Source organism: Theobroma cacao, chromosome 1, assembly GCF_053813885.1.
Source record: "Theobroma cacao isolate CCN51 chromosome 1, ASM5381388v1, whole genome shotgun sequence".
NCBI lineage: Eukaryota > Viridiplantae > Streptophyta > Magnoliopsida > Malvales > Malvaceae > Theobroma > Theobroma cacao.
In genome coordinates this window covers 34,895,962-34,967,169 of record NC_142639.1, presented here as the reverse complement: position 1 = coordinate 34,967,169, position 71,208 = coordinate 34,895,962, and the positions used below count along the sequence as shown (strand labels likewise).

Here is a 71,208-nt window from a genome sequence, read left to right as displayed (position 1 = left end):
GTCAACTAGAATCCTCGACAAAATAGGGTATCTACAAGCTACCACAAACTTGAAATGTTTGGAAAGGAGGTGAGTGAGATTTTGCAATCCCAATGAGTAAACAGACATTATCATAAATATCTAAAGGCGAGTAACAGGGAGGCAAGTTTAAACAACAAATCACAAACCATTTCATAATGTTTTCAATTTATTTCTTAAACCATAAAATATTTGTAATTTACCAAAACAGTTGTTAAAGCTTATGTCTTTTATAAAAAAAAAACAAGGCTCAAGCCAAAACTAATCCTCGGAGATACCTTGGTCGAGGCATCTAACCGAGTCCGCCAAGGTTGTTATAACATTTACATGTGAAATACATTTTTATTTTTAAAATAAGCCGTTCCTTGACGTTGGCCGAGTTACACATTCACGTGGGGGTTCGACGTGAAGTGAGCTCAAATACTACCCCGAGAGTTACCCTCCTCGCCTCTACAATCGGAGTAACTATATAGTCGGGTTTACCGTGCCCCTCTAATAGGTAGTCCACGAAAACCCGTCACTGCAGTGACTAACCCACCAATTTTAATAAAATTTTGACAGTATAACGTGGCTTTTATTTATTTATCCAGCCTGCATAGTAAAAACAGCTTACATAAATTTCTCAATGCACTTACAAAATATAGCCACATATACTTATATCTCATAAGCCATTCATAGGAAAATATATAATTTTCAAGACAGTTGCCTCCAATTACTCAATTTCATAATCAACATAATATATATTTTTTTGTCACATTTATTTCTAAAACATCAAAAATCTCGTTTTCATTTCATAAAATACATAAAGAGCATTTTTAAAATAACTCTAGATAATTCACAATAATAATAGGTTTACTCACCGTTTATACAAACTAAAAGCTTTCTAGGTGCCCCGATAACTACTCATCGGGTACGATTTTCTTGCCTTTATAGGAAAGCTCTTCTCCATGACACATTGCAAAAATTTATTCAATTCATCACATTAATGCTAAATCACTATATATTTGACTTAAATCCTATACTAATGCATGATATGAAATGCAATAGCCAAAAATTGCTTAAACGCGGTATTAACCTATTGTTGACACTTTACCCTATAAATTGCTAACGCGCTCCATTTTAGCTCTAAATCGTTCCATTCTCTCTCCAACATTTCTAAACATTAAATATCAGCCAATAACCTTCTAAAATCACCAAATCAGTTCACTTTCCTCCTTGAAAAATTCAGCCAAAAATGGGACATTAACTCGGTAAATTTTCTACTTTGTTTTTCTATCACATTTAACCATTTTTCATCATTTTCTCTTCATTTCTCTTAGAATAAAAATCAGATCATCATCATTGTACCTCATTGCAGATTCAGCCAAGGGTGGGTATTGTGAAAATTTAATGCTTTCTTGTCCAATTTAATTTCTAAACACATTTAACTAACTAAAACTACCAATTTAACTAAAAATCAAAACCTAAAAATTTCAAAATCTCCCCCCTAGAATTTCATCCAGCCCTTGATGTCACTTTTAGATCTCTCTCCTCAAGCATGCTAAATGGAAACAAAGGCATAAGAAAGGTAGAAATCAAGCTAAAGTCGAAAAATCTTACCGTTAGACGCGTAAACGAGCGAAAAATGCGAATTCCCCTTTGAATTTTCTTGTTTCTCTTTGGTTTTTCTTTTTTTCTTCCTTTCCTCTCTATTTCCTCTCTTGTTCTTCCTTATGGCGGGCCAGCACTTAAAATGGGGTTTAAATGGGCTGACTTTTCATTAAAATAATATTATATCATTTAAAAATGCCACGTGTCACTTTCCCATTGGCCCATTTTTAAAATTTCATCCATTTGTTTTCAAATTTTCACCATACACTTGTCCCACATATCCATAGCTTAGATAAAATTCTCAGACTTATCCAAAGTCTCAGTGGAGTAATTTTTTAAAATTTACACTTTTACCCCCGTAAAAGTCAAAAATTACATTTTTTGCCCCAAAAACTGAAAAATTGCCCATTGACATATTTTCATCCCTTATACTCATACCATTCTCCAATTTTTCAAATTTGATCTAAATTCTCTCAAAATCTCAAATTTTGTCCGCGAGTGGCAAAATTACGATTTTACCCCTACACTCCAGAAATCACCAGAATTAAACTTTTTCACTTCCTATCATTAAATTATACTCCATATAGTTAATCTTGGTAAAAAATTTCACTCCATTATCAAATTATTATCTTAGGTGGTAAAATGACGATTTTGCCCCTAAACATCAAAATTTTTAATTTTACCCTTTATGAACCCTCGAACTCCGAACAATCATTTTTAGTCATTCCTTGACTATAAAATTTTAAATTTCATCCTACGATTCCTATTTGAACTAGTTCAAGGTTAAATCAACTCAAGTGTACCGTTAGATACGATACCGAGTTTCGTCTATTCTTAGGACTTTCCTAGCATAATAACATGTTATTCAGTGCATGTATGTCATGACATGTGTTTATAGGATCGGATTTTACACCTCAGCCCTTGGGTTACCAAGCAGTTGAGTAAACGGTTCAATGATGCACATCACTTTGTGGTTAAATCTATCAATCGAGTGGAGTTTAAAGTTAAAGACAATAAGATGGACAAACTTGTAAACTTGTCCAGGAAGACGTGTTCATGTTGTGAGTTCCAAATAGATTTACTGCAATTCAGCCATGCCATTGTAGCAATAAGGTCAAAATATCTTTATTTCTTATTTGAACCTTAATTGACATAGTGTTTACATTGTGCTTGAACATTGAGTTCATTGTATTTTTCAGTAAATGTAAATGTGAAGCAATTGAATTCTGTGCTGACTACTACAAGACAACCATTTTGGTGGAAGGTTATGCGGGGTTCGTTCACTTGGTAGGGCATCCTAATGAGTGGGACATCCCCCCTTATGTGAAACAAATTGTCGTCTTACCACCACCTTTGCAAGGCCAAGCGGGAAGACGTAGGAGGAGAAGGATTCCATTGACCGGTGAAGGCAGTCGAGCACGGAGATGTTCGCAATACAAGAGGTACAGGCATAAGAAACAGAATTGCCCATACCCATTTACAGTTCCATCCACAAATCCGGCACCATCTCTAAGTCAATTGGTGCCTCCATGAGTGCGTCAATCGAAAACATGTTCAAGTTGTAGACAAACAGGTCACACACGTAACAACTGTCCAATACGAAGGATAATGTCTAAAAACGTTGGTTGTCTTATGGATGAAGACAGTTGGTCGGCCTAACTAACTGTGTAACCCATATGCAATACCTTTGCCACAATTTGCTCTTACAGTATCTTACATTCATTCATATTCGGATTTGGATTTTGTGTTTGTTAGTTTCCTTCTGTAGATGAGTCTTTATTTTTTTATTAATTTTGTAGATATATTATTTGATTATTCATTTTATTTTGTTCGTAGTTTTGAACACTGAATAGACTTGCGAAGTCCTTATACTGTTTGAGTAGATTATTATTTATTATTGATAGCTTATGGGATATGCTTATTAATAAGTCAAATATTTAAGTGTAAAAGGTTTAGGGTGTTGATAATATATATAAATATTTTTTAACTTGATTATTTGAATGTAGAATATGTAAATTAATTAATAAATTAAATTATCATTTTTACAAATTAAATTATCATTTTTACAAAAATAATATAAAATGACTAAATAATTTCTTTCTTCTTGTATTTCTAATAGTAAACAAATTTGAAATTGGTTATTTAACTTAGTTTTTTACTTGAGCTAAAGTCAAATAAGTGAAAGGAATATGTTTATTTAATTTTTTATTTTAGGGTTTTAAATATAGGGACGAAAATGAATGACAACATATATTAATGCTAAGCTAATAAAAGAAACGCCACGTGGCAGTTTCCATCAGAAGGTGTTGGGGTTAAGATTAGGTTGTAATTGGTAGATGTCAATGACATCTTGTGGTGACACACTGAGTGGAAACAGATTTATAGCATGACACGCTGACTGGTTGCAGTATTGTGGGGTGACACGTCATACCCTAATTGTGTTGACACGTTGAGTGGAAGTAGATTTATGGTGTGACACGTTGACTAGTTGCAGTATTGTGGGGTGACACGTCACGCCCCAATTATGTTGACACGCTGAGTGGAAGCAGATTTATGACGTGACACGTTGACTTGTTGCAGTATTGTGGGGTGACACGCTGAGTGGAAGCAGATACGTGGCATGACACGTTGACTTGTTGCAGTATTGTGGGGTGACATGCTGAGTGGAAGCAGATACGTGGCGTGACACGCTAACTTGTTGCAATATTCAGGGGTGACACCCCATGCCCTAATGGGGTGACATGCCACGTGGTTGCAATATTAATTTAAACTAAATTTACATAAGCTTTTGAGATTTATAAGCACTATGTTTGAATTAAGAAATTAATGTATAAAATGTACGAATATTAAAATTAATAAAATTAATTGTATATACAAAAAAAAAGTACAAACAAGGGTCGATATGTAAAGGTTTCGCTCTCACAACTGTTGAAAAAAATTTCTAAAGTGTATTGGGGACGCATATTTGCAATCATATTCTGCTTAAGTCTGATATGTTCCGATTGTAAAATATCGTTAATGTACCCTATCATGAACATACCGCAACTGATACTATCATTTTGTCGATGTACTTTAGCTTTTGGCAAATGAATTTCTAATGGCATCGACGTCAAATCCCATGTCTTTCGATGTGTTCTGTTGAAATAACCGGCTTGATGGCAGATGATTGGCATCATTATCGTAAAAGGTGTCATCTGAGCCATACGCACTCTGTTATCCTTAGCATCCAAAGTTCTTGCGGAGTCCACCACTTTGATCGTCCACCTCACCAAGTCAATCTTTGCAACCACCCAATGCCCACCCATATTGCCAGGCATGAGGATGAAATCGACATCTTCACATTTTTTGTCGTATGTTAGCCTCTCACCCTTCACTATCCCAGCAACTCATCCGAAATTTCCATAGTGCCCCGGGTATCTTCAGTTGAAAATGTCGTGTGTAGCATATGGATAGTGTCTTGTGAAACATGTATATGTTAGCTTACACTTAATGCAATCAAAAACTTAGTATTTATAGAATTGAAAATTTTTCAAATAAACTTACGAAGAATATCGTTGCAACCACACATGCATGGGTATTGTACAGTTTCGACTTTGGCTCTGTCACTCGCTTACAGAGTACGTTGAGGCATGCGTCTATTTGTTCACTTGTCATTTCTTCTTTGGGATCCTCTAATGTTGTGAAAAAATCAATCCCTTGATCCCCTAAGATCCCAACGTTACGCCTGCATATATAATAGAATGAATTTCATAAGTCTTGGTGGATTAATGTTTCATTAAAAAATAATATTTGCAATGTTATTTATGAGCTTACCTCGCACACTAGTCTTTCTTGAAAGCTTCATACGCTTCAACCGTTGTGCTCTTTACATTTCGACAGCTCAATGAAGGGTCAACATACGGGCTTGCCCTGTATTTGCTCGCCATTCTCAACCGTGCCCGCTTAGTTGAGTCTGAAATTTGTGCTGCACGATGATGGACATCAAATGACTCTAGTGACGACAACCGTGACCTACTGGCTTCAAGAGTGCTTTGAGGAAGATGGTCCCCTTTTACTGCTGCCTCGACTAATGCATCGACTTAAGAAAGATACTCTCCTTCAGCCACAACTGAGTGAAGGTCCCCTTCCCCTCTCGCAAATGCATTGATAACCGAATCGACCTCAAGAACAGGGTTTTTTTCAGCATCATCTGATTGAAAGGTCGCATCCCTTACCACTGCATCATCTGGATCGACCTCAAGAATAGGGTCTCCGTCAGTACCAACAACGTCATCGTGAATGTGAACACCAGGTTAATCATACTACCCATTATCAGCATCATCATGGTCCTCACCAGCTTCGTGAGATGAAGGTCCACCCTACAAAACGAGACAAATGGGAAAACCCGTTAGCTCATAAAATACCACAAACCATAAATAGAGAACAAAAAATAGAACTACACCTACTAAACGTAAACAACCAATATATGAGTGAAGATAGAATAACGTACTTGTGATTAGGTCGTCTAGAATCCGAGCAATGATACGGTCCTCAAATGTCTGCATCGCCAAAGTATATGACTGAATTGAAGCCTTCAGCTCCAACATGTCTTTTTTATACCAACGCATGGTCCGTCACAGCTGACGCTTTGCGATTACTCCGTCATTAACTTTTGTCAAATAGGTCAACTGCGATAACATATATTACTGTGTTATTCAATAATCATATACAGAATTGTTGAACATTAACCGTTAGAACTTTAATATCCTTACTAGTGGCTTGTTACCACTATGCGGTTGAGTAGGATCGATCGGTGGTTGAAGAGCTATCGTCCATTTTCTCAACTACAATAACAAAAATTACTATGTTACTCTATAAACATATGTGGAAATGTTGAACAGAAACCGTTAGAATCGATCTTACCAACGAGTCGTTAGCACTATGCGTATGAGGAGGACCTCTCAGTGGTTGAGGAGCTGTTGTCACATGGTCCAACTGTAAATACAGATATGTTATTCGATAATCACATATGGAATTGTTGAACACAAATCGTTATAACCGATCTTATCGACGGGTAGTTAGCACTGTGAGTCTGATAAGGACCTCTCGGTGGTTATGAAGTTGTGTCGCATGGTCCAACTGTAAACATAGATATGTTATTCGATAATCACATATGAAATTGTTGAACACAAACCGTTAGAACCATCATTACTGGCTCTTCACTGCTATTGCCATGGTAGTCACCTTCCTTCCTCAACTCGGGGTTCGACAGCTCATCGACTCCAGAGCAGCGATGCGCCTCTGCTTCATGGCACCAGTGGCTATTTTCTGCTTCAAGTTTCTCCTCTTTTCCCTCTCACTTAAGCCCTAGTCCGCCAAATCCTCCATGTGCCTTATTGGCATATATTGGTGGCCCTCAGATAACGAGACATCGATGTCCACAAAATACTCCCGGCTAGCCTCATTCGAGGTGGGCTCCAAGGTCTCGACTGCCTATAACTGTAAAATAGGGATTGTGATTAAATTTTAGGGAAAATTATTATACAAATTCATAGCAAAAATTAGTAGTTGTTCACTCACCTGCTGAGATGACTCCAACATCTCAACTGCCTTGTAGAAATCTATTGGCTTCTGGTTGCATTGCCATTTGCACATGCGTGGGTAGACATTGTCCTTCGGAGCAAAAGGGGCAACTATCTTTCGCAAGGTCGGAATTACCTTCATTGCCTAGAACTGCAAGTCAAATGTAACCATTATCAGACTGTAAATGATAAATGAGTGCAACTATAAATTATTATGTCAAAAAGAAAATGAAAAATGTTACGTGATAGTACCTATATCACCCACACGAATATGTAAATGTTATACCATAAACGATCCTTCTGAACGTTTGAGGCAGACACTTCGAACCCCTTTAAAAGGTAGTCCAAGGTCAGCCTCCAAACATAATGACCCAATAGGAAGACATTCCAAGCGTCAATATCCTTCACCAATGACAAGAGCCAAGGTGTCACCCGTCTATGGTAGTCTTGACCAAATAAAATGTTATTTGCGATCAAGATGAGTGCCATTTTGGTTGCATCTCCCGATCGCTGAAAGTTACCTCCGCGGAACATATCAAGCAACGCCTGCAGCTTAACGCTCAATTACCAATTCCAATATCGTGCATGAATTTCGTCCGTAATAACCTTGTACGGTCTTGTGAACACATCAGGTATTTGACCAAACTTCAGTCCGGTGATAAGGCAGAACTCCTGCATTGATATGTGCGCCTTGCTTTTGCCAATAGCAAACCATAGCTCATGCTCTATTGAATTTGTCACAGTGATTCAACGAATCATGATGTTATGCAGGAGACTAGCAGAGAAGTAGCCTTGTGGATATACGTCTAGCAGCATTCCGAAGCACGTACGCTTCACTGCATCGTACTCCTCTTTCTCTTAGAGAGTCTTGTTGATGTAATGTAGTTGCGACCACTTACAGTGGGTGTTAATAGCGACATTGAACGCCCACTTCTCCCTCGGCACAATAGGCAAACTGTCAAGATCCTCATACTGTCTGGACTGCATCTGCAAAACATGGCACACATGCATGAGTGAGTTAACTCATAATGTTGTAACACGACATGCATATAACGTAAAATGTTGTAACACACCATGCGTATCAAGTCAAACGTTGTTACACTCTAATCACTATAATTATTGTATCCTTACACGAATTGGCCTAAAATACCCATGGCGTGTGACACGTCAATTAGTGTAATTATTGACTCGTTACATGAACTGCCAAAAAATAACTAATGTTGTGACACACTAAAAACCCCAAAAAGTAGTTAACCCACTACACGCCATATCTGTTGTAGTTCAAAACTTTAGTACGACCATAAAATCGGAAAGAAAATAGTTTAAACATAACAATTGAAAAAGATTGAAAAAACACAAACATATCACATAAACTCAGCAAAAAATTAACGAACAGAAGAAAGTTTTATTTTTAGACTGACTGACCTTTTCACTAATAACCGACATTGTTGCTGTGGTGTCGTCAAGTTTGCAAAGAACAAAGTTGAACACTTTAGTACCTTTGGGAATGAGAAATGAATCAAATCAAACTCTTTGAGTTCCTTCACACTAACATTTGCGATTTCTAAAAAATATCTAATTAAAATGAAATAACCTCACATTTTTCTTATAAATATTCATTTATTCATTGAATTCATTCAGTGGAAGTCCAATATGTTTTCTCGTTATTTGCTCACTTTTTTTTCCTTTTTCAAACCATGTCGTATCACATGTTCAAGCCATGCCATGTCACACACTCTAAACCCTTTCGTGTCACAGATCTCCATGGAGTCTAACAAACTTTGAACTCTGCTGTGTCACAGATTCCCTCATGGCATGTCACAAACTCTGAATGTTGGCGTGTCACAAATTCCCTCCATGGCGTGTCACAAACTCTGATGCTGCCGTGTCACAGATTCCCTCCATTGCGTGTCACAAACTCTGAACGCTACCGTATCACAGATTCCCTCCATGGTGTGACACAAACTCTGAACCTTACCGTGTCACAAATTCTCTCCATGGCGTGTCACAAACTCTAAACCCTGCCATGTCACAACTGTGTCACACATTCCCAACATGCCGTTTCACAAACTCTAAACCTTGCCCTACCACAGTTGTGTCACATATAGCCTGTTGTAACACGACTATTTTGTGTTTTGGATTCACATCTTTCTCCTTTCGATTCGCCACCGTATCAGGGATTTCTGGTTTCACATCATTCTCCAAGCTTTCGATTCATCACGACTGGTTCCTCATTCAGTTTAATATCACTCTTCTCCTATTATATGAATGTCATGTTCAAAATTTCTGAAAAATCATCTCATGCAACATTATTTTGTTTTGCACAAGCTTTGTGAAAAAAAAATGGATGTTTTACACAAAATTAGATGTTTGCAAATTCTTTACATATTTATTTTCTCATTTTTCGCCTGTTTGAGAGTGCGTGTCAATGAAAATAGCTCATTAAGGGCATTTTTATCCCAAAACCTATTCTCGTGGCTAAAAACAATTAATATTATCTGAAAGCTTATTTCAAAAAACACGTTATTTTTAAGGACTAAAAAAAAATTTTCCCTTCCCTAATATTTTTTTATTGGTTTTTTGTTTTTAGAAGAAAAATGAAACACACAAGTTACAGAAAATGTATGATTTTATCTTATACAAAGCAATTATATTTTAGTAGGTGATATAGTTTAATCAAATTATGATTTTACTTTATATAAACTTCTAAAAAAACAAAAAGTAAGTGATAAAAATAATGACCAAACAAAACCTTATTGTTAGTTTATGTTACAATCAACTCATCATATTATTTAATTCTAATACTTTGGGTCACGCACTCAAGATGGCTACTAACAATTTTTTTTTTTTTTTTAGCTCACTAGCAATTATTGCATGTGGAAATAACAATGCTCCCCAGTGTCTTCCTGACTAACGAAGGGCTTTTCTTAGAAAAATCTCTATTAAAAAAATTAAAAATATTCACAATAAAAAATTTGCATATCTACAAAGACGAAGTTGAGCCTTCGAAGTTTCTGTTTAAGCTTTCGAACAAGGCACCAGCACCCTCCCAACAAATAATTTCTCTCTTTCATTAAAATAATTTAAAAAAAAAATGGAGAAGAGCTTCAGAGCCATGGCAAACCCACACACAGCGGTACATCCACCACCCTAAATCTTTTAAACCCAGAAATCCTCCCACGTAAACGACACGTGTCATCCAAGCCTACCTCCGTACAATCTCGCGAACAAAAAAGAGTTTTTTTTTTTTTAAAAAAAGAAGAAATATCGCCAGCTACACTTCTCTCCCCCTTCCCCTTCTCTCTCACAATCACCACCACCCGCTATGGATACCCTCCTCCACCCTCCACCAACAAGTTCCATGGCCAAACGCCCTTGCCCTTCTTCCTCTCAAAACCCTAGGCTTCCTTCTCACTTCTCTCAAATGGACCATCTCCTTCACTTTTTGCTTTCCCTCGCCGATTCCTCTCCTCCAATTTCGCTCGACCTTTCCTTCGACCGCCTCCTCGAGTCTTCCCCTTCCGACGCCGAACAGTCTATTCTCATCGATCGCGCTCACAAGCTCGGTTCCCTCCTCCTTGGTGCCGCCAACCGCTCCGCTCGAAAACGTGCTTCGCTTCATAACTCCATCGCCTGGGTCCTCCCGCCTGATCTCACCATCAAGGTACACTTCAATTCTTCATCATTTTGATCGAAGGCCGTGATTTTCTTCTTTCTTTTTTAGTTTTTGGGTGATGATGTGGTTTTTCAATTGCAGGTGTTTTCGATGCTGGATTCGCAGAGTCTTTGCTACGCCGCGGCAACGTGTTCGATGTTTAACAAGTGTGCTATGGATCCTTTGTGCTATGCCAATATTGACCTCACCACCGTTGTTCCCAAGGTCAATAATGCCGTTGTCTCCACCATGATCCAACGAGCTGGAAAATCACTGCAGTAAGATTTCCTTTCTTTCCTTTTTAGCTATTTTTGCTCAGCAAGATTTTCTTTTTAAGCTATTAGAATTCAGCATTTAATTTTAGTAATAAATGCTTGATCTTAGCTACGGTTCCATGCTTGAATTGCCTTTTGGGTAGTGAAATAATTAATAACAAGCTTTCCTGACACTCAGAAAATATTTAATTACGAAATTCATTAATTAGTAACTCAAAGGTTGTTTCTGCAAGTTCCTTTATAGCTGTTGGAGAAATGATTAGTGTGACTTAGTATCATGGCTGGCTGATTAATGTTTGCATATGTTTGTTTATTTTATTGTAGTTTCTTGTTAATTATTGTTTTTTTGATGGTTACTTAGATCTCTTAAGCTTGGTATAGTACCAGGACCAACCGCGTCTCGTGGATCCTGTCAACCATTGGTTTACACCATCAGGAATTCTGTAGATGTATCTAGCATTTCGTGGAATGATAAAAAGACCAGGCAAGGGAAGGAATCATCTATTCTGACGAGGTCCTGCTTATATCCGTTAACTGGGGATAATGGTGCTGCTGGGTATGGTTGAATGCATTAAGCTGTAATTTAGAATCTGATATGTGAAATTAGTTATTTTTTTCTTATCACTTACTTTTTCATATTGTAAGGACTCTTCTGAGGAGGTTGCATCTTTACAATATTGAAAGAATGGACAATGCATCACTTTGTGTGGCATTAGCAGCTTGCCCTTCTTTACTAGATTTGGAAATTGTTGGCCTGTAAGTTTCTTTCTTTAAGCTGGTTTTCAGTATTCTCTCTCTCTCTCTCCCTCCCTCTCCCCCTCCTTGCATTTTTTTTTGGTCAGATTGGGCATGCATGCAGTAAGTTATGGTTATTGGATGATATAGCAAGCTGACAACCTTAAAACTTAAAAGTTGTTTCTAAATGAACATAAAGTGGTAGACAGATATTCATAAATAGCTGATTGAAGTGAATACTAAATGGACCATTTTTATATTAATTAAAGTAAGCACTTTGTTGGCACCTGAATCATTGAATTTTTGTTGGTTCTTAACCCAGCTTGATTTACATTTTTGATGATGATACTCATTTAGATGGTAATGTTTTAGCAAAGTAGCTGATGCTTTTTCTCTGTTTTCACAATTGTTTGATCACCCTTCTTCTGATGCAGTCATGTTGAGCTGAGGCAAACTTTGATGTCAGTAAGCTCAAATTGTCACTTGATAGAGCGTTTATTCTTTGAATCCTCCAAAACAGGTGCAGAGTCTGTTCATGAGTGTGTCTTTCTTGAATTGGCCTAAAATATCTGCTCAAGGTGTTATGGTTAATGCAGGCAGGGATGACAGCTTGAAATCGCCAACTTGTGTTGATTTAGTGAACAATTGTCCTAATCTTTCTTCTTTATCACTGAGAGGTTTTAAACTGCATGATTATAAAGTTCGCATACTTGTTAAGGTATGCACCAATTTCATGTTGTTTAAAATGATTGCCCTTTTGGTTTGCTCTTCAGGGGCATGCTTAATGGAAATAATCTTGTCAAACATTCAAAATTCTCACTTGATAATCTGTAATTGGCTAACCAGGTTTCATTGCCCTTGCTGTTTGATTTTTTTTCCCCTTTTTTAAATGGCTAATGTCTTGAATTTTTTACCTACAGTCAATTGATATGCCAACTTTATTTTCTACTTTTGATGGACAAATTTAACTTTTCCTTATAAAGGCATTGGCTACTTGTAAGGTTTTTTGGTTTGACATAAAATATCAATAGTTTGAAAGTATTAGGAAGGATGGTTTTGCATAAATATCTCAAGTGCCGGTATTATGTGCCTGGAAGAATGGTGATTCTATTTGATTATGCTGCACAGAGAGTGAGCGTTGGTCTGTAGTGTCATAGATTTGATCTGAATGTGAATTGAAGTTTAGTCCTTCTAATCACTTGCAGGGATTCCGGAAACTTAAATATGCTGATTTTTCAACATCATATTCAATCACTGGAACTTTTTTGAGGTCCGTGCATGACTTGTCAAACCTACCTATGAGAATCCTTTTTTTCCTTGTTTTTCAACATTCCTTTTCGAACAATGCTCATAATTTTTTTTTCCTTTGATTAGGAACTTGGGAAGTGGCAGTGGTGGGAATCTACTAGAGGTTTTAGTTTTAAGGGACTGCATGCATCTCAAAGAGGTGAGATCTTCATCCAACCTCCCACTGCCTCCTCCTAGAGCAGACAACCTCCTTCTGCCTCTCTCTCGCTCTCTCAATTTTGACTTTTCATCTGCAGATGGAAGTTGCTCGGTTCTTGACAGCAGTTCTTGCAGGAGACTTCAAGTTCCTTCGGCATCTTGTGAGTGAAGTTGATATGTGAATACCATTTTCATAATCCTTTTTTATGCTCAATCCTCTTTTCATTCTGATTACGTCCTATCCCATAGGACATATCTAATAGGGAAGGTTTAGCTTCAGAAGGTGACTGGTACCAGAGATCTTACAACTCAAGGTAATAATATCATTCTTGGGATTCTGTTAAACAGTTGATAGTGTTTTATGTTTTAATATCTAACCTTGTTGCATATTTTGCAGCATTATTCCTCTAAAGGAGGTGTTTGAAGTAAGACCCAATATTTGCGTGCTGGCTGAGTTTCCATCAGAAGGAAGGTTGGTCTACCCTTCAAATAATTCAGTGGTCACTTCATTGTTCTGTGTGTGTGGTTTAATTTTTATTTTAAGGATAAGAAATGAGATTTGCCATTTGGACTTGGGTTTCTTGACTTTGCAGCTTCATCGACATAGACCACATGATTGATAGTGATATTAACAGTGATGTCAGCTTGCCATCTCAGTTGAGTATTCATACATCTGATGGTTCATTGCTCATGAGTTCATCAGAGAGCAGCTATAATAGTGATCAGGGTAGCGGTAATGAGGAATATCAAGATTCAGGTTTTGTAATTTTCGAGGAAAGCTCAGATGAGGTGGATTTTCTGGTTGTCTAGAAGAACTGCCAGGCTAAGCGAGTATTGAAACTTGCTGCCACTAAATGAAGTGGTATGGTGATCTCTTTCTGATTTGGAAAATAAAGAACCAGCTAGTTTGTGAGTAGTTTGTTTGGTAGTGCTACTGCTAACTATTTATTCATCTCATAGCATAAAATGAGTACTTTCTTCTTTTTTCTTCTTTCCTGGCATATAGAGGGGTGCTTGGTGCTTTGCATGTTTGTAGACACAAGAATTCATATCTGGGCATGTTTACAGTGAGGAAAAGGTTATAATTCTGTTTTTTTTCAAGCATGGTGCTTGAGTATGTTTATTTAACTGGTGTCTGGAAATGTTGTATCTAGATGATATTATTGCCTTCAAATTTAGTCTGTTGATATAGGGGAGAATTTCTAATGAGCATATTGACACTGATACAGGAAATACTGATGTGCTCTGCAAATAGAATGTTTTGTTATAGGAAGAATGTGTTTTCTAACCGCATAATTTAATTTCTAACAGATTTATGTATTTTTTAACTATGTAATTTTATTCCTAACAGATGTCAGAAAGGAATCTTTTCCAGACTGCAAGCTGAATTGAAGAGAGGCTGATAAATTGAGTTTTGAACAGCAGTAAGTTTTATTATTGTTCTCATTTATGATAATCTGATGCTGCTGCAATATCCCACGTTCAGTTTACTATGACGGGGGCCTTACTTCTGCTTCACTGAGATTGTTATCATAAAAGCCTCTGGGGAAACTTTTTGTCCCCAGGTTTATCCCCGTTTTTAGCAACTATAAGTGTAGATCATGAAAGTGGCAGCTGTTGCTTCAAGCTCTTGCTATTGTAATTTGTATAATGGCGTTTGCTGATATCTTTGTTTTGCAAATCGTCAATAGCAATTGTAGCTTATGCCTTATGTACCAGGCGATAGTGATTGGATAAATTCTCACTGTCGCCAACCGTTTTATATTGTGCTCAGGCTATAATTGTTTCTATTCACTTTTATCTACATATCTCTGGTTTATGAGTTTTCTCGGTGGTGTTATGTTGCAATCGCATCAACTGAGAAAATGCAAATTAAAAGCTTGTGGTACTGATTTACAAGCATTTTATTAGAAATATTAAGTTAAATTTCAGATTTAGTGTTATGTATAATATAATTTTAATACATTTGTATTTTTTTAATGTAAATTTTTAACTTTTTAAATTTTATATCTTAAATTAATAAATAATAATTAAATTATTTTTTCGTCATTATATTACAAAGTTTATATTTTTTTTCATTTTTAGAAAATCTTAAAACATTGAGCTTTTAAATTTTAATTGTTAAAATAATTTTTTACTATTATTTATAACTTTAAAATTTACTTTATTAATATGAAATAAAAATATCTCAAATTTACGAAATAAGAAATAATTAATAATTAATGACTCTGCATTTGATAAATACATAAATTTTTTATATTCATTTACGTTTAATCTTTATAAATAATTTATAAATTTTTTTGAAGAGTATATTTTTTTATTATGATGATCTGGTTTTAAGCTAAGTTCATTAATTGAAATGAAGTTTTTAAACTTTTGACGGTAATTCAGCAATTCACAATTATGTTTATGTGTTACCTGATTTTTATCTATATATAAAAAAAAAAAAAGAAAATTGATGTATATGTATTATAACTAACTGTTGAATTGATATCACGTTATAAGACCAAATGCGAGGAACCTACTCGAAGTCGGCCCCACATCAAACTAACCGGGTTTTAAGGTAAGGGGATGAAATCTTGCTTCTCAAGCTTGTACCTTCACTCAGCCCTTTCTAAGTGATGGCCAGCGGTGGCGCTAACCAGCAACAAACACCCGCCTACAAACCGTACCGTCACATAAAAACTCTAACTGCACACCAACGGGCGGTATCCTGCGTCAAATTTTCAAACGACGGAACCCTCTTAGCCTCAGCTTCCCTTGACAAAACCCTGATTATCTGGTCCGCGTCGTCCCTCTCCCTTATCCACCGCCTCGTTGGCCACTCGGACGGTGTTTCGGACCTGGCCTGGTCATCCGACTCCCATTACATCTGCTCGGCATCCGACGACTGCTCACTCCGCATCTGGGATGCACGCGCCCCCTTCGATTGCCTCAAGATCCTCAAGGGCCATTCCGACTTCGTCTTCTGCGTCAACTTCAATCCACAGTCGAATCTCATCGTTTCAGGTTCCTTCGATGAGACTATTCGCATTTGGGAAGTGAAAACAGGCAAGTGCTTGAGGGTGATAAGGGCCCACTCCATGCCGGTGACATCGGTGCACTTTAACCGTGACGGTTCGCTGATCGTATCGGGTAGCCACGAGGGGTCGTGCAAGATTTGGGATGCCAAAGAAGGGACTTGCTTGAAGACTCTAATCGATGATAAAGATCCCGCGGTCTCGTTTACCAAATTCTCCCCCAATGGGAAATTCATTCTCGTCGCCACTCTCGATAGCACTCTTGTAAGTTCACATCTTTTAAGCTTTGAAATAAAAATTAATGCGTGGGTATTTTATTTTGGTTTTTTTCTTGTTTTGATTCCGATTGCAGAAGCTGTGGAATTACTCAACTGGTAAATTTTTGAAAATATATCAAGGCCATACGAACAGGGTTTACTGTATAACATCGACATTCTCTGTTACAAGTGGGAAATACATTGTTAGTGGATCCGAGGATAAATGTGTTTACTTATGGGATCTCCAATCGAAAGCCATGATACAGAAACTTGAAGGCCATTCTGATACTGTAATTTCTGTCACCTGCCATCCTAGCGAGAACAAGATTGCGTCTGCTGGCCTTGAAGGGGACAGAACAATTAGGATTTGGATGCAAGATGCATGACTTTGTTAAAATGACCTGTTTGTTTCCTCTCTTGAAGTTATTACTTCATAAGATACCGGTTGTAGTGAGACATTCATATCTCACTTGAAGAGCATTAACATTTCATATGGATATACAGATTGGTCTTTGACTGATTTTGAGGTTATATGCGCATAAGCAAAGTATATTGCATGAACTTTGAAAATATCAACTGTTTAATTGCTGTCATTTTTCTCATGATTCTCTTCTCAGTTCTTGATGCACCACTTGTCATCTTAACAACCTGTAGTCAGTTTTCTGGAGCCTGGACTGCTTACAGGACTTGGTAGTTTGTTCTTATGAAAGCCTTAATATCAGTAATCCCATGCTGTAGTCAACCTCCCTGCACATTGAGCTGGCTATCACTCCCAAGGGATGTTAGAAGGTGTGATAGTACTTTCTGTCAAACGTGCTCTAGAATATTTTTTTTTTTGGGTCAATACTGCTCCCAAGATTTTCCTGGTTGTTTTGTTCATAGACTGAAAAAATAAATTTAAATTGGACTCTCTAAATGGAAGGGATGCTACGCATCAAAGATACTCTGAAGAACACAGAGCTGAACTTTGTTTTTGATACCTTTATGCGCCCGGGTGCAACGGCAGGCTTCACTAGTCTCAAAACCATTGCTGGCAATTCACTTTGCTCGTAAATGCTTTATATTTGTTTGTAGGCAAAACAATCTGGTACGAATACCCATAGGGGGAAAAAGAAAGCTTTACCTTAGTTTGCTTACTTGCTTAAGAAAAAGAATAAAGAGTGAAATGTACTCAGTATTTACTGATGTGAAACATCTTCGTTTTGTAAGTCATAACTGCACAAATTATGTACAACCAGAGAATCTGAAAATCATTGATTCTTCCTCATACCAAATGTGTCTTCTGTACCATTCGTCACCCTCTCTCGTCGCTCTGCTATCATGTCCACGTAAGCCTGACACAGAAAATAAAATAAAATTCTTCTCGTTTCTCCATAACAAAACAATAACCATTAACACTACCGGATTGAGTTGCCGAAACAGGGGATATCATTTCAGGAGATTGTTAAAAGGACATAAACCCAAGGAAATCGAGCTGGTGCTCAAGACTCAAGACTGAAGACACACTTTCAGCTGTCAACGCGAGTCTTCTAATGCACAGGGATCCACAATTTGTGACAACGGCAGAGTATAATGACTCATGTCATTAATTACTTAATAAGAGGAAGAACAAACATGATAGTACAATTTAAGACTAAAGGTAAAGAATAGCTAAAGAGAACTTTTAAAAATTCATACTCGATTTGTTTGATAAATAGTTTACAAGGATGAGGTCTGTATCTGACTACTTCATCAAGGAGTCCTTAAATAGAGTTGTAACAGAAGTAAAAGCATAAAATAATTACAGTTAATAGTGCAGTCACATGAGTAACAATGCTGCCGATGCTAAACAACAAACAAGCTAGTTTTTTGAGGAGATTGCTTTCGCAAAGCAAATTCAACTAATCTAAAAAGTAAATAGTGTTTGTTTGGTAGAGATAAATATGCACTTATTTCAATGCACACTAGTAGTAGAGCATGTTGATAAAGCACACATGTTGATACTGCACACTTGATTATACAGTTAGTCCTCACATGTTTGAATTGTTACATGGATTCCAATATATTAGATCATGACTAGGAGAGAGATTAAGATGAGAGTCATCTTCATGTGAATGGAAACCAAAACTATTTATTGCAACAAAAACCTTGATTCATATGTCCAATAGTCTGCCGCTGATCTTAACCTTCCCATTGACATACTTACTCTAGAGATCCAAGAACTTATTACAATAAAAACCTTGATTCATCCGACCAATGGCAATCCACCCATGATACCCTTTCACACACCCATGGCTTATCTTCTAATGTTTCTTTTAATATCTCTACCATCTTTGCTACATTGCTATAGAATTCGCCTTGAATAATTTCAAAGTGATCCTCAAAAGGATGAATAGCACCACCATCCGTCCAACATGCACGCCTAATCAACAGAAACCCTCCATAAGAATTTCAAACATTTTCTCTAGTGGTTTAAACCTATTCCACCATGGATTTATTGGATTGAGACTTATGAAATGTATACTAATTGCAGACCCTTCCCACACATTAATTGTCATTTCTATCAACCTTGCAGCTAGGCCACAAGCAAAGAAGAATATTTTCCCTGCAGAAAAATCTATGGTTCTCAAGGATATTCTCTACATAATTAAATTTTCGTAAGCTGGAGCATGATAAATTTAATCTAAAGGTTAAGATTTGTTGAGATAATCTTAAATTCTGATTGAACTATGATAGTTTAATTATAATTAGATCAAAATCCTTTGTGGAGATAGTTTTGAATTCTAGTTAGATTAGGATAGGCTTATGTACGAATTCCTATAAAAAGGTCATTAAAAATATAATTAAGCCAAGAGAGAGTTTAGTGAGCGTGTAGATCTAAAAGAAGAGATTTGGATGTAAGTGAGACAAAGGTTGTGAGTTTGAGACTAATCTTACAATGTCTTAATTTCTTCTTAGTGAATTTTTTTCTTTTTTTTGTGACTATGTCTGTGGACGTACATGATATAAGATCAAACCACGTAAATTTCTAATATTCTTGTGAGTGTATTTGATTTCTTTCTTCTTTTTCTTATTCTATTAGTTGTGTAAGATCTTGAGTGATTTTTTAAGATTATTTTGCTATTTTCACGATAATAATAATAATAATAATAATAATAATAATAAACTATTCTTCAAAATAAATGTGTACCTTAGGATAAGAATACAGAAAGATGCACCACCATGTGCATATCCCCACAGTTGCAAGAGCTGTGACCAGAACAGAGTGCAAAATTAGCCAGCTAGAGGCAACCACCATCATTCCAGTAAGTGTAATTGTCCATGGTTGACACCTAGGAAACAAATGGAAGGGAAAAATCAAGCCACGAACCAAAACAAGTGCAGATGCATAAGTAACGTTAAGATAAAAACTAACGACAGGAAAATTCCAGCTCAAGTTTTGCAAATTTAGAAACAATTGAGAGCTACAATGACTCGGTAACCCCATGACATTCCAATATAGCCGTTAGAATCAGTAAATTTCACCTAAAGTATTCAACAAAATAGTCAGAATGCAGAAAAAACACCAACCCAAGACAAACAACCTTGAAACGGAAAATATTAACAATGGAAGAAAGTAATATGAAAACTGACCAGGAAGGCTTTGTGTCCCACACGGAATCGTACTCGAGAGATAGGTAGTTGAGATAACCATCCATGTCCTCAACGACACCGTTTTCGTCCAAGAATAGATGCTCGTTCTGTTTGGAGTCGGCTGGATTCCCTCCAAAAGCCACCGTTTTGAATCGAAGCTTTGAAGAGAAAGTAGGAAAGGAAATAGGGTTATGAAAATGGGTTTTGGAAACAAAGTGATGGGGTGGTGGTTTGGGTGCAGCAGAGAGTGAGAGAGGGAATAGATATGATAGAGCTCCCATGTTTGTTCGGAGACAACGGAAATCTTTTGTCTGGGAGAAATTATTGCTCTGAAAAGGAATAAACGGTGTCGTTTTGAGAGGTTTCGATAACTGTTCTCGCGGGCTACGTTGCTCCAACTTTTATTAGATGCGAAATAAATTATCTTATTTTCATTACTATTTTTTATCCTTAACCTAACAAAACAGTTGAAACTTAATTTTGAAATTCTGTTAAAGAAACTAGTTTTAATTAAATGTTCAATTTGATTTGATTTAGTTTTATTTGCAAACAAGACCATATTTAATAAATTTTGGGCATACTTGATTTGACATAAGCTCGTTGACAACTTTTTTCTGGTTGTAATTTGTTGGTATGTAATTTCTTCATATATTTCTATTTATACGATGTATTTTGTGTATTTGATGTTAAAATACAATAATGTTTTGTTGGCGTGAAAATGAAGCATGCAAAAAAGTAGGAGAATGCACGTCGTCATCGAAATCGAGTTCTACCTTAAAAAGAAGCATAAATTTTGGACATGCATGAAACAGTTGAATCATAGATAAGGGAATGGGTTTGAGTTGAAATCTTATTACTACACAATCAAATCTAAATTTAACTTTCCAGCATCCATCTTAGAGGTATGCGATTCAGAGATTTCATCAGGTTGTTGATGCATCGATTCTGATTTCTTTAGTACAAGGAGCAAAATAACGTTCTGTTCTGACGTGTAGGCATCTGCTATGTATTCGGCTTGCTAGATCTTCCAGGGAGGAATGGCTACCGGAAGCACTCACTGGGATATTCCGCATGAGTGGGCTACTAGGAGCCAAGAAAACCCGATGTTTCTATCAATTGCATGCAATCGTAAACTTAGTAAGGTAAAACTTTCCACACTAACTCACTTGTTTCAGCTGAATTGGCCATCTTTAAGCTATTGAAACTAAATTGTTTCAGACTGTTAATATTAAACCTTGAACATTAAACAACACTTCTCTATAGAGATTGTGTCAAAGCATACTGCTTTTGCGTTTAACAGCTTTATTTCTTAATGAAAATTAAACTTCTAATTTGCTTGTTTGTAGCTGTGCAGTTGGGTTTTATGTAAAGTCTATTGAAGATCAAGGATCAGAGATTCTATCCTACAAGATGGAAAGAATGAGACTTGAGCGTTGAAAGAGGTATTTGCCGATAAGACAGCAACTTATCTCGGTAAAGATGCTTCAACTTCAATTTATTGTAAGATTCATCTTATTTTGTAATCTATACAGTAACTAAACTAGATGCGTTGGGACTTTCGCACTTAAAATCATTACTTACTCTTATTCAGAAGCCAAAACTTGCAAAATTGTCAGACATTTCCAGTTGTGAACCAGAAGAAATAGCATTTAAACTACTACAATAAATCTAGTATAAGTCACAAAATACAAATGCTCTTACATCCCTGAAAGAAGTGCTACTTTTATCCGTGTGAGGATTCGATTAGCCTGAGCCATATTTTAACTTCTTGCCCCAAATTAATGTCCTGATAATTAGAAGGAAAATTTTATATACTAAATACTATGTAGTTGCATAACAAAAATTTGCATATTCCTTCCACAGAATTCAAAAATTAAATGCAACACCATTCATATATACTTCAGAATACATCCTTTATGCAGTAAATTGAGGATGTCGGGAGCCCACAAAGTCTATAATCATGTAATTGAGTATGTGTATCATACTATCATGGAAACTAAAGCTTTTGGACAGAAAGTTTCATTTGCTTACGCTATACTAGGGCTCTACATAAGTTTTGGAAGTTCATTTTATAACTTAAAGTAAATAAATGCAAACGAGAAGATACAGCAAACCTGATCCACGTCTCTCATTATTACAGTGCATCATGGCCTTCATTTCGAGGATTTCTAAGCCCGAAAAAACAGAGGTAATGCTCCTCTCTAACGTTCATTGTCACAGAAGAGCAAGTCGGATCTTACCACAACACTTCTGGATCTTACGTTCATAGATTCTGATTGCAACCAGATTCCTGCAATCCATGTCTTCATAACAGTTCTCCATGGAAATTAAAACACAGGTTGATGTGATAAAAGCAACCAGAGCAATTGATTTATGCTGTTAATATAATATATATAAGCTGCTGAAGAAGAGCTGACAAGAAAGAAATGAATCACAACTTCTAGGTTGCATATACTATATTTCAATCACATATCTGTGAAAATCATAGCATAAAGTATTTTCTAAATCTCACAGTGACAAATTACACTTCTATTCATGCTTCCAAGCATACAATATTAATGAAAAACCATGACCCTGTACTTGGTGATCTCTAAACTTTTGAGAGGAAGACCATGTCAATACAGATGGATCAAAAATGGACTGGCTGGCCCACAATTTCTCTGCAGAGAGGCAAGTTTGAAACATGAAAACCGCATTGCCCATGGCATTGCCAAATAACCAGTTGTGAACATCCCAAAACACTTCCACTGGGAGTCCATCCACCAAAATGGTATGGTTGCCACGGAACTTCCACTTGAGCCGCTTAACCTGCATCACTGTCTTACTATCAATGCGGATAACAAGGCATGGATCCTTAAGATCGACGGTGTCACACTCGATTATGACATCATGCATCTGTCCCTTGTCACAAAACTGAGCCTTGGCACCATAAAACTTCTTCCCAAAAATATGCTCTCTCTTCGCAATAAAAATGGCATCGGAATTAACAGGAGCACTAGTGTCAATCTTCTTGTATGCTTCCTTTTTTAAATCCCCAAGAAGCAACATCATTTCTTGGTCAAATGCAACAGCCAGGTAAAATCCTTCAACTGGCTCTGGCCCAGAACCAAATCTAGCATTAGATAAGTCCCAACATATATCAATTTTACCAGAATCTACCTCTAAATTCTTTGATCCTTTTCTCTTAGAGAACAACCAGGGCTTTATATCAACTTTACATAAACATTGATTGGCTGAATCATCGATTGCAACGCTAAGGCCTTGACCCATCAGACTCTTGGTCCATGTGACCGTAATTAAGCATGAACGACCATGTAATTTACACTGATAAACACAAGTAACCAAGTTTTGAGCAGCTTTAGCTGCACTTGACGATGATGATGATGATGATGATGATGAATCAGCTACTTGAACACCGTTTTCACCAAAGCAAGAAGGAAAGTCCTTCATTATGATAACCATAAAAAAGGCAAATTTATTTCTTTCTTTGCTAGTCCTCTCTAGCTGAAGCAAAGCTTATAGTATCCCTTAGCTAGCAAAAACAAAAAAGAAAAAGAAAAGAATGAAGAATAGCACAATAGTCCTACCTCAGTTAATTGATGATGAACTCAAGAACCCACATCCAGAAAAGCTTTAAAACTCAGCTTCTCAAAGCTTCACTTTGATTTGGGTCGCTGGTTTTGGACAGCCTAAAGATTTACAGAAGTGAGGGAAAGAGAGATATAGATAGAGAGGACTTAGATTTGCTTCACTGTCAATGTCTGTTTTAAGTCCATCTCAAGAATGGCCAAAAAAATTGTTTTGATAAAAAAAAAAAAAAAAAGACTGAATATGAGACATAAGAGAAACACATAGGAAAATCACTCATGAAGATAAAAGAGAAATAGAGAGAGAGGAGTCACATGGGAGGGGGAGGGGGGCCAAAAAAATTACGGAACTTGAAAGATTACCGCAACTGGGTATTCGCTGGAAAAGGGCTGGGTTTTTATACAACGTCACACAAAAGAAAAAGCTAAAAAAACGCATCCCTCTCTGTCTCCCTCGTACACTCGTTTTTTTTTTTTTTTCTGCATTCCTATTTTAGTCGTAGCAGAGCAGTAAGTATAATTTTCTCTTCTTCTTGTCCACAATTAAAAGATTCTAATTGACCCTTGCTTTAACTGACATTGCACATGCCATTAGAGAAGGAAAACAATCCAACGCTTAGATCCCTAAACGCCCAACCTTTTTTGAAAAATCTACTCCACCAATGCACTTTATAGGTTTTACTTTTGTGTAGTTGTCCACCAACCTTGGTCAGATATGACGGACAATATCTAGATTAAATACTTTTAAATTCTTAACTATTGTTCCAATTCAATTCAAATTCATTAGAAAATCACTAGCACACCCAAAACATCAAAAACCCTTCTTTGTCAGATTAATAAACTATCCCGCCCAAAATAACTGCACATCACTTGTTTTTAGGGTAAAATACCCACTCTTAATTTTCAGGCATAATTCCACGCAGTTCAACAAAAAAAATATAAAAAAGATTAAAATATTTTTTATTTTTTATTAATTTAAAAAATTATTATTATATAATTTTTAAAAAAATTTCAAGGAGCACTAATCAATACTTTCTTATTTTTTTATAAAAAAATATACATATAATAGTAATTTTTAAAATTTATAAAAAATAAAATTACTTTATCAATATTGTCACGTCATTAAATTAATAAAAATATTAACAATTGACTAATAACTAAAATTATGCATCTAATGCAAGATATTTTTTTACGACAGAATATCCATCTAAAAAATTAATGAACCCGCATAAAATTTTGATTAAAACTTAAAAAGTGAAGGTATTTTACTTTTTGTTTTTATATTTGATGCCAACATGTTGAATCCAAATTCCACATTTTCCCATCAAATGCGATTTTTTTAAAAGACTAATTATATTAGAGTACTTTATGAGCATTTGGGATGAGAGAAGTAGCTCGTGATATGAATGATAAAATTACATTATAATGTTGATAGTAAAAAAAAACCTAATAAAATGTAATATTCCACTAACATGTCGGATGATAAAATTACATTACAATATTTGGTAGTAAAAAAAACTAATATAATGTAATTTTATTTAGCATATCGGAGAGGAATTCACGTTTCTTATAAAAATCAATATGATGTTGCTTTCGCACTACTTTGGACTAAAATGTCCAGCATTTTTTTTTTCTCACCTCCTCATAAAAGAATAAAACAAGAACTAAAATATGGTGAAGTGTATTTTGGTGCCAGAGGAATTTCGTCAAAACAATTAATTGGTAGTATTTATTAGAAACCTCTTTCTCATTAGTATTTATGAGCCTTTTCATCATTTGCTTCCCCTTTGTTTTTTCTCTCTTTTGGCATGTTTAACAGAGATGATGCTTCGCGTGTTGCAAGAAAAATCATGCCACTCTGTAATGGGGGAAATTGGTCAACCGTGACACGGGGCAAAGGGGTAAGACCAAAGAGTGAAGCGCCCATCTTCAACACTTAACCACTAGCATTAAAAATAAAAGACAATGTCAAACAATATTCATAAATAATATATATAAATTTTTTTTGTAATTAATGCATTATTTACTTATAAATTTGAAGAAGACAATATATTAAATAAAAATATTTTTTAAAAAAATAAAATTTTAATTAATTTGAACTTTTCCATTGATATATTGAGCATTTAATTGAGATGACACTTTCTTTGTTTGGCTGACAAAGCGATGGCTTGCGAGGGTGTGAATTACGTTGCAATGAAAACCACTGCTTCCATATGCAAACACCATAACTCGCGGCGGCTTTGAATTTGATAGATCCAATGCATATTTTTTCTTCTTCAAGGATAATGATTAATTTAATGTTGAGAGAATGTTGAATCCCGTGATGAAATTTTAGTACGACTGCCAGTCAAAAGGGCAGAAGACTGAGTCATTCATAGAACGGGCAAGACATAGACTGCATTTGAAATCCCAAATTGCTTAAAATTCTATAAAAGGAAATGGTCATTTTTCTTGATAAACATTACTTGGTTGATTGAAATACAAATTAACATGATCATACATACTAACCACGGCGGACAGAATGGTGGTTAGTAAAGGCTCTTGTCTTTTAAAAATTTTAAAATGTTATAATATATATTTTTAAAATGTTGTTTTTATAACAATTTTTTTTATTTAATGAGATCTTTTACAGTAATTAATTTTAATAAATTTAATAATTAAAATAAAATCTATTATAATAAAATTATTTTTCAAATCCATTTGCTGGAAGACTTTTCTATGAACCCACCTTTTGTTCACCTCCCCAAGTGCGTAATTCGGAGTTCGCCGCTACGTACTAAGGAAGGGGGTGGAGAATCACATGCAACGATTGATGCTTGGTTGGCAATTGCCTTCTAAGTGGACCAATTGTTGGCTGCTCTTAATAGGATCAATGGAAAGTCCCGTTTACCCAAATATGATTTTATATCTTCTTTTACGCCATATACAAGAAAAAAAAAAAGATTATTCTACAATTACCGACACTCTAGAATTACTTTTTCTTTTCAGCAAATGCAAAAAGATTAGCTGCCCCCACCAAACAACAACTAATTTGTTCAACTTACACAAATCATCATGCATGGGCCTACTCCCCCTAGTTTTGTTTCTTTTTTTTTTTCCTTTCTTTCTTATTACTTTTGTGGTCAATTAGCTTCAAGAACAATTAAGCTGTGTTTGGCATTGGATTGGTCCTCACATTTTTAAGCACAAAAAAGCCCAGCGGTGTGTCCATCAACAAACACGGCATTAACAACCCGTAATCTGTTTAACCAAAAAAAAAAGTTAAACATCTCAGGTATACTAGTTTAGGCAACAAACAACAAATAATTCCTAAGACAATCCAGAAAAAATTGTGAGACGTTGTGGTGAGGTGTTGCATCTGTAACTTCATCATTAAGAAACAAGTGAAAGCTGTTGGTGTCTGTCTGTGAGTCTGTACATGTTATTTTCACATTTATCATTTCCTGGTCCCACGACTCTGGTCCCATTTTAGCTGCCGTCCGTCCTGCTCCAAGCTTCCAAGCCTTATCAGATACCATGAAATGCCAAGAGACAAGTGGATTAAATGTGTGAAAGCAACTTATTTGGGACCAAATCTTCGATGCAGAAGTAACTAGCAGTGAGAAGTATAAGAATTGTTCAATTAAAAAGCCAGTGACAGAAAATTATGTCCTGTTACATTTTTCGAATCTTACCTCTTTTGTTGCATTTTAAGTAACCCATGGCAGAGAGAATAATGTATATTGCGCAATAGACTAGTACTCTGTGAGTTTTTTGAAATTTGAACAATCCTTTTCTATCAAAACATTAAAAGTCCTTATGACGTGACAAACATCAATCATCAAGAAGAATAAAGAGTGAGGATTACACAGAATTTTCTAAATAACGAAGTTGGAAGCATGAAATTTGATGGCAGTCTTTTTCTATTTCTACAACTATTTCGTTTCAGTTTTTCATAATGTCAATCTAGCTAGGTAGACTTCTTAGCTTAACGTAGCTTTCACGGAGGAAATGTGGGTCTTCAAATACAATTAAATAACTTACCATATAAAACAACAGCGGACATGTGTACTTATGACACGCAGAACAGCATCAGATGACTGCAATTGAGAAACCTTGTTCACCAAATTTTACTTACTTTAATATATCAGGACAAATTCTGTAAGTTAACTTAATCATTAAAAAATAAAAAAGATGACGATAGGAATCGTCATAATTTGATTATTAAAGATTAGTTAATTTGATTTAATAAGCTGTTTAACCAAAGTCCTCTCTCCCATCACTCCCACTTGAACAGTTCTTATGTCGTGGAAATGGGGGTTCCCGCAATCAAAGACCAGTGTAACTTTAACCTTTATGCCTTTTTCTCTTGTTTATTTGCCCCCCATCCCCCTCTCTTAAATGGGTAACTATTAGAACTGCTCATTTCTCTTAACTACTGCAATTATGGCATTCTTGTTGGCTAACTAAACTGGTTGGAAGAAAGGAAATTAAAATAATAGCAATAATAATAAAAAACAAGGGCTCAACTTCAACACCCTTTTTTTCTTTTGACAAGTTTCCGCAATCAACCGGATTCCCATGTGCTGAAAGCTCCAGATCATCTAAGATGCATGACCCATAGTCCCATGCCCTATGCTCATGTGAACATCAACATGCATGCATCACACATGTGGGTTTTTTTTCATTGTTATTATTATTTATAATTTTCTTGTCTTAACCAGCTTGCATTGAAAATACCAATGGTCAAAACACCTATCCAGTCCTTGAACTTATGCATTTTGTTCAATTTAGTCTCTCTCCCTAACGACATCTAATTTTATCGTTAAAGAGATGACATCATCATTGACGTGACATATTTTGGTGACATGGTAATACCACGTGGCACAGACATGATGACTTGGTAGTGTCACGTGACACTAATATGATGATGTAGCAACGCTGGCGTGACACTGACATGCTGACGTGTCGGTGTCATATGGTAATGCTTGTAGACACCTATTATAAAAATAATAAAAATAATAAAAAATAAATAAAAAATAAAAAAATAAATAAAAAAATAATGATAATGAATGAACAGGAAGGGACTGAGCGTGTGCTTAGCCTCCTTCTCCAATCCATCATTACAAGGCATTAATGCCCTTGAAGGGTAGCCGAATTTGGGGAAGATTGGTCACCTCCGGCTACCAACCCTTCCTGTTTGCCAGAGACATGTGAAATCATGCTCAGGATTGTCCAAATTTTTGGACAATCCAATTCTTAAAAAAAAGGGGCTTCAAACCGATGAGGGGGGGAGAACAAAAAAAAAACCAGAGAAAAAAGCGATTCAAAAAAAGAGAGCCAATTTGCAAAAAAAAAAAAAAAAGATTCAAATCAAAAAAATCAAACCCAAAAGCAATCAAAAGATCCTAAAATAGAAGCAGCCAGCACAACCACAACAATACCTAAAAACAAAAAATATATCTAAACAAAAAAAAAACAAAAATGAGAGGGGCAGAGAGGTGTGGAGGCTGAAGTTTTTTTTTTTGAGAGGGGGGGTTTGAGCCACTGGTTAGTGAGGAGAGAAAAGGGGTAGTTTTCAACAGGTAAAGTGGGTAAGGTGCGGTGCCGAAATCAGAGAAAAAGTTTCGATTTAGGTAACGAGAGAGGGAGAGACAAGCCGAGCGGCGGTAGATAGGGGGTGAGGAAGATGCCGACGCAGAGGAAAGGAGATCTGGGTCTGCATCATCGATCTTAGAGAGAGAAAATCTGGATCGGTGCCGCCAGCAACGGCAAAAAGCCCCACTAGCCGTCGAAGGGTAATAAAGGGAGAGAAAGGTGAAATATTTTTATAAAGAAGTTAGAGAGTTTGGTGGGTAGAGAGAGAAATTGAATAGGGAAAATGGGAAGAAAGGAAGAAAATGAAGCTTAAATAGCTAAGAACTGAAGCTTTGAAACGGCGTCGTTTTGGCACTTGAAGGCTACTGGGCAGGAGACTGGAGGATGGGCTTTAGAGCGGACCACGGGTCAGGCCAGCATTTTGGGCTAGTTTAGCCCAATCAGGTAAAAACTTTGATAAGTCTTGCTGTAATCTGAGCTATGTGGGTTGTTATAACTTTGTATTTGGGTCTAGCCCACTTTAGTTAGTTCAAATTTATTTGTAAAATGATATAGGGTGAATTTTATTAATTTTATTCTGTTGTCTAAGATTTTAGATAATATTTTAGGATTAGAAATATAAAATGAACAAAAGAATATAAATCATTATGCTAATAGTATAAGCATGAAAAATGTTTTAAATATTTTTAGTCATAAAAATTTGTGACTTAAAAGAATATATATATTTATAAAAATATAAGAAGTTAGGTAAGTTGAAATATACACGTAAATAGGGAATATATGCTTAGATAAAACATAATTATAATAATTGATTTAGTTGAGTTTTTTTTAAAATAATAATAATAATTAAAAAATAATAAAATAATAATAATAATATAGCTTTATATAAAATAGAGAGAGGAATACAAATGAGGAGAAAGCGAAAATAGGATAAGGTAAAAAAGAATATTATTATTAATAAAATAATTGATTAATTTAATACCGATGATGAGATGTCCATTCGGAGTGCGAGAAGTCGCAATTTCGAGTAAACTTCCCTAGGTTAGGGGTTTCGATTAAGACTCCACCAGTATGATGGAAGGGTCCTAATTTGGAATTTCAATGTTCCTAATTTTAAATAAAATAAAAAAACTATATATTCAATCACCAATTAATCAAAATATACAAAGCAGAATAAATAGGAAATTAGCGATAATAATAAATTCGTTAATCATAATACAAAAGTGGAAAACACATATTCAAAAAATAACAAATTACGGATAATAAAAAAAATACTTGGTCTAAAAACTTGATTTTGGAGTTTCGTATAATAAATAAGTACCTATACAGTAAAATATATATCGACATAGAAATGGTTATACAAAAACAATCAATAAACGTAAATTAGTTGTTTGTAATAAACACACACAAAGAATAAGTAGTAAATTTCGTGAAAAATAAGAAACGAACATAGAACCTACGAGTGCATCACATATCATGGTCGCATTGTTAAATGTCATGGCATATAGATATCTTTTGTATACGGGTCTAAACCCCGATGATGGGACTTTTCGAGAAAGGTTGCGAAGGCGAGATTTATCGGTAAACTCCCTAGATGAAAAGATACCTCCGAACTCCACCAGTACAATGGGAGGGTCCGGAGAAATATCTTTAATAAAAGGCTTTTACCCGTATTAGGATTTACATTCATGAAAATACTGTTTTTTTACTCACAAACGACTATCCCGATGATGGGATCTACTAAGTAAACTTGCGAAGGCGAGTTGCTAAAGTATTTCCTTAGGTGAGAGAATACTTCCAGATCCCACCAGTACGATGGGCGGATTCGAAAAGTACACTCAATAAAGGATTTTCGTTTGGCATTATCCTGAATTTATGCCACGCATTTCACAATTGCATCATGTGCATGATAAACTCGTAAAAAATAAAATAAAATATTCTAATAAAAGATGAAATAAATAAATAACAATTAAAGAAACATAAGAATAAAATTAATGGGTTAGGATAATATATGATTAAATGGTACCGTTTGTGGAACGGGCGTCACGAGGGTGCTAATCCTTCCCCGTGAGTAACCGTACTCCCGAACCCAAATCTAAAGGATATGTAGACCAGTTTATCGTTCTTTCGATGAACCTAAAATTAATTTAGGATTTCATTGAGTATGACAAAATAGGGTGGCCAATTACACCTAGGAAAAAAGATTGGTGGCGACTCCCAAATCATCACCACATCTAGCAGTCGGGTTCTCGGACCCGCATATTATGACAATGCTGACGTGGCATATTGAGAAAAACAATTTTAAAAAAAATTTATACCACGTTATAAAGACAAAATTGAACAAAAATCTATAATACATGGACTAAATTGAAAAAAATATTTGAAAAATACAAATATTTAAGAAGATACATAGACTTATTAATAAGTCAAATGTTAAGCATAAAAGATTTATGATGTTAAGAAATATTATATAAAAAATTTTTTACTTGGTCATTTGATTCCATGATAGGTATTTTGGAACTTTGACGAGATTGAAATTGAAGTTTTAGCTTATTCTTCCCAGATAATTCACCTGCTTGTCAACCTTTCAAAAAAACAATGGCTACTCCAGCAATTTATGGTAACCCAAGGACACTTGAGTGAAAACGGTTGTGGGACTCCCTAAAACTGGCAAGCAATGGTCATAACCTGCCTTGGATGGATATAGGAGACTTCAATCAAGTTATCTCTCCAGATGAAAAACAAGGAAGGAAGAATGTTAATTTGATTCAATGCAACCTTCTGTTAAATTGTATGAGTTATTGTAACTTATTTGATCTAAAGACATCTGGATGTGAGTATACATGGTGGAATAAAAGAGATGGTCTCGATTATACCAAAGTCTGTTTAGATAGAGTTCTCATTAATGATAAATGGCATTCTATGTTTTCTTGTGCAGATGCCATTAACTTGCCTAGAACACGCTCTAATCATCATCCTGTACTTGTACGTTGTCTTTCCTCCTCGTCAGTTTTGCAAGATTTTAAAAATTTCAGATTTGAGGAAGGTCGAATGCTACATCTGGGTTTTAAAGAATTTCTGAGATTGAGTTAGACATTTGAAAATAAGGATATGAGCATCTCATTGGAACGTTTGGCATATAAACTAAAAGTCTGGAACAAAACCCATTTTGGAAATATTTTTAGAAAATAAAGAAGGCTTGTTGCAAGGCTCACTAGCATACCAAGGCAATTAGATAAAAAGCCCAATTATTATTTCCAGAATCTTGAATTCTCTCTCATTGAAGAATATAATTTAGTTATACACCAGGAAGAAGTAATATGGCAACAACAAGTAAAGATAGATTGGCTCAAATACGAAGATGGTAATACAAAGTTTTATCACGCCATGGGGAAGAGTAAACAGCAGAGGAAACAGATAAATGCTCTTAAAAGAGAAGATAACTCTTGGCGCTCAGATCCTTTAGAACTTGAAAGGCTAGTGGTTCATTTCTTTATGAATTTATACACAAATAATGGGGTTAGCAAATCATTACTGTCATACACATATTGGAGATTGGACCTTGAAAAATCATCAACATTGGCCATGCTGATTACCAGTGAAGAAATTAAACATGCTTTCTTTAATGTGCATCCCAACAAAACCTCAGGATATAATGGATTTCCTGCAAGCTTCTTCTAGAAAATTTAAAGGCATATTGCTAATGATCTCGTTAAATTTGCAGAAGATGCCTATCTCAAAGTCTCCTTTGCACTATCCTTAAACCATACACTTATTACTCTTATTCCTAAAGTGGAAGGATGTGAGACCTCAACCTCTATAGGCTTGTAACTAAGTATAAATGTAATAATACAAGCCAGGGGTAGTTTTGTCATTTTCTCTAATAAGCTTCCAGAAGAAAGTTTTATGATATTTTAAGGCTTAAATGGGTATAAGACTGCATAAATGATGTGTACTGATGAAAACACGAAGAAAACTAGAAGTTTCAACAATTTTCATAACAGGGGCAAAATGGTCATTTTCACCTCGAGTTAAAATTTTAAGTTTTTATGAACCCGAACATGTCTAGACCATTATGGATCTTGTCCCAGTGTTAAAAGAGCAAAAAGATTGCATAAAAGATTGGAGGAGAATAAATTAATTGGTGGAGGGGCATTTTGGTAATTTTATGGGAATGGATAAGTTGGCCTATAAATATCTTGAAATTTCCAGCACCTTCTTGAATTTCCTGCAGCTGGTCTTCTTCTTCCCTTTTCCTCTCTCAGGTTTCTTCAATTCCTCCATGGGAGTTTTCTGCAAGCTTCCATAACTTTCTCTCTCTAGCTCTAATTATCATGCTTTTGGTGTACTCTTCCATGAACCCTTGTGCTATTTCATCCTCTCACTTTAAAACCCTTGATAAATCTCAATTTTGTACTTTCTCTCACTAGTTAGACGTTTTAGAGAGAGAAAGAGGAAATTACACCATTGATTTAAAAGCAATTGGAAGAGAATTTGACTATAAAGGAGCCCTAGGGTAAGTGATGAATTAAGCTTGGTTTTTAGCTGCAGAAAATGGCTAGTAATTTGGAGTTATGAGCTGTTTTATTGTTGACTATGTTCATTACTTTTTAGTGATTAACATAGTGAACATAGATAGCCATTTAATGTGGCAATTGAAAGCTAGCTAAGAGATAGCTTTTAAGGTTTATAATGTGTAAATTAACCTATTACTTATGCTAATATGATCCTAGGTTCTAAGGAAGCCCCATCATCTCATTTGGATAATTAGGGGAATTTGAGTCATCTAAAGGCTCTACAATCATTTGGTGAGTGGACTGCCTTCAAAACTTTTTTTGGGAATATAATGTATTTGACAAATGTTTGAATGATTTTATACGATTTTTCATGAAAATGAATGCCTTGGGAACAAGCTCTTGAGAAATGATTTATGTTATGATATGTGGTTATTATGGATTTCTATGTGGCTGCATTATGTTGATATACATATATACTTGAATATAATGTTGTGTAATTATATTGACTCGGCTATGTGAGAGTAGGGAGTGCGCATAAGTCGAGGATGACCCGGTTATGTGCGAGTAGGGAGTGCGCATAACCCGGTGATGACCCAGCCATGTGCGAGTAGGGAGTGCGCATGATCTGGTGATGATGATGATGGGATGGTGTGATGATGATGATGGGTATATGCGTATGTATATATATATATATATATGTAAATATGTGTGTTATAGGAAATTGATGGATAATGGTTTATGGTTGTAATGCATGTGAAACTTGACATGTTAAACCTTGAGAAATTGTTATGTGTTTCATATTGGTTTTGAACATTTCAAGCATGGTGGTTGTCTTTGGGAGAAAGGGAAATTTTCATTTGATGCCATGTATTTCGCTGTAGCGAGAATCATTCATTCTCGCTGTAGCCAGAAACTCTCAGGTTTTGAAAGGGTAGGTTGGCTGAAAACTCGCTGCAGCAAGGATGCATTTTCGCTGCAGCGAGAATGACACTGTAGCTTCTCGCTACAGCGAAATACATTCTCGCTGCAGCGATAAACTTTCTGTTTCTGGGTTGTAATTTCGCTGCAGCGAGAAACATTCTGTTTCTGGGTTACAATTTCGCTGCAGTGAGATTCAATCTCGCTGCAGTGAGATTCAATCTCGCTGCAGCGAAAAACTTTCTGTTTTGGTCTCCTATCTTGTTCAATTGCTGATCTATCTTTCACTACTTTGCTACCATATCGGAGCATGGACTTTCAACATTAAGGATTAAATGAGTTAAGTTTAAAATGAGGAGGTTTAGTGAGAAATCCTCGGCCAGTTGAGAAACCCTCGTTCGATTAATAACTAAATCCCAACGTCGTTGCAACGAAAATTCATTCTCGCTGCAGCTAATGCTTTTCTGCTGCAGTGAAGATTCGTTGTCGTGTTTGACTTACTTGTATAATATTGAAGTTTTCATTCTTCCAATGGTTTGTTATGTATGGGTTAATGATTTTCAAATGATTAATCATTTAAGGACTTGATTAGGGGTTTTTAATAAGAATAGAAACAAATTACATTGTTTTGAAAAAGAATGCATCATGATTTCATTAAAGATTCCTTATGGTATGCTTGTTCCCTTCCTTGTTCACTCACTGGGTTTATACTCACCATTTTCAAATTCATGTTTTCAGATCATGAGGCAGCCGGTAACTAAGACGAGGTGTCCTTGTAGACTTGTGTCCATCTTTTGGTAGGTGTCTCGGCATTCAATAGCTGTACATTTATCTGAGTCCCTCTGCTGGAAGTCGAGTGTTATTTTTGTTTTGTATAGACAAATTTAATATAAATTTTTAGAATACATGTTGTAGACACTGTATGTAAATTTTTAAGGAGTAATGCCAGTACGAGTTGACAATGTATATCACTATTTTGATTCAAAAGTATGAAATATGACTTAGCAATATTTGATGGAATGATGAGTAGGATAAATCGATAGGCTTGCTTGGGCTTAATAGACTACGTTTATTGGGCCTTTGAGCCGATCATCGCCCGAAAATTTGGGTCTTGACAAAGGACCTGAGAAGATTAACAAATTTCGCCCTATAAGTTTGTGTTCAGTACCTCTAAAACTGCTTAGCAAAACTCTTGTCGATCGACTACGTCCATTACTGAATGAGCTTATTAGTAACACACAGAGTAGTTTTATACCAAGGCGTCAAGCAATTGATAATGTTATTGTAGTGCAAGAAGCCATTCACACAATGCGAGGTATGAAGCGAAGAGAAAGAGCTATGGCTATCAAAATTGACCTTGAGAAGGACTATGACAGACTTAAATGGTATTTTCTTCAAGATGTCCTAGTGGAGATAGGCTTTCCTCCGCAATGGATCTCTTTAATTGTGTATATTGTCCGAACTCCTTTTTTTTCTGTTATATGGAATGGCAAACAATCTCAAAAATTCAATCCATTTAGAGGCATTAGGCAAGGAGACCCATTATCTTCTTCTTTATTTGTGCTATGCTTGGAGAAACTATTCCAGCTTAAAAATGAAAAGTTAAACTAGGTAACTGGAAACCTTTATCCATGACAAAGAATGGTCCAACTCTTTCCCATGTGTGCTTTACAAATGACATCATGTTATTTGGAACTGGTACCAAGACCCAATTGCAAGTTATGATACGGATCATTCATAAGTTTTGCTCAGCTTCAAGCCAGAAAATGAGTCTTGAGAAATCTAGAATGCTTGTTTCTTCAAACATCAGCCCCATTACAACTAAGGAGTTAAGTCGTACTACCTACATCAACATCTTAAAAGATTTTGGCAAATACGTGGGAACCCCGATGCTTCATGGTAGGATTAAAAGAAGTACTTATTCTTATTTATGTAGTAAAATGAAGCGAAAGCTTGAATAGTGGAGTAATAAGTTTCTTTCTATGGCGAGTAGAGTTTCATTAGTACAAGCAACCACCAGCGTAATGGCATCATATGTTGTGCAAACCACCTTAATCTCTGCTCATGTGTCTAGGGAAATTGACATGTTAAATAGGAATTTTATTTAGGGACACTTAGGTGGTGAGAAGAAAGTTCCATGCTCTGAACTGGAGCACTCTTTGTCTTCCTAAAGAACTGGGTGGCTTACAAATCAGAGAGACCAGAAAATTTAATTTGGCTTTGCTTGCTAAGCTTGGTTAGCAATTGTGAAAAAGAAAGGATTCCTTATGGGTCAAAATTTTGTAAAAGAAATATTTACAAAATAGAGATTTATTTTCAGTCAAAGCAAAGTCATCTGACTCTCACATTTGGCATAGTATATTAAAAAGTAGAGAGGTATTTACTAAGGGTTTGGGAATGATTGTGAACAACGAGCTTAACACTAAGTTCTGGCTGGATTCTTGGTTACCTTGTGGCCCATTAATTGGCTTTGCTACACGAGATTTTTCCCTAGCTGAAATTGATTTACCAGTAGCATGCTTCTGTGATGCTTATGGAAACTGGGATTTAGATTTTCTCTCTGACTCCCTACCAGCATTTGAAACCCAAATGATTGCAGCATCTTTCATCTACCCTAGCAACACTAAGAGTAACATTAGTTTTTGGACTTTGACGAGCAATGGCAATTTCTCTGTCAAAATTGCTTGTGAAAGCCAAGTTAAAACAAATCTCCCTAAGATGGAACAATGGTGTCAGGTATGGAACCTTAGGAGCTGTAGGAAAGTTAAGATATTCATATGGCATGTGTTACATGAATCTCTCCCTCCAACAGAATGGTTGATGACGAGAAGTCTGGGCTCATCAGGCCGTTGTAGTAGATGCAGTAATACTACAAAAAATATCATACACGCCTTGAGAGATTGCTTCTTATCTAGAGATACATGGCTGAAAATTAAACCAGAGTTGCTCTCAAGCACTTTCTTTGCAATAGACTGGCAACATTGGGTCCAAGTAAAAATGACCAGTAATGTGCTTTATGATTCATTGCCATGGGGTGTTATCTTCACTCACACACTTTGGATGCTCTGGTATTAGAGGAATTTAAGTCTATTCGAGGAATCTTTTCAGTGCCCAAAAAATGCATCTCAGTAGATATGGGCTAAAGCCAAGGAGGCTTTGGACATTTTGCATTGTCAACAACTGAGAATGAGGTCTAAAATTCTTGTTTCCTGGGTTAAGCCAGATCACCCTTATGTGAAACTGAACATTGATGGCAGTGTTAAAGGCCAACCAGGGGATGCTACAGCGGGAGGATTAGTCAAGGATGGGAATGGCAATTGGCTGTTTAGGTTTGTTTATAAAATTGGCATCTCTTTTTCACTTGGAGTAGAACTTTGGGCACTTTTAAAGGGGCTAGAATTATGCTGGGAAAGAGGTTTCAGAAAGGTTTTGATAGAAATTGAATCTAAACTTGCCTTTTAGAGGCTATCTCAGTAGAAGTTTCATTTGGATCCATGTGCAAGTATTGTGCAGAATATAAAGATGATTCTTCAGAGAGATTGGTCCTGCTTCATATCTCATGTGTTGCACGAAGCCAATAGTTGCGCTGACTAGATGGCAACTAAACACCATGATCTTCCCCTAGGCTTCCATATGTTTGAGGCTCCTCCACCAAATATCTTCTCTTTACTGTTAGTTGATATATTGGGCATATCTTTGCCTAGACTTATGTAATTTGAGCTTTACTAAATGAATGCCTCCCCTATTTCAAAAAAAAAATTAATATTTTATCTTGGATATATATTTATAAAAAGACAGCATCATCATTTACACAAATCCTAAAAATGTTTAGAATTAGGGTTTCATTTTCGAAATTATAACAGACAATAAGAACTCTTCTCTTTAGCCATTCCTCGGTCTTTTTCCCCGTTCTTTGTTTTTCTCATTAAAAGTTTAATTAATTAATTAATTGTTGTGAAATTAGGACAATGATGACAGATTTACGTTTCTAGATTCTGATTTTGATTTTTTTTAAATTCTTTTAATTTAAGGATCAAACAACTTTCCAATAACAGCATTTGTGCGTGTTTGGGCCACATTTTTCTTGATTTTGTTTAATTTTTTCTTTTAAAAAAACAAAAAAGGGAGATATGGAGTTAACGATGATTATAAAAATAATTTCTTATTTTGACTTGCTTAATTTGGGCATGACAAACTCATAAAATCTAAGCTACTCCACCTCTTCAATTTTTTGTTTATTTTTTATGTTTTTATTTTGTTTAATATTTCAAGTTATGTGTTTTAGACAGAAATTTCTTAGATTAAAGACTACATTTATGGTTAATAGAGTTAATTATAACTGTAAATATTTTGTGCCATTTTATTTTGTATTTACAAATTTTTTATAGATCTAAATTAATAATTTAAATTTAAATTTAGCAGAATTTGATTGTGATTTTTGAACTTAAATAAAATCATTTTATAAGAAACTTTAAGTAAATTTAACTAAAATGTAAATTGGATAAGGGTTGAATAATTCCAAAAAAATGAATATTTGTAAATTGTAAAAGTTGTAACTAAATAAACTTATTTTGTCAATTTGAGTTCAGCTCAGATTAAAAACTAAATCAAACTTAGAATATAAATTTTCAATTTTTATACTATTATAAATAGAAGAAAAAAAGAATTTATTTAGTCTTTTCATATTATTTTTATATTATCTTGTTGCAACATAATGCAAGTTATTCATTCAAATTTGATTTTAGGTATGAAATTTTTTTTGAAATATTTTTTATAGAGGGGAATTCAAACTTAATTTTTACGAAGAAGAGAAATTAATATATATATGTATATATTAGAATTAAATAATCAAGTAAGAAAATATTTATATATATTTTTTAACACAATAAATCTTTTATACTTAAACATTTGGCTTATTAATAAGAATATGTATCATTTACTTAAAAATTTATATTTTTCAAATATTTTTTCAATTTAGTCCCTCAACAACTCAATTTTGTTCAATTTAATCCTTGTAGTATACATTTTGTTCAATTTAATCCCTATGACGTGACACAAATTTTTTAAAAAAAAATTCTTAATCTATCATGTCAACATTGTCATGTCATCATATTAATGTCATGTGGCACTGCTATATCATCATGTCGATATCACGTTATCAAAATGTGTCACATTAACACCACGTTAGCGTTGACGATATCTCTTTTGACAGTAAAATTGGATGCCGTTAATAAGAAAAACAAATTGAAGTAATTTTCAAAATCAATTGACTAAATTACTTCGATTTTGAGTATAAAGATTAAATTGAACAGAATGTATAAGTACAGGAACTTGATAGATATTTTGACCAAATATCAATCATTCAATTGCACTTGTAAAACCATGTTGTAGGAGAGAAGGTGGTGTTTATAGTTAACGAAGGGTAATTATGAAAGCTAAAGATGTTGTTCAGCCTTCCTTTTTCTTTTTATCAAGTAACATGGAGTATTTAATTGAAACTAGCTCCTACCATTTTCCATGTATTCATCTAGTTGAGCAAGTGTTGGACTATTGTTCGCATTTATCCTGCTAGGTCCAAGGGCGGAGCTAGCCAATTTTTATTGGGGGGCTAAAAATGAAAAAAATATAAGGATTAAAAATTTTTAAAACTAATACTTTAAACTTAAAAAATAATCAAAAGATTCATAATATACAATAATTTTATATAACATGTAAATCAAAAGAAATAAAAAAAAAGACTTACAATAGTTTTATAAGTATCGAATTTTACTTGAAAAGCATATATTTCTTCAAGATTGAGCCTAGGACATTTTGATTCATATTACTCTTTTTCATGATTTAAACTATTGAGGCTTAATGATTCAAGTGTATAAGAATTATTTAAAACTTACTCATATTTTAATCAAACCCGAAATTTTTTTTTGAAAAGTGTTTTTATTGAATCTCTAATTGACCAAAGATTCCTAAACCACTCGAAAACTTACAATGGTTACTCAAAGAGAACAAAAAAGTTCAACAACAAAAAGAAAGGCAAGCACGTCAAACTACTAATATAAAAAACCTAAGACCAGATCCTAGTCAATGTGTAGTCAACATATAATATTTTTATTTTATTTTTATTTAAATTTAAAATATTAAATATAAAACTATAATGTCTAAAATATAAATAGTTAAATACGATATATAAGATTTTACACAATGGTTAAATAATATAAATAGAAAGAATAAGATAAAAGGAAACTTTACCTCTTTTTAATTTCACACAATGATGGTGAATGGCCTTCGCCATTTCTTATCCAAGCTCAGAAGCTTCTAAATTTCTTTTGAAAAATAAAATATATTTTAATGGTAAGTTATAGAGAAAATACTAAAATAAAAATAAAAGGATAAAAGAGAAAAAGAAATAGAGAGAAAGAGGTGTGAAACAACTTAAATTAGAGTAAAGTTGAGTATAATTTGTGAGGTTATTTTATTATTTTTTATTTATATTAATATTAAAATAAAAAAATATTTTGAAAGAACTATTAAAAATATATAGTAAATAAATAATTTCATAAATTTTGAAAGGGACTATAAAAAATTCTTAAAATTTTAGAGGGACCATTAATATACATATATATAATAAATTTTTTTAAAAATTACGCCTCTTAAATGCAAGGGAGATGATTTCACCTTAATTTAACTCAAATTTTGGGAGAGAAAAAAACTCACGAAATTGAAGAAGACTGCCGAGAATAGACAAATAAAATTTTTACCGTAATGATAACAAAACGAAAAAAAAAGTTACCACGCGTGCTTCTTATTTGCTAGTATAACTTTCAAATTATGTCAATGTCCTACATAAACATCATCATATGTATACTCAATCATCTAAGAAAAGAGATCAAAGAGCTTTGTCTCAACTCTCAATTCTCCTGTGAAAATTATCAAGCAGAGGTAAATAGCGAATGGAAATGTATGTTTCGATTTTGTTATCCCCAGATCTATGTGATAGCCCAAATTTTAGTTTGATTGTTACTATAACTTTATGGTCTACCCGTTTCATTTTATTTATTTTTATAGAGTTTAATTTTAATGTATTTTATATTTAAATTTTAATTTTTTTTATAAAAATGATATACCCTTATTTTTAATGTTAAAGAAATGAAAAAAAAAAACATAAAAAGTTCATTTTGAGCCATACAATCTACGTTAATAGACGTGTAGGAAGCTATAAAATGAAATTCCAATAAAGAGAGCAGCCCGACCTGCAACCTGTAAGCCATATCAGCTTCCAAGGACAAGATATACAGCTTGCCTATTTTGTTACCAAAATCGGGGTGAGGTAACTTTATTTTTGTTCAATTTTTTTCCCCTAGGTCCCTCTCCCGTGTCTCATTGTCTTGCCAATTCATAATGAATCCCTAGACAGTAGGCCTATGCACCTCCTGAAGAGGTAGTTTACCCGATTGCCGAAATGGGCTGTCCATCTAAACCACTGATGTAGACAAAGTTTGATCTGTAAACGTACCTTGTTTTCACAGTATTTAATGCATTTCTGTAAAATGTCCTATCAACTTTATTAGAATATTAACACCCATTTACACTTCTCTTTTCCTGATATGCAACTATTTCATGATGCGCAAATAGATGCAGATCGAAGAGGCCCAGCAAAACAATGCAGACCACACCAAAGCAAAAAATTGGCTTATTCTCCACTCGATAGATTCTGCTTTATAAATGCAATAGCACCTTTATCCTTTTACAGCATGTAATTTAATACATAATATTTTTTAAATTTTTTTTTAAAAAATTTTTAAATTATTTTTTAAAATTTTTATTATGTTCAATCAAAATTTTTATATTTTTATTTTAAGATAAATAAATTTTTATATTTTTATTTTTAATAAATAATTTTTTATAATTAATTATTAATTTAATTAAAATATTATTTATTATTATTATTATATAATACTAACGTGATATATTAATATATCATAATTAATAATGATGTAACATATTAATATATTTTTTTTTTTTTTTTATGTTTATAAAACAACTCACCATATATTAATATATTATAATTGATAATAACTTAACATGTTAATTTGATATGATCGTATGATTATATGATATTTTTCACTATCCATATTAACACTATGATAGTATCATGCAAATATAAAATAACAAGTAATATTTTGACTAATGATAATTAATTAATTATTAATTATAAAAATTTATTTAATTTAAAATAAAAATATAAATATTTAATTAAACATAATAAAAAATAAATATTTATTTAAATTTTTTTAAATAATTTAAAATTTTATTTGAGCATTATGTCTTAATTTAACCAATTTGCAACAGAAATTAGGTACACACACAAAAAAAAAAAAAAAAAAAAAGAACAGTCAAGTTTTCATTGTTGGAGTTGCTACTCATCAGCCATGCATACACTACATAGATTCAGGCATCCAGGGTTGCTGAGATGAACTCGTTCGTTGGTCTGTGTATTGTCACAATCTCAGTTGATGACTCTGTTCTGTTCTGGTGACAGGCGCAAGAATCTGAACGAAACAGCAATATGTTTAATGTCAGCTCTCCTTGGAATAACTGTGATAAACTGATGATCAATTCTCTGACTTTGCATCTCTTTTTAAATGAAATCGGAACCATTTTCTTTTCTCCAGCAAATTGTACTCCAAGTTAAAATCCCTTCATTTAAATACCTCCTAGTCGACAAGGCTGCAAATCATGCTACGAGCTCTCTTTTCTTCTTTGTCATTCTCTACAAAATTCCTAACTAATCTTAAGGATATTGCACCTCTTTCTACAACTTTCAGTAAGTTCAGCAGGAAGCACAAACTAAATATCCAACAACCTGAGATATGAATTCCATAACCACTATACAAATGTATTAAAGGGTTTAAAAAGAACACATACATTGGCCTTGACAAGAGCAATTAGATCAAAAACCCAAAAAAGCCTCTCTGTTTTCAAAATTACCAGAATGCACATCATCAATCATGACTTAATCAACAAGTCAGATCCAGAGTAAGAAACCTTTATACAAGGGAAAAAAAAAAAAAAAACAGTCTACTCACATAGAATGCGACCAAGCTGCAGAGTTAAGAAGGGTAGTAAACCTTTTTAAAACTTTTAAAAATCTCAAAAGGCAAGTCATCCAAAAGCCCATCCTTCTCTTAACATCTGAAAAACTTAATATGCTTCAATGATGTCTGAGATATGGTAGACAATTTAAGTTTCCATATTATCAGAAAAACAAAAGAAGATTTCATAAGAAAATTTCAAGCTTTTAACCCCTAAGGCTTAGATATTTGAAAGATATGCAGCATTAAGACCTGAAGTAAGAACTATGACAAACTTTTTTTAGAACTTCAACTACACAACCAACGAGTTTTTCCAGCTTTTGGTCAATGTCAGGATAAGACATTCCAAGGCTGATAAATTAGGATATTCTTGTCCAAATATATTTTTATTACCATTGCAATCTTCATCATTTGAGCGATATGATCCATATAAAAGGTTCAAAAGTGAAAACTAAAAACAAATTATTTTGCCGACCTATTTGGGAAACATAAAGAACAAGGGTCAAGAATAATTGGTTTCTTGAATTTCATGATGACCACAGGTTCATCCAGTTTCAAAGTTAAACACAAGCAATAGCCAATGCACTCCAAATAAGGGTATGAGAAATCAGAATAAAAACCTTTTAACCCCCTGAGTACCAACTGAATGTTCAGTCACCAAAATAGTCCTCTATACCTATCTATCCACAAATCCATGGCAAACATGAGAGGAATATTGCTCATAACGGTTAGGTTTTATCCTTTCTCACCCTAAGACTCTACAAGACCTACTGATTACTACTTTTTCTCACTTTCTATCGCTGTAATTAACACCAAACAAAGCAAAGAACATTGATAACATCCTTAACCAAATTATAAATGTGCACAAAATGCAAACAGAGCACAATTTTCTTATTTCTCAAATCCATATACTATAGCAAAAATGCTGCTGTTTACACACAAAAAAAAAAAACACTTCGATCGGCAACTCTCAGCAGTTAGCATTAGCAATCATGCTGCTGTTGCAACACAAACGCGCTAACAAATTAGCAATAAACTAATAATGCCAACAGAATACACATCATTGAACATACATGAGATTCAAGCATCAGCCCCATCTTTTCCAGCAAAAGGATTGTGAGTAGGACCAACGTCCTGCCCAATATGGCGCTGCACCAGCCGTTGTAAATCAGCCATAACCTTGTGCTCACGTTTTGCTTTCTCTTCATAGTTAAACATTGCCAATGCCCTCTTGTCCTCTGCACTGTAAACCTGATTTTCTTTCCTAATACGAATGGCATTCATTCTCTGATGTCTACTACCACTCATCACAAACCCAAGGCTCTCAAACTTTTGAATCTCCTCAGCAGAAAGACCCACTTCACCTCTTCGTGGGATTCGCTTCCCTTGCTGCACATACTGCGCAATAGCATCACCTTCACCAGGTCTCAAAGCACCACCGTAACTAATATGTCCCTCGGCTCTTGGCAATGGCGCTGGGCCAACCATTGGTTCATTATCCAATTCAGGTTTCTTCTGAGCCTCTATCATTTCTTTAAACATAAGAGCCTCAGCACTAATTTCAGCCACCTTAGCCTCATCTGCCTTTACTTTACTCTTGGCATCAACTCCAGAATCTGAGCTCTTATCCGAATATGAACCTTGACTATCACTTTCTGATTGTATCCTCTTCTTACTCCTCCTAGTCCTTGAATTTGAAGAGCTTTTCCGCTTCTTTGACTTGACACGATCATCAGAAGACCGACTCATCTCAGACACATCAGTTTCACTTTCACCACTCCCACTCTCATCGGAATAACTATACCTACTGTTCTTCCTGCTTCTTTTTCCTCTACTGCTTTTCTTGCTACTCTTATTTTGCCTACTCTGCTTTCTCCTGGACTTCCTTCTCCGCCTCCTATCTTCCTCATCATCAGATTCGCTCCCGCTCTCATCAGATTCGCTATCACTATAAGACGATGATTTCCTACTTCCACGTTTGCTATTCCTACTTCTACGCTTAGAACTCGACCCCTTCTTCCTCTTCCTAGACCTCGATCCATCGGATTCAGATTCTGAATCACTTTCCAACTGGCTCTCTGACTCACTACTTGCAGATTTTTCAGACTCAGTCTTGACTTTCACTCTCTTAGTGCTCTTCTTCTCTTTTTCTTTATCCGAATTGCTCTTCTCATTGTCATTCTCCTCAGCATGATTCTCCGAAATTTCATCAGCTTTATCCTCCAAATCATCGTCTTCATTCCTTGGCGGACTCGGCGTATTCTCCCAAACACAGAATTTCATTGTCTTCCTCATCTTCTGCCTCTTCAGCCTCCTATACTCTTCAACGTTCAATCCCTTCAACTCCTCATCAGATTCGGACTCCGAATGCTTTCCATTCCTATAATCTCTGTCCAGGTAGTTACGATTCTTGCCGAATTCTTTTGGCAGAGAGTTTAGGGGTCGGTCATGTACAGGGCTTCGTCTTCTAGGGTTTCGGCTGTCAGGTGACTCGGAAGGATGGCGTTTTCGAGGTTGGCCGCGGTTATAGATGTCGTAACTGGGACTGTGACGGCGGCGGCGATAATCGGTAGAATCATCTGATTCGGATGCGTAGCGACCGTTTTCGCGGTCAAAACGGTGTCTTCTTTCAGGTATTTCGACAGGGCTTCGTCTTCTAGGGTTCCGGAATTCAGGTGAACCAAAACGGTTGCGCTGCTGGTTAACGTTGCGGCTCTGATGGTCACGTTCATAGGCTTCGTAGCTAGGGCTACGGCGGCGGCGACAATAGTTGGGGGAATCATCGGATTCTGATGTGTGTCGGCCGTTTTCGCGGCCGGATTGGTGTCTTCGATCCGGAATTTCGACGGTGGATGTCAGGCGGCCCATCAGAATCTAATCAAAGGGCGTAAGCTATTCGAAGCGGTCGTTTTGTGTCTTGCTCAAAAGATCGCGAAAAAGATTATCCTCTTCGGAAAATGTTTAACGTCAAAAGCGAAAAGAAAGAACGATGAAACACTACAAACCCTTATGTACGGCTACAGGCTGCGCCTAAACCGACAAAGTCCAATGAGCATTCCACCCAAAAAAGAATAATGAGCCTAGAGGCCTATTGGGTGTGGCAGGATGCAGCCCAAGTAAACTAAAATCTGTCCAGCCCAATCCTTAGGCAGCCTCAAACTCAACCCCCTGGTTTCGTTCATGGAGCGACGATTGTCTCTATTTTTTTCGGAACCATTAATGGAGAGCAATTGTGTATCATGGTTTTTTTTAGCATGTGATCAAATGGCTAGCAAGATTAATAGAACGTGTGCACGGAAAGAAAAAGAAAAACAAAATGTTTAAAAAAATCTCTAAATTATTAAAAAAATTTAGATAAATTTTTATTTTTTATTACATTCAATCATATTTTTATATTTTTTTGTCAAATAAGTCCATATCATTAATGATTGACTAATTATCATTAATTAAAATATTACTTATCATTTTCTATCCACATGACATTGACATGATATTAATGTAAAAAAAAATATATCATTTGATATTTTAATATGCTAAATCAACATGTCATTTCATGATCAATTATGATATACCGTATCTTCGTTAATTATGATATGTTAACATGTCACGTCAACATCGTGTACTATAAAATGACAAACAATATTTTAATTAAGGTAACCATTAATAATAAAAGTTTATTTGACTCAAAATAAAAATATAAAGATTAACTAAGACGTGGTAACAAGAACTTGTGATCACTGGAGAAGAGTTATAGGAAATAAATTAAACATTGATGTTGCGATCATTGTCAATAATGGAATTAAAATGATGGAAGCTAGATTTTTCTTGTGTGATGCTTATGGTGAAATGATTTTGGCAAGTACAGCAAAGTTTAAGTTTGGTGGTAAAGTTGAGGATGCAGATTTACCGTCCCTGGTTTGATCATTAATGATATGTTGTAGAGAAAATATGGGAATAACATGTTAGTGTAAGCACTGCAACACTATATTAATTAGTTATATTTTATGTTAAATATATTATTGATATTTTATATAATGTATGAGGTATTTCTTTATCTATGAACTTATTTATAAAGAGTTATGAGAGATTTATATAGATAAAGTTTTTAAAACATAATGGTTTTGTAAATAAATTATAAAGGTTATAATTATGAGATTCTTATACATCAAAACCTTGTTCCTCAATATGTTTTTAGTCATTGTATTGTCAAGAATAAAGACATTGACAATACTCAAAAGCTGATACATGTCAAACCTCCTTATTTTGGAAATAAGCAATTGATCTCCTAAGTTAAAGTATATGAGATACTTGAAGATAATATGTAGATGCTTATTGAGAAACAAGTTTACTGAATATGACCCCACTATGAGAGTTCCATTTGGTATTTTACTCAAGTGTCTATGAAAATATTCTCATGTGTTAGTAGTATAAGTAATCTTTAGACTTATGAGACCATGTCATCTTATATGTGAATTGTCATACTTTAATTTCACATTTACGAGTCTGGAGTTGATTAGATGCTTAAACAGGGTGCTTTTGGGTATCACATGATGCATGGGAAGATTAATGAGTAGTCTAGAGAAGATTTATTACCCCAAATGATTTGAAAAGAACATATCTCATTTGCTCCTACCTTATATTGATTAAAAGTCCTTGGGCAAGACAATCTTGATATGTCAATATAGAAGCTGCAGGACTAATATGGATAAGTTAAAAAGTAGACACTGAGTCAGGCTTTCTATCTATCTGAGATATATGATGAAAGGATTGAATTACACTGAGATACTATACATTGAAAGGTTAGTCAAATCATATTGACTCTCCTGACATTTAGATGGTCATGATGTATTGCTAGATGTCGCTCATGATCTATAAATATAAATATAAATTCTTAATTGAATTAATTTATATTTCTTGTCAACATGTTGAAAACCTAATGAATCACACACATAAGATGAATTGTTGAAATTAATTTGAGTTCAATTGGATGTGATATAATTAATTTTATAGAGGTTTAATCTAATTAAGTATTGTGCTAAATCAAATATGATTTGATGGAGTCTTAAATAAATAACCAATTAGCCCAAGATATTTTATAATCCTTGTTAGATATAAAGTAGGTCAATTCACTCTATAAAAAAATCATTTAATCGTTTCTTGAATATACAGAAGAGTTCTGTTTTATTTTCTCATGTGTTGAGATAAAATCATAACCAAAAATAGAGAAACACAAGGGACTTTAAAGTTGAGAGTTTGCTAGCACAAACTTCGGTTTGGGGATTCACACACTCTGAGTGAAGAGAGTTCGGCAAATCACTGTGTAGATTACCATTAGAGGCAGGACAACTGTACTATTATGGTTTGATAAGTCTTGGTTGGTGTACAAAAGTTAAAAACGAAAAAATAAAAAAAAAACAAGGAAGACTCCGCCAAAAAAAAAAGATTTTTAGGTATGTCAAAATCTCTATTATGATTTTTCTAGATTAGTTTCAATTAAAGTGATCTACGATTCAAGAGATTAAAATTTTAATAATATTTTACTGTATATAAGTTGTCTTAACATGATTTAAATCCCCAACATAATAGAGGTGGAGTTAAGACAACGTGATGGTGGTGAAACAGTTAAATGAGAAGAAATTTTCAGTGCCTTAGGAAATATCTATTAAGACTGTGTTGATTATGTGGAAAAGGTGAATTGCAAAAAAGTTTCTCAACGCCCAAGGAAATTGAACTGGATTGCCCACTTATTGGCCCAGCATGTAGAAGGAATTGGTGAGGTTCATGTATTGTGGAGAAGATATGTAGAGGTGCCGAGCAAAATCAAAGAGTGCTTCCCAAAAGACGAGGAAGCTTCATAGATTACAAACGGGTGAAGGGTGTTGGGAATGTTCCTAGTGATTTGCATGGTTAAACAAGTACTTTTTTTTTTCCTTACCCTTGGTTTTTATCTCAATGAGTTCTTTCTAAGGGAAGGTTTTTAATGCAGTGTACTTGTTCTGGAAAGGGAACGAATGTGGGATATAGAGGTTTAATGTTTATGAAATGTAATTTTGTTAATATCTCGCATTTTAATATGTGATTGGTGATTAATAAAACACATCATATTTATAAAAAAATAAAAATTTATTTAATTTAAAATATAAATATAAAGATAAAATTGAATATAATTAAAGTATAATGATCTATTTTAATTTTTGTTAAAGAGTTTGAGAATTTTTTTAAGTATTTTATCAAAAAAAAAAATAAAACTTGAGAAGCGGAGTTGTTGTTGTCGTGCTTTCATAAATAGGAATGGCCCATCTTTGAGGCTGCAAGTCCGAAATTATTTTTCCGACTTGCCAGTACTTTATGATTAACGTGGATCTAACAATATTATGGAGGTACGGTGGACTTGGCCTATCCTAATTGGTAGAACATTAAACGCTTTGCAAGCTAAATGGGCCTGCCTAGTTTAGCTGGCTGCCTAGGTCGCCTCCTCCAAATTATGTAGGAAAGAAGACTTGGCACTAGTCTATGACTTGTGATCTTCAACGAGAGAGGATTGTTTAGGCATTTAATCACAATTCTCGAATATTTCCAGTCTTTATAAATGCTTGGCTTGGCCTCGACCATCTACAATACTGCAACCCTTTGCGTGCACTTCAAAATCAAGTTTCTTCGATGCTTGTCGCTTACATTTGTTTCTTGTACGTTCGCACCAAAAGAAGAGAATCATAAACCATAGCTTAGCTAAAGCCTAAACCAGAACAATCTTTGATTCTTGATGGTGTTCATGCTGCCATGTCTACACCTCAACAACTATAGTAGATATGGGCATACTTGTCACACCTCCTGAATTTTTGAGGGTTTTTTTTTTTTAATATTGAGATTGTTTCGTTCGTTATTATTTTAAATAAAAATTTAAATTAAGTAATTTAAACAATTATGATTTTATAAGAAATTTAATAGATATGTCGAGACATATATATGAATTACTTAATAACATAACTTGTTAATATCATTTGCGTTTTTTTAAAAAGATTTTATACACTCAATTTAAATTTTATGTTGTTATCGAAGGTGTGAAAAATGTGGCAAATATTGTACTAGCATATGTTAGTAATTATTATTGCTTTGCACAAATATACTTATTTCCATAATTGAATTGTGTTAAATGCAATTTCCTTGGAAAGAAGTTGTGATCATGATGAATTGTAATTTTTTTTAGAAAAATTCAATTTAAAATAAAATTTAATTCTCATATAAATATGAAATAAATAAAGGAGAGAAAACAATCTTTATAAAAGTATAGCTTAAGAATTTAATCAAGGAATTAAAAAAAAATTTTTGAATTTAATACTACATATTGGTAGTTGATGTCATGTATAAAAGTGGTTAGAATTTCCACGTATGTTATTCGTTTTTGAAATTGAACTCTAACACAATCCGAGTGAAGCTTGATATTCAATTTAGGCAGACAAGAAAGAAATTGTGCGGAAATATGGAGGGAAAATGAAAAGGAGGGTTCAACTTGAAAAGACAATCTTACCCATCCTACTACCTTCGATTGGAGCCTGGTACCTTAGTACATACAACCACCGATGAGCCGTAATAACGAAAAGCCCGAGACCTTAAAGAAATCCCCATCCTCTCTCTCTCTCTCTCTCTCTCTCTCTCTAAAACCCCAATCTCTGAAGCACCATGGCAATGACTTTCCGGCATTCTTTTTCGATATTGCAGTACGACGCCGTTGGGGTTTAGGATTCCGTTCACTGTGCTGCATTGGTAAGGTTTGTGATCACTTTCCGGTTTTGATACAACTCTTTGGTACAATTTTTTTTTTTTTATAGATTTCTTTTGGTTTTTAAATCCCAGGCTCTTGATTTTAAAGTATTCTGAGATCCTGCTGAGTAATTTGGGCAGTGAAGTTTTTCTGTGGCCCAAGTGAAACCAATGGGGGCTTCTTTACTTGTTTTGTTTTGGTATGTTTCCAGTTAAATGGTTCTGTGAGCAAAAAAAATAAAAAAAGACGAACCCTTTCGACGCTAGGGTTTTGCAAGAGATGGAAGGGGGCTTAGGATCTGGCCATGGGAAACCTGAGGAAGATAAGGTTTTGCCAAGCCAAGACACTGAGGAAAATACAGGGGATGATTTGAAGCAAAAGGGTTTTGATTTGAATGATGAGCCGTTAGTTTCTTCTCTGAAAGAGGTTGACATTGAGAAAAAGGAGGAGATTGAAGAATGTAGGGGAGATGGCGAGGTGGGTAATCAAAAAGTTGGTGAACTGAATGAGAATGAGAGGAAAAAGAGTAGGGTGGAGGATGGTGAAGATAATAAAGAGGATGATAGCGTGAAGAAAAAGTTTAAGGGGGAAGGTTTAGAAGGCAAAGTGCAGTTTTCTCGGAGGGTTTTGCGGTCAAGGTTTGCAGTGAAAAATGGGAGTGAGAAGGACAGTAATAAGGGCGAGAGTGGAGGCAACAAAACTGGAGATAGCAATGGTTGTGAGAAGAAAACAGTTGAGGTGGTTAAGGAAGAGAATGATCACTCTCACGGTGAGGCAAAGGAAGCAAAGAGAAATCCTGGGAGGAGACCCGGGATGAAGTGCAGTGATGGGGATGAAAGGAAAGCTGTTAGTGTAGATAGGGGACTGAGCAATCACTCTGATGGCGGTAAAGTGGGGAAGAAGGCAAAGCGCAAGCGTGGGAGACCTCCCAAGTTTCACGGAAATAATGGGTTTGAGAATAAGGCAGTTGAGCTGCAAGTGGGAGAGAGTGATCACTTAGATGGTGAAATGAGGAAGGAGTTTAAGCATAAGCGTGGGAGACCACCCAAGGTGCCTGGGAAAGGTGGGTTTGAGAAGAAAACTGTTGAGATGGAAGCACGAGAGAATGATCACTTAGATGGTGAAGTGAGGAAGGAGCTTAAGCATAAGCGTGGGAGACCACCCAAGGTGCTGGGGAATGGTGGGTTTGACAAGAAAGCAGTTAAGATGGAAGCAGGAGAGAATGATCACTTTGGTGGTGATGTGAGTAAGCAGTCAAAGCGTAAGCGTGGGAGACCGCCAAAGGTGCAGGTGAATGGTGGGTTTGAGAAGACGGTGGTTAAGGTGGGAGCAGTAGAGAGTGATCAGTCTGATGGTGAGGGGAGTAAGGAGTCAAAGCATAAACGTGGCAGACCAACCAAGGTGCAGAGGGATCAGGGGATTGAGAAGAAGGCAGTCGAGGTCAAAGCAAGAGAGAGTTATCATTCTGATGTTGAGACAAGGAAGGAGGCAAAGTATAAGCATGGAGGACCACCCATGATGCACAGCAACAATGGGTTTGAGATGAAAGTTGTTGAGGTGAAAATGGGAGAGGGTGATCATTTTGATTGTGAGTTAAGGAAGGAGGTGAAGAATAAGCGTGGGAGACCACCCAAAGTACGGAGTGGTGATGGGTTAGAGAAGAAATGGGTTGAGTTGGACAGGGAAGGGAGTGATCACAATAATGCCAAGTTAAGGAAAGGCGTCATCCGTAAGCGTGGAAGACCACCCAAGCTGCAGGTTGGTGACGAGGCTTTGGAGGGGAAGCTTATTGATGGGAGAAAAAAGTTGGGTGGGTTAAGAAGGGGCAGAAAGAAGTCGAGTGGGAGTTTGAAGTTTAATGTGCCAGCTAATACTTCATATTCAGAGAAGAGATTAATTGGGAAAGAATCAAATATGAAGAGGTATGTATCTGCTAATAAGGTAAGGTTTGAGTATGTGGAAAAGAATGAAAGCAAGGCTTCGCTGATGTTGAGACCTAAGGTTGTGATGAAAAGTAAGGAAATGAGGGTGAAGAAAGCAGGGGATTCTAAACAGAGGGATGAAGTGGAACAGAGAAGGTCAGATGCAAAACGGGCTGTGAGAGATCGAATAGTCAAGCTGCTGAAAGCGGCAGGTTGGACAATTGATTACAGGCCTAGGAGTAATAGACAGTACAATGATGCAGTGTATGTTAATCCTGAAGGAAAGACTCACTGGTCAGTTACCTTGGCTTACAGGATGCTCAAAAAGTATTATGAGAGTGATGATAGTGTCTCTGAGGTTAGTCCCAATGGTTTCATATTTACTCCAATTCCAGAAGAGGATCTTAGCATCCTAACGAGAGTAGTGCGGAAGAAAAGGCTAGGCAAAAAGAAGCCAAAATCAGAAGATGATGATATGTTGGATGATGGAAAAGGTGAAAGGAAAATGTATAAACGAAAAAATAAATGGAAGGGCAATGGGGACAAGGAGCATTTAAAGAGAAAGAAAAGGCAGAAGCTGCTGAAAGAGAAATTTTTGCTTCATGAAGAGGATAATTCAGATGGTACATTACAAAAGGCAACACAAGCATCAGGCAAGAAGAGTAAGTTTCAGCAGACACAAAAAAAAGGTCAGTATGCTTTGTTGGTCCGCAACTCAATGGGTGGAGCTGAATCTGACAATGATGGCTATGTACTATATGATGGAAAGCGAACTGTGCTTGCTTGGATGATTGATTTGGGTACTGTGCCACAGGATGGGAAGGTGGAATATTTGATCCAAAGAAGAACACGTACAACTCGTGAGGGTAAGTCTGGTAGGATAACAAGGGATGGCATCCAATGCAACTGTTGTAGTGTTGTCTTCACTGTTGCAGAATTTGAGACTCATGCAGGGAGCAAACTCCATCAGCCTTTTCTGAATATATGTTTAGAAACCGGAACTCCCCTCCTGCAATGCTTGTTAGATGCATGGAACAAACTGCAGCAGTCTAATTGTAAGGGCTTCCATTATGTAGATTTTGGTGGTGAAGACCCAAATGATGATACCTGTGGTATCTGTGGGGATGGTGGTGACTTGATCTGTTGTGATAGTTGCCCGTCAACATTCCATCAAAGCTGCTTAGATATTAAAGTAAATATTTGTTGCTATATGGCTTTATTATTACATGCATGATGCATATGGAATCTAGACCTTATTCCCTTTCCCACCTTTAATTTCTCTGTGGAGTTATTTTGGTTCTGGAGCACATGGAAGAAAAGTAAAAGGCTTAACAATTTTGTTTTACATTGTCATTCCTATTTAGTAGACACCGTAAGATCTCTAATTGATGATGGGAGATTGAGTGCATAAAGATGTGAATAAATTTGTGTATGTTCATTTTAACACTTTATTCTTTAAGGCCAAACACAAAATCCTGCTACAATACTGGTTATTCTTTTGGTTTACTAAAGTCTGACTGAGCTTTACCTTTGGGTTCATGCTTTGTTTTCCTCTGCTTTGCTCTGGGCCTTGATAATGTAGGGCAAAGATTTACTAAACTTGGGAGCAAGAAACATTGACTAAAACTTCTGGTCAGAATTCTTTGATGAATGCTTTTAGATAGGCAATTCTTTGTTGAATTTTCTTCACAGTTACAAATTATTTGTCAAAAGTAGCCAGAAAGGAAAACCGTGTCTGAAATTCTGCTTACATCTATCTTTTTGCAGTTACATGTAGAAGTAGATTTTAAGTTTCCTTTAAATCTTGATAGTGAGTAATCTATTCTTTTTTCTCATTTCTTTTCTTTGCCTCAGGCATTCCCGTCAGGTAACTGGCACTGTGTCTACTGTGCATGCAAATATTGTGGGATGGTTGGAAATGCGTTACAAAGGGACAAAGATGAGGAGATAGATCCTGCAGTACTTACATGCCATTTATGTGAAGAAAAATGTATTTGTCTTGTCTTTGTTAAATTCCAAGTTGTGTTTTTTATATGTCGATGCCCTTGGCAATATTTTAACTTTTTTTGTTGTCACTCTTGTTGTTATTGCTATTATATGCTATTCATTTGACAAGGATCTTTTCTTTTTGTAGATCATCAACCATGTATTCAGACAATGGATGCTTTAGATGATGAGTCTAGTGGTGCATCCTTTTGTGGGAAGAAATGCAAAGAGGTATATTTTTAGTTGGCCATTGATGTAATTCTACAGTGGGGAATTTATAGTTGTTTGCTAGATTTGCAAATGAAGTTGTAATTGCCATTTATTGCATCAATTAAGTTATTTTTGCTGGTATGAAATGATTGTGGTTTTCACCTTGTCAAATGTAAGCGTTTTTGTGTCTCTGTCATAACTAGAAGTGTAATTTTGTATCTAGCACAAAATTTTCAGTCAATCCTCTATATTGATACCAAGTTGTGCGCCACATTTAGCAAGAGTGGGAAGGGAGGCCTATACTCCTATTGTGTGCATTCAACCAGTCTCTGGCTCTCTTTGGGAGCTACACACATGCATACAAGTTTTTCTTCAACTTGAATAAGGAAATTTTCACAACAACACCTCTCTTTTGAAATGAAGGGGGAAAATGTTTGCTGTTTTTTGTGTTTTGAAGTTGATCTTGAAGTTTCTGTTTTTGCAGTTGTTTGAGAGACTTCAGACGCTAATTGGGGTTAAACATCAAATGCCAGAAGGCTTCTCATGGACTCTTCTTCACCGTTTTGATATCAGTGCAGATGTTTGTCTGAATGAAGCATATCGGGAGGTTGAATCAAATTCTAAGCTAGCTGTCGCATTATCTGTGATGGATGAGTGCTTTTTGCCTCTTGTTGACCACAGAAGTGGGATCAATCTGATTCATAATATTGTCTATAATTTTGGGTAAGTGCGCCTAGACTGTTCAGTGTGTACTTTAGAAGACATTAAACTCAATACTAAATTGTTTACATTCTTCAAGAAGAGTTGGCTTATGGAATTTCTTCTATGGCAAGAAAATGATTTGGAAAGTATCGGCTGATTATTGTGCCTGCTGCTGTATGCACTCCTTAATTTTTACTCAAATTTTCGTAATTCCTTCTGAGTTTGGCAACAAAGATGTAAGCAAAGCTGTCATGCTTCAATCAGTCCTTAATTTAAAGTTTGATATATGTCTTAGGAAGCATATGCAGCTGAATAGCAGTTATACTACTGCTTTGGAGTCATATTTTAGAAAAGTTAGAGCAGAACTTTGTGCAACTTTAGTAGGCCTTGCCCTGGATCTGCAGATTAAGAAGATGTAAAGCTGAACAAGAACCGCAGATCTTAATCTGTAGATAGAAACAAGCAGAAGAGTCAACATGTGTAGTGATGGCTTAATGTGACATTTAGACATTAAGAGTTACTATAACTATATGAAATTGTTGAAAGACATCAAACAGATTGGCATAGAACAGATAGTTTTTTGTAGTTGATTGGTACTATTCTTTTCTATGGTAATATCTGAAAGACAAGCTAACACCTATTTTTATTGTTAGTGATATTGGATTTTTCTGCATAAATTGTTGTTGCTGTGGTTTTTGAGATTGAATAAAATCAAATCATTCCTGTTTTAAGTGAATTATTAATCTCTTTTTTTTCTCTCTTTCAGGTCAAACTTCACTAGGCTAAACTATAGAGGTTTTTTCACTGCAATTCTTGAAAGAGGTGATGAGATTATCTCTGCAGCATCCATCAGGTAAATTTACTTTCTGTTCTTCTTCTCATCTCACTTTTGATCAATGCTTTATTCTTGTCCTAGTTTATTGCTGAATTATAAGATAGAATATGTTGAAATACTTAATATGAACATGGAAATTTCCTGTATGTCTTTACATTTGAAGAATGATTATGGGATAGCATCCATCAGGTAATGAACCAACTTACGTTTTTAAAATACTCTTGGTCACCATACTTTTGTTTCTCTGCTGTTAATTTCTAGCTTGTCTTTACATTTGAAGCTTGTGTGTTGATCCATTCCCCAATCCAAAATGCCACTAGCCCACCCATATGTGAATATACTCAGATTGAAGATTTAATGCATTAATTTTTTTTTATATTTGTAAATACAATTAATGGTACATGGCTGACCGTTACCCATGTAGTACCTAGTTGATTATTTGTAGTTTTGCTGATCTTAATCTGAAAATCCTGCCCATTAATCAAACTGTGTATGTGTTTGCCTAAATGCTAACAATTACAGTTATTTACTTGGGCTAATAGGGTACATGGAAACCAGTTAGCTGAGATGCCTTTCATTGGGACCCGTTATGCTTATAGGCGTCAAGGGATGTGTCGCCGGCTTCTTTGCGCTGTTGAATCTGTATGTCTGAATCAATTTCCTCCTTGTTTTCTTTCTATATGTTTATGCCTTTTATTATACTACTAGAAAATTAATTACATTTTGAACTGTTTTGGCTTAATTGGGCATGGCTTAAGAGAAGCCATGTAGATGTTCTTACAAAATTCACTGAAGTTCACTTATTGTAGTATTTAAGAATGTTGAAAGGAGTAACAGAATCATACTGGAAATAATTCATTGGCAACAGGTGTTTATTCAAAGATTTTTAAGTGTGTATGAAGAGTAATAGAGTGGTAGCTCTATGGCTATTTTTTTTAATGTATTTCATCAAGATTCTTGACCTTATTAATCTGTTTTTTTTTCCTTATTTTCCGGATTTCAGGCTCTCAGATCTCTGAATGTTGAGAAATTGGTCATACCAGCAATCTCAGAACTCAGGGAAACATGGACTTCTGTCTTTGGTTTCCAGCCACTAGAAACTGCAAGCAAGCAAAAGATGAGGAACATGAATATGCTGGCATTCCCTGGTGTAGATATGTTACAGAAACTATTGGTTATGCATGTTACGGATGGCCAGATGATGGATAATGGGTCCAATAAATCTGGAGAGAAGTGTTCAGTTGTGTTTGATTTGAATGTTTCTGCTGAGAGTCCTGCACCCCAAACAGACGAGAGATATGGCGAAGCTGCTGCTGTTGAATCAACGTTGCTGTATTCTGATGGCACCTTTAAAGATACATCTGATTTAATGGGTGAGAACATCAATCTTCCAGAATCTGCTATTGGTTGTTCATGCATTCCAGCATATGGAGAACAGAAAGTGGATTTTGACTCTCAATTGACCATACCATCTGAGGTGAAAATTTATGAAAGCATTATCAAACAGAACCTTGATTCTAAGCATGAGGGTTCTGTCAAACAGTCTGATGATATTGTCCCTGCTGAAAATGAAGTGTTAGGTATTGTTTACATGTCAAAGGTTCCAGGTCAGAGCGTTGTTACTAATGGTTTTAATGGTACAGGTCAGATGTCTGACGATGCAAAGTACACCAAGCATCATGAAAATTCAAAATTGCAGGTTGTAGGATGTGTTTCTGATTTTGATAAGATGTCCCTTCGGGCTGAAGTGAAAAATTACCATGCTATTGCCAAAGATGTGGCTAACCAAATTTCTCCATCGGCTCTCCCAAGTGCTCAAGATGTTGCAAATGGCCATTATGATGCCTCATCTAGTGACGGTAAAAGTAGTTCTACCTGTCACAGGATTGGTGCTGGTGCATCTGGGGAAGTATCGGTTCCACATGATGTAAATTCTCATCCTTCTTGTGAGGTTTGTGATGATACCTCCAAAAAAGAAAACTTGCAGCTTTGCGTGCACATGTCCCCAGAGGTTGTCTTAGGTGGTTCTGAGGTTGCCTTGACCATCATCTGTGATCCGAAAGAAACATCAACTGCAATACGGTCTGATTTCTCTGAAGGTAATTTAACTAGTATGGTTCAGAAGAATATGAAGTCTCCTACCCAATCTCATCAGCACCCTGTATCCAGTTCTCAGGTTGATCCCCCTCATGCTGCATCCTGTGATTCTGAATCTTTTTGCATCTCTAATTCTAGTACTGGAGTGGCCCTTTACTGTGCATCTGGTGGGGGTGAATCACATGGACCTGAGGTTATAGTTTTGTCTAACCAAGCTAGCTAAAGTCCTGTCTATTTCCGGCGGGTTAAATCAGGTGTCTTTCTGATGGCAGCCACGACGTAAGTTGCTAGCCTTCTGTAAGCGCTTGGTATTGTCATCCATTAAGATATCAGCTCAGAATTTTTTATGACGTGGGTTATGGAAGAATTAGTATCATTTTGATCTGGGATGACGATGGCTAAATTTAGGTTCATACTGTTTTTTTCTTCTCTTTTGCTGTGTACATTATAGGCCAATAGTATTCTCTAGGATAGCTTAACGCCATTGAGGTTTTGTATATTTTGACCTTCCCATGCGCTTTGTAAATGGAAAATTTAACAACTGAGCTATACTAATAGTCTTCTCTTTTGGCCTTTTGTCCTTGACAACATTAAATGCATCATATTAACAACCTTTAACCTAAATCTAGTTAGTAACTAGAACCTTGCAAGATTATTCATCAAATTTATGGAAGCAAATAAGAAATGAATTTCATGCAACTTGAATTAATATCCCATTGAGAAAAACTGAGGAACATGGTCTTATTATTGTTTTCAATTGAGATTCATTAATATGTGAAGCCTGGTAGCACTGACAAACTAGCTTGGAAGGATAAATATATTGCGTCATAGCAAACTTTTACAAATGTAAATATGTAAGCCTCATCTCCATATGTTGATCCTTGTTTTTGGGGTGTTGCGCTGCACTGCTTTGATCGGGAGTATTTAAAAATGAGCAACTTTAGCATGTCAATGTTTGATATCGGCTGCTAACATACTTTCTCTTTGATATTATTGTAGTTGTTTTACAAGCCTATGGCTAAATGGGAGAGACAAAATGAGTAGAGTAGCTGTGTCGCCTTCCATAATAATAAAATAACTCGAGATGAGTGATAAGGTTTATGAATTAATTTCACTTTTGGGGTATTTTGTAAAATTTGACTTGATTGTTTAGATATGAAAGTAATTAGAAAGTCTATCTTAAAGCAAGCGACACTTCGAAACGTCATTAAGTACCTAAACATCTACCCACTACCCCACTAGACATAATGAGAGAATGTGTTTCTCCTCATAATGTCTACTTAACGCTCTTTTGGCAACTGCTCTTGACTAATCACTCCTTCATGATCTATATATAGAGACTTGACAATTTATCAAGGATGCACTTGAAACTCAAGAGACTCTTTGAAGTTCTTTCCAAATACTCTTTCTTATTGAGTTCTTTCCTGTTGATTCTCCATCTTGCTATGTCGCTATAATTTCTTTACACATTTCCTAAATTTCATACATTATTACCTACCACAACACATAACGCTTCAGGAACTGTTCCGATATTCTTTTTTACTACTTTTAGCACAATTCTACTTTTTCTTTACCACAAAAGAAGAGTGCTTGCATTAAATAAAAAAATTTACCAAAAATTTTATAATATTGGAAAAGATGTACAATTCCACTAGTAACCAAGATGTACTCATTCCCACCTACAGCCAAGATCTATCAAAAATGATCTAAGCTTCTTAAGAGAGGATATGCAAGTCTTGGAAATAAGTGGATGATGAGACAATGTCCTAGTTTGTATCCTTTACTAACACAACTTCTCAAGCTCAACCTATACAGGTAGCAAAAGCATGACTAATGAAACCACTCTTTCCTTTGGCAACACAAATGAGAAAAGTGGCAATGGAAAGGGCACGACAACCGCTAGGAATCCTAACATGACCAACTTGTTTTGGTAACTCTACTACACTAACTTGACCAACTACTACTCTAAGCTTTGTGACAAAGGAAGAGTTCTAAAGGCTATTTGATAAGCAAAATAAGAGTTTAAACTTTTCAAAGTTTTGACCTTAAATTGTCCTATCCAACCAGTGTTGTTGCCAAACCACACCCTAATTAAGGATTAGGGCAATCCCAAGTAAAGCAATTCAACGATAAGATTGAGAATGCATGAGAGACATTATGAAGTTTGTATAAACTTTCGTAGTAGCAAAATTGGATGATGACCTAAAGTTGAAAGAGTTCTCCAAGTCTTTTATAGAAAAGCATAAACATGGTATGTAAATCTTGTCAGAAAAAATTATGGGAAACAAAAGAATATAAAATAAAACAAGTAACAATAGTAAGAAGTCTGAGGCATGGTATCGTTGTCCTTAAGGATAATTTTCGCCCATTTGGAGTATAAAACTCGGTGCAAAAGGATTGTAGAGGTTATCTTCCAAGATTCAATAGATCTTTTTTTATGGTTTGTACAAACTATTAAAGGATGACAGGAACAACAGAAAGAAAGAACCCAACTAGGAAGGTGTGATACCTCACATCCCACATATGATATGAATATGATTGTTAAGATTTATATAACAATCCAAGTCCATCACTATTATTAACTTGAGTTTAAATTTTTCAGGGTCACGTGGTTTAGGCTCAAAAAGTTACTGGGTTAGTGGTTGGACTTGGTTCGTTACAAATGGTAACAAAGCCTACACCAGTCCGATGTGGGCTTCACATTGTTTTGGTGAGATTTTATGCCCGTGGATGTGATGTGTGGCCTTAATGAGGAAATCAAAGATTTGAATGGGTGAGATTGTGATACCTCATATCCAACATCTGATATGAATATGATTGTTAAGACTTATATAACAATCTAAGTTCATCACTACTAATAACTTGAGCTTAAGTTTTTGAGGGTCACGTGGTTTAGGCCCAAAAAGTTGCTGAGCCAGTTGTTAAACTTAGGTCGTTACAGAAGGAAAGGAAGCATAGAAAATATATTGAAAACAGAGAAGAGGAGATGAGGGCCTTTGGTGTGTTGTGAGTGAGGTAGATAGATTGTATTTATAGGTAGGGTATGATGTGAAAGTTGCACCAAATAAGGTGAACGTTGTACAAAATTAAGGAGTTGAGAAAAAGCTTCTTAACCTGGTCAGCATGTATACTTAGTCAAGTATACGTTATAGCAAAATTAGGAGAGTCATTAACATGGTAGTGGTATGGTAGAGTACTTAGTCAGGTAGACGTTGGAGCAAAACCAGTTGAAAAAACTTAAAAAATTAAAGCCAAGGTACAAAAATTCACTTAGATGTAGCCCATGTGTATATTCGTCCGCAAGGGGGGAATTTGAGATTTCTTAAGGTATGACCCAATCTTGTGCGCGCGCAAGCCCACTCCTTTTTTCTTACTTGCAGCAAGTCCATAATAGGTTTTCATATATAAGGCATTCACTTCTCTTATATTTTGGCAATGTGAGATGTTTGAACTTTATGAAATACATTATTTTCCAACAAATCTCACCCTTAGTTTTATAGAATATTGGAGTCAAATATGTAGAATGTTTAGAAAAAAAGTTTACCTTAATTGACTTGGGAAGAGAGTATCATAAGTTGAGGAGGATCTCATGGAGTACTTATAATGCTTCAGATAGAAGAAGAATTGAAGGAATTTTGAAAAATATTGACATTAGGCTTCAAGATTTTTTAAGAAATTACTCTTCAATCTTGTTCCAACCAAAGAAAAAAGATCAATTCCATTTGTTCAAGATCAAGTCATCAAGACTGTTGAAGTGGATTCCTTGAAGAAAAAAAATCAAAAGATTATTCTTTCATTTTTAAGCATTTTAAGAGGTTATACTTCTACATCTATTTATTAAAACATTATTTATCTAAAAAAAATTATTCTTATTTTCAACAAAAAATTCGCGTGGACAGAGATCTTGATTAATGTACCATTTAGAGCATTGTTCGCTATATGTATGTGTTAGATAACTAAAAAAAATTACTATGTAGCTAAACTCTCAAGACTTCCCAATCCCTCGGATGACAAGACATAAACATGTGCTCATTAGTTCAAACTCTATTCTTAGCGGCAAGATGGACCAATGCTCGGTAATACAGCAGCGTTCCATATTCATCAATCATGTAGACAATTGTTCAGCACTTGCTTGAAATATAAATAAATCACAGTTGCAGTAGGACAAGTCATCATCTACACATTTCGCTGAATCTTGCACGTAGCTTATTCTCATGTGCTTTACAAGAGGGGAAAAAAAAACAAAGGACAAATTCAAGATTCCCTGGTCCTGTCTGTTTGATGATAATTTTTTACTTATTCCAATTGTCTGCATGTAAGGATTCTTCCCCATCATATGCAGATTAAAAGGGGAGGGTCTCCCGGAACTTGTTAAATGATGCAATTTTTGGCTTCATCTCAATCACACTTGGTAAAAGACAAGGACTCTGCCCCTAAATTTAGCTCTTCTTTAATCGCTCCAATTGAAGTAATTCTACAACCATCGCTATCCATTTATGACTTTGCATTAGACCGACGTTGCTGATACCAAGCTCACATGGAATTTCAGCTTTTTTTAATCTTTACTGTTCTCACTTAACTCGAAAGAAACGACGGGGCGTGCATGTAAAAGACAAAAAAGGCGTTTCTAAATTATAGAGAACTATAATGTTATAAAATAATAATAAAGGACGCTAACAGAAAGTGAGCAAGAAAATTATAGGGCAGTGGCAATGGAAATGAAATTGGGATAATTAAATAAATAATATTGCAAGATTGATAACCTCATCTTTTTTTCTTTCCTTTTAACTCTCATTCTTCAATTATTATAGTCATTTATTTGTTTTGACAATTTTACGAACATTCTCATCCGTTATTTTCTTTATTATTTTTCAACTAATTAATCCGTTCCTAAATTCTAAATAAAGAAGAAAAAAATGAGAAAGAAAGAAGATCAAATTGAAAGTTGGAAAAGAAGTCTATTGATGAGGGAGAGACAGCCATTTCTCAAATTTGTTTTAATGCAAGCAAAGACAAGCGTCTTACATGCCCAAACATGCTTTACATATTCTACCATAATGCGAAAAAGTCACTAATTTCCTGACATTATATGTCTGACTAGGATTTGATTCCAATTTTAATTTTTCCCAAACCATCACCAAAATTCTTTGTTCCTGAGCAAAAAACCCCCAAAAAATAAATTCAATTATTTATGCCATAGGAACATTTAATCTAACTTAATCGATCAGCAGATAAATTGCAATGCTTTGAACAAGGACCAAAGGAGGCAGCGTAGAAGATAAGGTGATAATAATTGTAGAAGTATAGAAGACAAAAAAGGGGACCATTTGTTGTTCCCCACATGTGTATATTACTAGATTAAATGTAAGAAGATTAGATAATCATCATCTGATCGGCGGCCAAATATATATTGGTAAACATTACACATTTTACATGCACTGCCCTGGAATCATACCGCCGGTAATCTCAGTAACGTCTCCGTCGTTGCTGCCACCCCCCGCTGCCATTAGACTAACAAGAAGATCAGCAAATGCTCCTATAATAAACTTATGCGTGCTTTTGGGATTCAATGCAAGGTAACACAAGAGAAGCTCGTGCAAGTAGTCCCAGTTAGCCTTGACGTCAATTAAGTCACGTGCCTCCACCATCTCCTGCATGGATCTCCTAAAATCCATGTATGGGTTTGGAGAGAAGGTTGGGACAGCTACACTATCTTTAACCATGGGAGGAGAGGTATGTTCGTTACTCGGTTGATCACAGCGGCCGTCGTTTGAAGATTGATTTGCGTTGTTGATGGGACTGGAACTACTGCCTAATAGGGTATCTGATGACTCCGGAGTAGTGGCGATTGATGATGGTGTTGATTCAATGATGGAGTTGGAGCTGCCTGGAGAAGTGAAAAAGAATCGCTGTGAAGCAAAAACCATGGCAAAGTCGGGTTCGGAGTCGGAGTCAGATTCGGGCTCGGAGGAGAGGGAGGGCGAGTGGGTTAAAGATTTGGAGGTTGAGTAGTGAAAGGTGCTGTCATAGAGGGAGTTGTAGCTTTTGAAGAGGAGTGATGATGTGGTGGCGGAGGAGGGAAATGGACCACCGTTATCATCTGGGGTTAGCGGGGAAGAGGACGAATGGGAAATACTTAATGGGAATTTGATCTTGGTGAAGCAGAGATTGAGGTTTTTTCCCTGGGTGCTTGGCATAATTTCCGACAAGTTGTGATGAGAGAGAGATGGAAACTGAAGTTCACACGGCTCCAACTTATTTTTATAAACCGTGTTCAAGAGAGAGAGAAGTCCACTAACGCTTAAAAGTTCTGGATAACGAAATCGGTCAATTACAAACGGCTGAGGAGGCTTTTGGCATTACAAATGTGGATTATATTTTCAGAATTTTAATTGAGTGGCTTTGATGTTTAGTATAAAATAGAATGTGATTTTTATTGAAAATAGAAGGAATGTGACTTTTCCATTGCTTTGAGAAAGGTTTTTTTTTTTTTTTTTAATTTAGAAATTTTCGCATGATTCCTTATTCTATTTAAATTTTATTAATTAATAAAATAAAATTAAATAAAATACATAACTGTATTTTCAGAATTATATAAGACATCGAAAACAGTAAACTTATCTAAGGTAATACTTACCTTGCATTTTTCGTGCGTGCAAATGACGAGTAATAACATTGGTTTACATGAATCTAAAAAAATAAAAAATTAAAAATACTATTCTTTTACATTTATTTAACTCTAACATACGGTAAATAAAATTTATCTGATTTGATCATATCTCATAATTCACCCTGTGCTTGAGAGAACACATTTAAATTTGAATGCGAGTAATCACGGTTAGATAAATAATTTGTAGCTTGATTACCCTCATGATAAATATGCTAAATTTTGTAAGAAAATTGATTCAAACACCTCCTAATAAAAGCTAGTAAGTATCGTATATCATGAGACCCCCTACTCCCTTTTTGAATCATTTGAATCACTACCAATGCATCCATCTCAGTCCATACTTTAGAGATATTAAATTGCTAACATAAAATTAAGCCCTTGTGTAAGGCTAATAATTCTACCTTTAATGAATTATTGGATCCAAAATTTTCAGAAAAACAAAAAATAAGTGTACCTAAATGATCTCTTAATACACCTCCTCCGGTTGCATTTTGAGAATTATTTTTCGAACTACCATCCACATTTAATTTAAACTCGCTTATTAATGGTTTATGCGAACAAACTTTGAGAAAGTTATTAATTTTGTCTTTCTAATTTTGTCCTAGCCCTTGGATACATAATTATTACCACTACCAGTTAAGAGGAAATTGATTATAAAAATAAAATATTACTACCACTAATATTACTAAAAGCATTTGTTATATATATTTTTTAAAAAATAAAAACAAAAAATCATTAGCCAAAGAAGTCCAGAAACAAAAAAATAACACTCTTTGGAAACTTAAAAATTTACATTAAAAAATATAAATTTACTAAAGTTTATATATTCATCACAAAGATAATTAGGTAAATTAACACTACATTTTCGTTGCTTCCAAACTAAATATTATAATGTAATTTTTTAAAAATTTTAATTAGTACTTTCTCATGTATAACACACGTTACAATATTATTTTCTTAGCGATTACTTTTCAATAATCACATTTTCCATAATTATATTTTCAGTAAAACACCAAACGTGTATCATCTTAATTTTGGTCATTTGCTATGTCTAACAAAAACTTTCGTTACTAATATGCTTTTAGGTAGAAACAAAATTTCAAAGAACAGGAAAACAAAGTGCAGTTAATGAAACCCTAACACTCATAAAAAAAATTAGTTTAATCATCTTTCTTTTTTCTTTCTTCAAAAGAGAGAAGAGTTTAACCAACTGATTTTGTTGTATCTGAAAATATTTAAAGTAGAAAATTAGATTCAACGGCAACTAGGCAGCCATAAAAAGACCGTAATGTCGTTTCAACCCAAATCGAAGTCCGTAAACTCAGTATTAAAGAAAGGAAAACAAATCAAACTGCTTTTTCACTCTCAAATACAGCACGTCAACACACGTTGGATTACTTTTTATCCTACAGTACTACGTAGTACTAACTCGTGCTTTCTTCAGCCATTGTTGGCTGTTGATATGCACTCCGTTGAGGGCGCGTAAAGCTGAGTTTATTTTCTTTTTCCTTTATATAAATACTAAAATAAATAAATAAATAAATTAAAAGCTAAATTTGTGTTTTACGTAACGTGCACATGCAAACGATGGTGGGAGCATCGACAGAGGCATTTTTGTGATTCTGTGCATCACTTTAAAGAAAGAAAATTAAAGTATTTAGTAATTATTTAATTTCACGAAACATTAATACGTTCCTGTATGGGAGTGGTCATCATCGGAGCACTGTCCTCTGATTAGCACATAAGAAAGTGATGGATCAAATGGCTATGATTATCTTATCACTTTGTACAAGATTTCTCGCACAAGACCTGTCATGTTTTGGGTCCCACGACTTGCATTGTTGAGTGTTGCGGTAGGTCGCAGTCTAGGATGATTTTGGTAATTTTCCCAAGAGACGCATTTATTTTTGGGATAATTATTACCATATAGTACCTGTAGATTTATGCATCTCTCTCTCTGTCCCCACCAATCCTGCTAATTATAGATGCCAATTTCACTGTCACGTTTGATGAGTGAAACTTATAGCATATATCATTTGAGAAAATTGGGGACAAATTAAAGAGGTTCATGTCATGTTGAAGTCCCACTTATTAAAACTATTTCTCGAGGGGCTTTCGGGGGCTAATTCATTGCAGATCTCTGGAAGAATGCTTGCTACGTACCTCATTATTTTGTCCCATTAGATATTCGGTAATCTGGCCTCTCTAAGAGGAAGGAAGAGGTCAGGTAGGCAACAAGGATGGTCCAACCAAAGTTAAAACGACCTCAGCTAGCACATGGTGGGGAGCACCAAGGTCGACCTATCCAACTAACCTTTTGCTTCTTTTTGTGTCCAAGGACCCCAACCACCGTTCAGGTAACGGTAAGCATCATCCATTGTGATGCCAATATATATATATATATATATATATATAATCTCCGCTTCTAATTCAGGTTGCCTACCCCTAGCCCCTAGGTCGCGATCAAGAATACATCTACATAATTAGTAGTTAATAAGCATAAAAGCTTATAAATGGTAGTACCCGAGGATTGATTTATGTGTATTGTTTCAATTGTGAGGCAAAGGTTTTGAACTTTAATTTATTTCAACTAGTATCCCACTTTATATGAGTTTTTAATATCTATGTAAGTTTGTTTCATTTGAATATACTTGTGATTTTACTTGTTAGAAGAAACGTCTGACTTTTGTGATACCTGAGCTTTTATCTACTTATTTTAACCACAATCACTTGCACCATATCTCTGGGAAAGCTGAAGCAGTGTGTTGCCTTGCTGTAGCATTCAGAGAAGGACATTGCAACAGTGTGGCCACTGTCCACTGCGAGATAAGAAAAGTTAGCACGAGAAATCAACGTCAGTTTGAGCAGATGACCACTATTTCTTTTTTGTAGTTGCCCGACATTTCAATGAAACTCAATAGTGCCTGCTCCATAGATTATACTAGCCAGTTATAGCCTCCTATTCCTTCTAAGTTTACTCGCAGGGCTTCTTAATTATTTCATTTTAGGTGTTTGTTCGTTAGAGAAATCAAGGCATGAAAATAGACAGAAGGAATAACATTAATAATATATAAGAGAAGGAAAACTTAATTTGAATCAGTCAATCAAACTAGATCAACAATTTCAAGTAAATCATTTTCACAAATCAAAATTGATCAGTATATTGGCAACTGATTAGAACACAACAATGTTGTTCATTTATTCAGTTAGAATTTGTCTCCCTCAAATATCTCACTCGCATATAGCTTGACACAGTCCACTTGAGAAATGATATAACCTTTTCCACTATCAGTAGTTTCAAAGCCACACCCACGCCTGATCACAATAACACGGGGACGGAGGGGCCTTGTTCTCTTTGCTCCCTTAACTCAGCCAAACGTCAAGTGGTCAGTTCGAAATCATTTTTTCATGTACCATGCAAGAAACACAACATGACTAATCATTGACCTATAAAGAAATGCAGGGAAAACCTTCTTTCTCATGTGTGTGATACAGGTATTAGGTAACAACTATAAGGAAGCCCGAGAAGATTATCTGTGGCAGTGCCAATTCAGAAAGCATCCTCATCAGGTTCAGATCTTAGAGATGAGCTGTAGGAATTGTCCTGGTTGGGGATCTCTGCCCATAAGCCAGCCAAACGTGTTTAGTCAGTGAAACTTCCCCGCCTGTTCTGTGCTGCAACCAGTCAGGTTCTGCAAAATTATTGGATATACTAGTATATTTTATCAAATCAAGTTTATGACACATTAATTATTTGCGCCTTGTCCATGCCTGGTTCGTTAATGGGATGGGCGCTGTTTTGATTCCCAATGGGAGATTGCACGCACTTACAAAAATGGGGAGAAGCAAAAAAAAAGAAGAAAGAAAGAAAGTTGAAATTTGGCAAATCTTGATGGTTCTGGAAAGATGAGTGCTAGTTGAAAAATCTTAAAAATTGAACCGAATCCTCATCAAACAACGTGATTTGTCGCTTTGCCTACAAGAACGAGGCTGATCTATGTGTCTTTTTACTGATGTAACGGGGACCGTAACAACGTACCGTTTTGGCCTGTGATATATAATATCAACCCTAAATCACTTTCCCACCTTTTTCATGTTCCACGTACACATCATGCCAGAGACTTATCACCTCACCAAACAATTTCATGGACTTTTTTTTTTTTTTTTTTTTTTTTATATTTTCGGAATTTTCCATAAATATTCGAGTGCAGCACTGCGAAATGGGAATGAGGAGTTACATAATACTCCTGAATTTGACCGCCCATGATAGGAGCTAAAGGTGAATCTTATGATCTGCTTCAAGAATGAATAGTTAAATTTACCTTCTCAGTACTCATTACCATCTGTTTCTAACAAATATTTTGCATTTTCATGAAGACCTTACTCAATGTATAAATAATAGGCACTGGGCAATGATTACAAATTATTTACACTTCACAATGTGCTAAATGCAAAATCAGATTAGGGGTTTAAGACAAGATTCGATGGAAACCAACCAAAATTTGACCTTTTTTATTTGAATAGAGGTGTACTACTATTCGGGAAGATCGTCTTCCTTATAGAGGAAGCACAAGCAAATTGAAGTCATTGGGCAAGTTAACAAAATTATTTCTGATTAAATGATCAACCAAGCATTTACAAGGAAAAACAAAAAATTAATGTCACTCTTTAATCTCTTATTATTGACGTCACGTCAGTACGCATACGATACAGAGAAGTACTTGAACAGGCCCCATAATGAAGACTTATCGGGCCTTAAGTCCAGAATTGCTAAATGACCTCTATTTGGGACCAACCTTTTTTTGGCCTTTACATTTTCCATGTAAAGTCTTTTTCTTGGGCCAACCCAATTCAGTTCTCGACCTGGCAAGACATCAACGTCAAACCACTGGAACGTTCTTTATTGTTTTTGATAGGACCACTTCATTTCCGGTGACCAATTACCCCCTTAACATTTTTACATCAGGGCAACAAATTTCTTTTCGAAAATAAAATTGAAAATTCAAAGATAAATAACAATTTTATTTATCAAATGCAGAATTAAAAATTCTGAAAATTCTTTTAAATAAAAAAATACTGGAATAAAATTAATCTCAAACTTTCATTCGTTCATAAAAATTTCTTACTCCTTCAAAACTTGAGGTTTAAACTTTTTGAGGAGTTTTGA

The 71,208-nt window shown here is 35.3% G+C and overlaps 7 protein-coding genes and 3 long non-coding RNA genes across 12 annotated transcripts; 5 read left to right on the top strand and 5 right to left on the bottom strand.

Moving 5' to 3' along the window:
• The first annotated feature begins 10,222 nt into the window (after positions 1-10,222).
• On the top strand, positions 10,223-15,106 carry LOC18613336 (RNI-like superfamily protein). The gene is made up of 13 exons (XM_007050522.3): positions 10,223-10,833; positions 10,927-11,102; positions 11,461-11,655; positions 11,745-11,855; positions 12,269-12,354; positions 12,431-12,552; positions 13,040-13,104; positions 13,209-13,281; positions 13,379-13,441; positions 13,530-13,594; positions 13,678-13,752; positions 13,874-14,142; positions 14,632-15,106. Exons 1-12 carry the CDS (start codon positions 10,495-10,497, stop codon positions 14,088-14,090), a joined length of 1,587 nt encoding a protein of 528 aa, XP_007050584.3. The 5' UTR covers positions 10,223-10,494; the 3' UTR covers positions 14,091-14,142; positions 14,632-15,106.
• Positions 15,107-15,790: 684 nt separating this feature from the next.
• On the top strand, positions 15,791-17,150 carry WDR5B (Transducin/WD40 repeat-like superfamily protein). Its single transcript, XM_007050521.3, has 2 exons — positions 15,791-16,564; positions 16,653-17,150. Exons 1-2 carry the CDS (start codon positions 15,902-15,904, stop codon positions 16,941-16,943), a joined length of 954 nt encoding a protein of 317 aa, XP_007050583.3. The 5' UTR covers positions 15,791-15,901; the 3' UTR covers positions 16,944-17,150.
• Positions 17,151-17,711: 561 nt separating this feature from the next.
• Positions 17,712-20,513, bottom strand: LOC18613334 (spindle pole body-associated protein). Its single transcript, XM_007050520.3, has 3 exons — positions 20,170-20,513; positions 19,727-19,868; positions 17,712-17,891 (listed from the first exon to the last, which is right to left on the bottom strand). The coding sequence occupies exons 1-3, from the start codon at positions 20,448-20,450 to the stop codon at positions 17,808-17,810; spliced, it is 507 nt and encodes a 168-aa protein (XP_007050582.3). The 5' UTR covers positions 20,451-20,513; the 3' UTR covers positions 17,712-17,807.
• A 389-nt stretch (positions 20,514-20,902) lies between these two features.
• Positions 20,903-21,727, top strand: LOC18613333 (uncharacterized). 2 transcript variants are annotated; one of them, XR_016024192.1, is made up of 3 exons: positions 20,903-21,071; positions 21,165-21,311; positions 21,516-21,727. It is a non-coding gene; the product is annotated as an uncharacterized LOC18613333 (long non-coding RNA). The 2 variants fall into 2 exon arrangements; XR_001926278.2 differs by having other exon boundaries at positions 20,905-21,071; positions 21,524-21,727.
• A 307-nt stretch (positions 21,728-22,034) lies between these two features.
• On the bottom strand, positions 22,035-24,389 carry LOC108660494 (uncharacterized). 2 transcript variants are annotated; one of them, XR_016024241.1, is made up of 2 exons: positions 23,757-24,389; positions 22,035-22,545 (listed from the first exon to the last, which is right to left on the bottom strand). It is a non-coding gene; the product is annotated as an uncharacterized LOC108660494 (long non-coding RNA). The 2 variants fall into 2 exon arrangements; XR_001926279.2 differs by having other exon boundaries at positions 22,035-22,459.
• On the bottom strand, positions 22,597-23,758 carry LOC18613332 (uncharacterized). The gene has a single exon (XM_007050515.3). It carries the CDS (start codon positions 23,629-23,631, stop codon positions 22,699-22,701), a length of 933 nt encoding a protein of 310 aa, XP_007050577.3. The 5' UTR covers positions 23,632-23,758; the 3' UTR covers positions 22,597-22,698.
• A 9,187-nt stretch (positions 24,390-33,576) lies between the features above and the next one.
• Positions 33,577-35,709, top strand: LOC148764766 (uncharacterized). The gene is made up of 3 exons (XR_016024283.1): positions 33,577-33,849; positions 34,067-34,141; positions 35,507-35,709. It is a non-coding gene; the product is annotated as an uncharacterized LOC148764766 (long non-coding RNA).
• Positions 35,710-44,930: 9,221 nt separating this feature from the next.
• LOC18613329 (Ras-induced vulval development antagonist protein) lies at positions 44,931-46,852 on the bottom strand. Its single transcript, XM_018114144.2, has one exon. It carries the CDS (start codon positions 46,723-46,725, stop codon positions 44,938-44,940), a length of 1,788 nt encoding a protein of 595 aa, XP_017969633.2. The 5' UTR covers positions 46,726-46,852; the 3' UTR covers positions 44,931-44,937.
• A 4,500-nt stretch (positions 46,853-51,352) lies between these two features.
• Positions 51,353-59,504, top strand: LOC18613328 (uncharacterized). Its single transcript, XM_018129953.2, is given in 9 exon segments — positions 51,353-51,621; positions 51,712-54,733; positions 55,396-55,531; positions 55,676-55,758; positions 56,222-56,460; positions 57,206-57,292; positions 57,817-57,916; positions 58,278-59,330; positions 59,333-59,504. Coding segments are annotated over 8 exon segments (4,563 nt in total). The 5' UTR covers positions 51,353-51,621; positions 51,712-51,898; the 3' UTR covers positions 59,363-59,504.
• A 5,245-nt stretch (positions 59,505-64,749) lies between these two features.
• LOC18613327 (transcription repressor OFP12-like) lies at positions 64,750-65,628 on the bottom strand. Its single transcript, XM_018115149.2, has one exon. It carries the CDS (start codon positions 65,566-65,568, stop codon positions 64,801-64,803), a length of 768 nt encoding a protein of 255 aa, XP_017970638.2. The 5' UTR covers positions 65,569-65,628; the 3' UTR covers positions 64,750-64,800.
• Positions 65,629-71,208: the final 5,580 nt, after the last annotated feature.

What these genes read in the sequence shown, in the direction of transcription:
- LOC18613332 (XM_007050515.3), bottom strand. Translation starts at nt 23,631, where the DNA reads ATGGTTATCATAATGAAGGACTTTCCTTCTTGCTTTGGTGAAAACGGT.
- LOC18613334 (XM_007050520.3), bottom strand. Translation starts at nt 20,450, where the DNA reads ATGGGAGCTCTATCATATCTATTCCCTCTCTCACTCTCTGCTGCACCC. An exon ending in TGGGACACAAAGCCTTCCTG is followed by an intron (nt 19,869 to 20,169) that starts GTCAGTTTTCAT and finishes TTTGTTTCCTAG; the next exon opens with GTGTCAACCATGGACAATTA. An exon ending in TTCTGTATTCTTATCCTAAG is followed by an intron (nt 17,892 to 19,726) that starts GTACACATTTAT and finishes TTTCTGTGTCAG; the next exon opens with GCTTACGTGGACATGATAGC.
- LOC18613336 (XM_007050522.3), top strand. Translation starts at nt 10,495, where the DNA reads ATGGATACCCTCCTCCACCCTCCACCAACAAGTTCCATGGCCAAACGC. An exon ending in CGAGCTGGAAAATCACTGCA is followed by an intron (nt 11,103 to 11,460) that starts GTAAGATTTCCT and finishes ATGGTTACTTAG; the next exon opens with ATCTCTTAAGCTTGGTATAG. An exon ending in ATCACTGGAACTTTTTTGAG is followed by an intron (nt 13,105 to 13,208) that starts GTCCGTGCATGA and finishes TCCTTTGATTAG; the next exon opens with GAACTTGGGAAGTGGCAGTG.
- WDR5B (XM_007050521.3), top strand. Translation starts at nt 15,902, where the DNA reads ATGGCCAGCGGTGGCGCTAACCAGCAACAAACACCCGCCTACAAACCG. An exon ending in CCACTCTCGATAGCACTCTT is followed by an intron (nt 16,565 to 16,652) that starts GTAAGTTCACAT and finishes TTCCGATTGCAG; the next exon opens with AAGCTGTGGAATTACTCAAC.
- LOC18613327 (XM_018115149.2), bottom strand. Translation starts at nt 65,568, where the DNA reads ATGCCAAGCACCCAGGGAAAAAACCTCAATCTCTGCTTCACCAAGATC.
- LOC18613329 (XM_018114144.2), bottom strand. Translation starts at nt 46,725, where the DNA reads ATGGGCCGCCTGACATCCACCGTCGAAATTCCGGATCGAAGACACCAA.